A 72,089-nucleotide genomic window follows, 5' to 3' on the forward strand; every position below is an offset into this window, starting at 1 on the left:
TCTCAAACATCTAAACAAAAACAGATAAATATTATAGGACAATCTTACACAGATTGACTAAGTCCCACAGTAAGCTCAAGAAGAAAAATGAATGAAGAAAATGAAATGAGTGAATGAATGAAGAAGATATTTATGTAGGTATCTAAAAGAACAATTAAACGCGAACTGTAGAAATATATTTCCATTTGGGAGCGGCATTTTGGCGGCTAGTTTGTGTAGAAACTCGCATTATTCCAAAAAAAAAGCTTTGCAACTTCAAACTGGACAGTAAAATAAACAAAACTATTGTACCCTTGTGTCCATTATAGTTTCCAAAACCTAAATCTTAAACACATACAAACAATGAATTTAAAAGTAGATGCATTCATTTCTAACCATTAAATATAATACAGACGATCAGATAAGTGGCACACAATAGTGGGACATAAAGACATCATATCAGTCTGTGACGATTCGGGAAAGGGCGGTTTAATATGAGATCACACAAAAGGTTGAGGTTTTGGGTCGACAAACAGATTACCTCCGGTAGATTCTGCATTACGAAAGTTAGTCGGAGACTGGCCGTTGCACGTGGGTTCTGTTCATAATTGTATTTATTGTCCGTTTCATCACAAATAAGTTATTCCATTGAGGGTGACTCCAACTTACAAACTAATGTTATTTCATCAAATTTTGACCTCATTCAATCTTGCATCTTGATTGACCTTATAATTATAATGGTACAAAAGAAGCGATGCGAGTAACGTATCAAAAGATTTTTAAATTTCGTATACTGCTCGTGAAACTTAAATTTTACTTTATATTTTAATGATAATTATTCATAATTGCACATAAACACTGTTGTATGCAGTTAAAATTATTTTATTTGACTGTCTCTAAAGAGTGGATCATGGAACGCTCATTTTGAAATTAGAACACTATGGTCTGTCAGTAAATGCCCTAAACTTTATGTCTTCTTACCTTAGCAACAGAACACAAACAGTTGTTGTAAACAAAACCCGGTCTAGCGGTACTGTAGTCCAATTAGGAGTGCCACAAGGTTCTATTTTGGGTCCATTCCTGTTTTTGGTTTATATAAATGATTTGCCATGTGTAGTAGAAAATCTTTGTGAAATTGTTCTTTTTGCTGATGCCACATCATTACTTTTTAAGGTTGATCGTAAATCTACCGATCACAGTGTAATTAACAGCACACTCGTTAATGTACTAAACTGGTTTACTATGAACAATTTGCTTCTTAATGCTAAGAAAACTAAATGCATTCGATTTTCTTTGCCGAATGTTAAACCAGTCGATACTAAGATACTTTTGAATAATGAATGCTTAGAGATGGTAGATAAAGCACTGTTTCTTGGTTTAACATTGGACAAAAATCTACAATGGAGTCCTCATATAAGAACACTAGCAAACAAATTAAGTTCGGCCGCTTACGCTGTGAGGAGAATTAGACAATTGACTAATGTTGAGACAGCTCGCCTTGTTTATTATAGTTATTTTCATAGTGTAATGTCATATGGTATTCTGGTTTGGGGCAAAGCAGCTGACATACAGACTATATTTGTCTTACAAAAGAGAGCCATTCGTTCTATATATAATTTAAGGGTGCGTGAATCATTAAGAGAACTTTTTAAAGAAATTAATATTTTAACTGTAGCTTCCCAATACATATATGATAGTATTATTTATGTTGTTAAGAATCTAGACTCCTTCACTAAGAATTCTGATGTCCATAACTATAATACTAGAAATAAAAATAAGCTTGCTATCAGAAAGTTTCGTGTTCGTAAAGTACAGAAGTCATTCGTTGGGCAATGCATTCATTTTTATAACAAGTTACCTGAGGATGCTTTAAGATTACCCTTTCCAGCTCTTAAGAATTACTTAAAAAAGTCATTGATGTTGAAGGCTTATTACAGAGTCGAGGACTACTTGACAGACAAACATGCATGGTCCAAACCAGAAACTGTAATAACGACAAGTAGTAATTAAAAATATTGTATTATGTGTAGAGTTAAAGGTGACTCAGCTCAGGTAAGAAAGCACATCAAATTGTATGAAAGCATCTCATAACAATCAGTCAGATTCATATAATATGTATTCTCATTTCTTTTATTGATTTTAATTTCTTTTCCTTTTGTAAGATTTGATATGTTTTCTGAAAGAGCTACGTATTTGTGATTTCATGTACATATATGTTTATTTTTTATATCAAATTCTATAAAGTTATGTACTCACTGAGTATAATTGCATGAATTCTATAGTAATTTAAATTGTATTTTTCTTAATTACTCGTAATGCATGTTAATTATAAGATGTAATAATGTTTTGAAAAGATGTGTCCCGCCGAGTTTGTTGCCGGTCCCATATTGGGATACCCTCCTCCAATTGAGGGGGGATTTAAATCTTCTCGGGGCAGAGGTGTACGGTTGGAGCCGGTAAAGGTTTATTTGACGTTCATAAGCGCATTGTAATATCGCCGGGGATAGTGCAATACCGCGTAACTAACAAAGTCGATAGAGTTCTAAATTCAAACAATGTAACAAAGAAATTGGACTTTACTGCATTTGTTAGTTACGCGGTATTGCACTATCCCCGACGATATGCCTACTTGAATAAACTATTTTTTATCTTTATCTTTATCTTATCTTAGACAAAATACATTTTAACGAAGAAGAAATAAAAACTGACAGTTTAGTTTCAATTCTGATATTAAAATATTTAAGTTTAAGTAGACAATAAATTCACGCACTTTTGCAATCCAAGCATTAACTTGTTATTACGTTTGATGCTCCATCCACATTGAAATAAGTGATCTGTGGCACAACACCAAAGTTTTTTGGGCGAATTTGGGCTATTCGTGGTTCCCTTTTGTGCAATGTTCCGGGAACAAGAGGAGTGATCAAAACAGAATGGATTTATTAAATTTCTCGGTTTGTGATATTGTGGAAGCGGGTTTCATATCTTTTGGAATAAGAAAGAAAAGGAAGGGTTTTGCGTGAATGGTTTTAGATGCGACTTTATTTCTACTTTTTATCCTTTTTGAATTTTTTTTAAGTTATATAGTGACGATGGATGTTTTGGAGCGTATTCTGATGTTACTTTATTGACATGGATTACTTCTATACTTATGTACATACTTTAATTATTACCGTAACAGAGAAAAAGAAAGGGCTCGTAGTTGCATTTATCTTATACCTTTTAAACGAGTAATTCTTGTTTATTTATTTATAAATAGGTACATTTCAGGGATCTCGAAAACGGCTCAAACGATTTCGATGAAATTTGCTATATGGGGGTTTTCGGGGGCGAAAAATCTATCTAGCTAGGTCTTATTAAAACGCGCATTTTTGAGGTTCTATATGTTTTCTGAGCAAAGCTCGGTCTCCCAAATATTATTATTTTATGTATGACCACGCAAGCAAATTCAGATCTTTCTAATTATTGACTTCGTACATTTAAAAATCATAAATTCTCTATTCGTTCTCCATAAATTATCTCATTAATGTTCCTGAGAACTATCGAAAAACTTGGAGGCAAAACACAGAATTCTATTTGACATTCGGTGACACCACAAAAAACGTCATAGTCGACCATATAGAGCCATATTCACTAAAATATTGTGATGGCTTCCCGCTGAGGTTTATTTGCCAAATGTGGGTACGTTATCAAGATTCACTATACAAATGCATTATGAAATCCAAAATGCATTAATGTTTCACGAAATCCTTGTCAGTTACGCCCTTTTTTAGATGAGAGTCGAGCAGCTGACATTGATATCCAATCTATGAAATGTGCACTTGGTTTGACAGCTTTAAATGCAGTAGCTGTTATTTATTACTAGCGATTACAGGGGGCTTTTGTAAATTATTACTCTATTGATTGTATTGTCGGCAAAACCATTTAAATAATAAATTGTAAAATTAAAAAATATTGCAAGGTACTTTTTGTTTTCACACTACAATTTTGATTAGTAAAAAACGCGATCTCATTCGCAATAATGCTTAAAATACCTAAATAATGTGTCCAGCAGGGGCACATGTCTAGAAAAGTATTAGATCAATAGTTCAAAGGTGCTATTATTTGAACTGATATTTTATATCAGAAACGGAAAGCAAAGTGTATAATATAAGTTTTCACTCTAACTACTACGAAAAAAAAAACAAAAATCGAAATTTATTTATCTACTTCTGTATCGCTCGAATATGCAAAAAGCGTTAGAGAGACAGATAACGAAATTTCGATTTTTCTACTTCACAGTAGGCCATCTGGTGTAAGCAATATTGACAGTCTTTATCACATTTACTCTGTTCTTGGACCTGTACAAAATGAATTAAACAGAATCTCGGCATAAAACTACTAGCAAGCAAAGAAAGTCTCGCTACCGACGCGCGACCAAGATACAATCGCATCTTCTTGATTAATTTGATGCACCGAACATCACGTTCGGACTTTTCATTTAAACCCTTAACGCACTCCGTTATCTCTAGTTATTATCTGAAGTGTTAAGTTCTAGCTTCACAGAACGAACGTGGAAGAATTCCTACGTTTGCGATGTCGAGATAAAAACCTTATTGATTACAGCTGTCCCTTTGCACGCGATCTAGACAAATGAAATAAGAAACTTGATCGCTTGGGTGGTTTAGAATAACTGAGGATGTGGTATCTAGTAGGAATATTAATTGTTTTGGGCTCGCTTTAGCTGTAGTACCTTATAAATTATACTTGCATGCCCATATGAGCAGGGGTTAAAATAAAGGGAAATATAATGGACCTTTTAATAAACACGTTAAATCTTAAACCACATCAATGACGATGACTGGCTGACGGTTTGAAATGATATCGGTATATTGGCCACTAGCAGTGGGACACTATACCAAACTATTACAAAAAAAGAAGGTAGGTATTGAAAACCAGATGATATTTTATTTTGTACAATGCGAACCTGAAATATATATATCATTAGGCATATTTTTATAAATATATCTTACAATTCCCATCCTAGGTAGGTGTACCTGCTGGTTTTAGGCCTCTTCTCATTTGATTACAATACTTGTAAAGTTTGTGCGCAAGCCCACTACGAATTGACAATATCACAGGCACTTATGGGTTTATTTTACCCCATACTAGTTCTTAAAAAACTAATAATACATTTTATTATTACTACCATTATGTCCAGTACACTGCACTCCCAAGATCAACTCAACATACTTCCTTCAATCCTTAAACCACTTTAAAACTAAAAAACTACAACTCTCAATGCAACCGAACACGAAGCTCGCATACTCGAGTGTCGTGAAAAAAAAGCCAGGTGCCCGAACCTCATTGTTCCAGCGGAGATTAATAAATCTTTGGAAGGGCATATATCTACCGATCTCGCGGGCCTTTGGGTTATTGCGAGCCCATTCAGACGCCACAGAGGCCAAAACAGATCCTTTGTTATGACAAAGGTGTCGCGAAAGAAGGGGCCTATCGGCGATGCCTTATCAGATGCAGTCCCCTTTCGAGGTCTCTATAGGACAGACGGCGAATGCATCTAATTCGCAAGCCGCAAGATTTTGTTGGGATAAATGTTGCACGACATTCTTTGCATCTGTTGACTTTAATGGAATAGGGGGTCGGCTTGTGGCTGGGTCATGTAAAAACAAGAGTATGTTTGTACGTTTGTTATACTTTCAATTTTTTTGGTTTCATCTTGAAGTTATAAGTCAGGTGTTATTCATGTAACAATCCTTGCTTGGTAAATGGTATAAGTATATAATTCGATAAACCGACAATGCACTTAGTAGTCTGTCAATATATGTATTAAAGTTTATCCTTACAATAACATATATGTTAGTGCAATCATTGATGGTTTACCACATCACATCAGTGACAAACAAGTTTGCTAGATAATAGGTTCCTACCTAGGCGGCTGCCGAACCTTATTTTGGTAGCTAATATTGATTTTATTTGATTTAATAAAAATAAAAGCATTTTAACAACAATAGATAAAACTATAAATATAATTACTAAAAACCGGCGCTGTAAAACTCATTATAATACACTGCATAAAAATAAAATTAAAGTACAAAGTATATTAAATAGAGATGAAATCAACATTTCACACGGCACTTTTACGCGCAACAAAATAGTTTGAAAACACGTTTCTGTTACAATGAAAGCTCTAACGCGGGCGCCATTTTGCACAAAAGAGAACCATTAACTTGTTGTTTGATAACAATATCACCCGGTTTTTATTGCACGAACATTCCATTTCTGTACCAATTTTGAAAGCGTGCTTGGCGTTAGGATTTTTTTTATAACGTTAGGTGGTTCACGCCATTTTTTGGGCCACCGTAGTGGCATGTAAGTTATGTATGTATTTATAATTTAAGTAATGTAACTCATCTGAGGCATTACAGCCACGTGTGTGTCATCTAGTTAATTCCTCCAGTCCGATCGATTCGTGGCTTTCCTTCTCCAAATTGTCACCCCTAAGGCCCTGGTATCCTGTTCGACGTCGGCGTCCAACCATCTAACGGCACGGCCACGACATAGCGCGACTGGCGACGGCGGCGGCGGCAACCATAGATGGGAACGAAAGGTCCGATCGCTGTGTCTCGCTCCAATCTATGGTTACCGCCGCCGCCGTCGCCAGCCACGCAATGTCGTGGCCGAGCCGTAAGATGGAGCCTGCCACTAGGTACCCCTGCTGCCCTCCGCCGGTCGTAAGTAATGTAACTGCATACCTAAACAAAAAAAAACAAAAATCATTTATTTGATGATAAATATCTTTGCTTTCAATGATGACCGAAATGATATTATAAATATGAAACAGATAATAGTTATCAATTTCAAACATAATTTAAAAATGAAAAATTATTTTAAAATATATCTCCAAACTTAATTTAAATACACAACACTTAAAGAATTAATGACAACTGTCACATAAACGGTTATTCGATAAGGCAATAATTTCGCGTCACTTTCACAGAAACTTAATAAAAAGAAACAGCTATCATGATTTATTAGCTCCGTTCTTCGCAAGATCAAACGAATTAACCTCTGCCGCTTCATAAAAATGTATTTTTAATACGGCACGGAAAACGCCTGTCACTCAATGTTTAAAAAACACTTGTTGAGGCCAAGACCAAAACAAATCAGTTTGTTTAGAAAATTTCTAAACAAAGTTTTATTTGTGCAGGATGTATGATTCATAGCGCTTTTTCATCACTTTTTGCGAAATACACATTATAGACCATACAAGCCAAATGAACTATGTATTAGAGAAAAAAATAATACATATTAGATAGAAAAATCATATTTATATAATTTGGTAGGTAGTCAGTCGCTCAATTAAAGTATAAAATCATAATGCAAAGTGGTTAATTTACGTAGGACGTATATTTATCCACTCAACCGTCTGGCCCGCGAGACTGTTTTCCTGTCAACCATCCGGGGTTTTTTAGCGACGCAGGCCCCGCGCAGCGCATTCACAACTTTCTACAAAAATTATAACTACAATGCCATCCAAATTTTTTTAGAGCTAACTATTTAGTTGGGCTACGTTGTCGCATCAAGAGAATTAGTAAATAATGCCGAAATATTCCATTAGATGGCTCTGAAATCCATTCTTTCTTCCACCCCTTTGAATATAAGTAGTAAGGTTCCCGCGGACGGTCAAGTGGTTATGTAGTTGACCAATATTGATATAATTTTGCTTGTACTTATTATTTTTCTTGGTGTCGGTACAGCATATTACCTATTTCTGTGACCCTTTCTTCTTTCCTATTTTCCGAATTCATACCTAATAAATATGTACAAACATTATTACGATAGCATACGTAAATAAACAGATATCCATGTAAACACAAACTGGTCATTGTGAGCACCATATTTCATTTACAATCGAATGACACGTGCAGTCGACGTCAAAGATATGTTTACATTTTTCGCCTTATTACAAAGGCATAAGGTATTAAAGTGTAAACATATTTTTCACGTTGTACGTATTAAAATCTTTAGATTAGCCGAAAATGACGAGACAAGCTTGTGATTGATGCCTGTCCTCCAACATTCCTGACGTATGTGGATGTAAATGTTGTAAGTGACTTAAATTTTCAAAGGCGTATATGCCTTTTTAGGAGTAGAAAGGCTGTGGTATACACTAACAATACGCTATGCTTATTAACAACGATTCGTGGTGTAGGGTTCCGTAGGCATCAAGTGAAAAGATTATAGAATCCAATTGTCACTGACATACTGCCTATTTCAATGGACCCGATTATATTACAAATTAATTCGTAGCAAAAGTAAGCAAAAATAGCTCAAACAAAACTTAATATGACATTTTATACCATATTAGCTTAATTGAGATAGGTACTTAGTTATTTTTAGGTAGTACTTAATATCCATATTCTGGATTTAATCATATTTCCTAAATCAGATTGTTTTGAAAATGTCATGAGGTTAATTGCTAAGCATTATTTGGATTAAAAAAAAAACGAAAATTTAAGTACGAGTAATACATATTTTGTTTTCAATAGGTACATAGTTATATAGTTTTATTGTTGATACAACCCAATAAATTAAATCTGATAATAAACCTAGAGTCAGACATAGAGTCCACATTAAAATTCATATGTTATTCATTAAAATATTCATAGATCAAATTTTCAACCTCCAGGGACCTAGGCAAATAATAAATAATTAATGTATTGTTAGTTTATTTTCTTAACACGTGGTAAAAATATATTTATTTATTATACAAAAAGGACAATAGGTACATCATACAAAAGAAGACACAAAATTTACACATAAAATGACTATTTTTCGTTTTCGTTTTCTTAACTATTTTTAGCTTCTGTTTTTAAGGAACCCTCTTATACGAAGCTCATATCACACCGACTTTTTGCCGTATATAAAAATAGACAGAAAACACAATACCAACAATTGGTCCGATCAAACGGAGTATTAAGTTCGCTTGTCATTTTAACGACACTCCTCTCTCAGCTCATCAGTGACTGCTTCTTCAATCTAAGATTTATTAGGACGATAATAGAGTTCATTCTTGATTGCGCGATTTTTTTCTCTAGGAAGCGTATTGGGAGAGAGGTTATTGTCAGTCGCGTTTTATGAGCTATGATTTATGACCAATGACTCCCAACGGGTTTTACTCTCTTGATAATCTTATTCAGACGCATCTTGATGGAGGGGCACAATGCTACCTAAATTAGCTATACCCGTATCAGAAATTCGGGCGTAGTTTTAAAAAGTTTCAAGTGCCGAAGCGTCTCATAGTCGCATGTAGCATTTGAGATAGTTTTTGGATTAGAAAACCGCTATAAGCTCACGTGTGGCATCAAACGATGCGTTTGTATTCTTTATGGTAACTCGAGTCATGTTTAACTGTGAATAAAAGCGCGTTTTGATAGGATTAATGATGTTTTAATGAACTACCATGCATCGGACATAATGAGACTATAAAGCGATATTTAACTTCATTATGTCATATCGGCGAGGCTTTGAACGAATTTACGTTGCATTTTTGGAAAATACGATTTATATTAACCGTAATTTTGTTATACACGTTATTAGGCATATTGTAATTTTTGATCATGCGAACTTGTCTTTATGTATGTAACCCAAAACTACAATATCGCATATCACATTTATGTTCCAAACTAGTGACGTTAACTAATAATACCTACTAGATATAAAAAAAAGATTTCATACTATCCTACATTTCAATCCAAAACATACTAATGTACTTACTATGGATGTCTAGTAAAAAAAATGGCTTAAAGTCCACAGTAGATTGATGGGTTTTGTGAAATACTTACAGCTACAGATTAAATAAATAAGTTTTAGGTATAATGTTGCCTGCGTTGCGGATTTCTTATTGCAAACATATGTAAGTACATTAAGTTAAATAAGCTTGATATGTTCTAAATAAAATATTAATCAGGTATAATGTTGTTTATGTAATCATTATTATGCTTAGTCTTTATTTCTGATTTTTTTTCCCAGGAACGAAAATAACTTAGGTACACACAATGAACGCTGCAACGGTAGCAAACTAGCAATGCAGTTATAATTGCCTACTTATTACAACTTATACGGCACCGTAATAATCTTTACGATCCATATAAAACTGACGTAGGTAATCATTTCCTCATGCGTGTTCATGCTATTGATCACAGTCAAGTAGTAATAATTTTACTGGAAGAAATTACTGTCTATATTAAGTCGTAAATACTCAATAAAATCAATAAGTTAAGTGGTTTGCAATGTTAACTATTGAACTTTCTGTTCAAAGGAAATAATATTTCTTGCGCCTGGTAAGGAAGCGTGGGGACGTAGGTATAGCCACGCGTTGGGCGGACAGAATAAAGTCAGAGACAAAAGCCACATTGCAGGCTAGCATACACTGGGCCCAAAATAGAGCGGCTTGAAGGTCACTGGTGAAGAGTATCCGCAGTCACACACAGTGAGAATACGACAAGGAAGACGAAGATTATTTCTCAGAAAATAAACTAGACATTCAACGAATAAAAGCATCGGGTAGGTAGCACAAAAAATCAACATTTTTAACCCGCTCGTAACAGACAAGCGTAGAATCATTTGTTCCACCAACCACACCCGACTTCAACTTTTTCACATGATCGATCTGTCACACGAGACCCTAGAAAATAAAGTAGTATAAAAAGGTTATCCTCCCCTGCCATTGTGCGGGAGGCACAGATTAGTCGTTGTAGCTAAAGGATAGCATCTTAACGACGTTCGTAGGTACGCAACCGTGGGTCCATTCTTCATATCGAGATTTTTTGATAAGAATACAGGAGTCATCTATAAAAGTAGCTTACGCTTCTTATGGGTGCATTGTCATAGAGCTTATAGGGCGATCACTTATGAATTCGCCGATATCGGGAGAGGTTTATTACCACTATAACTCTAGCTTTAATGTATGTAACATACGAGTATCATATGTCGTATGTCATATTTAGTTTTAAAATCATAAGCCTGAGTTTAAATTAATAAGTAGAGGAAGTTTTAAGTTTTGATAGGGTATTAAGTATTTATTTACTGGTAAAAAGTCAATTTTATATTTATCTACCTTTTCTCAGAGAGCAACGAGTACTCACTCGTATATAGAACGGAATAGAATACAATTTATTTGATAGAATACGTATGATACAAGATGACAACAGAAAAGAATGTACTTACATGTACTTATCATTATCAGTATTCAGTCGAAGACACGACATGGAAATTTATCACAATACTAATTTTTTCACAGCGGTTATGAACTTACGAAATGGAAAAGGATACAAACTAAAAAAAATGTTGATCTTGTTCAAACACAATTTAAAATCAACAAATTAAGCTCAATCAAAGGAGGTATCATCATTGCAACGTCATAGAAACGTTCTCACATAAAATAATTTTAAAATATCATATACTTATATTTTACCTACTGTTTATTGCGAACATAACCCTGTTTTTATATAATTCTTGGTAGGATTATTTAAACGGAATTATTGAAAGCTTTATTTACCTAATTTCAAGTTTAAAATAAAACTCTTTACACATTATCATCATCAAAAAAAAGTTTAACGGATGTCTTAATTCACCATAAAATTTTCTTTTATGTGACGGATTTTTTTAATGTTTACTTTAGGCGCTATGCTTAATTAGTTAGTAGATTGAAAAAAGAAATTTACCCTATGTGACTACTTTATGCTAGTGCTTGTATAAGCTTTATTACCATAAGGATAGAGTTTAAATTTACTTTACTTTTTTATAGTGTTTCGAAATCATGCACCGTAGTATCCGACAAAATGTTAAGCGGTGCGGACCAATGGTTTTGCTGTGTCTTTAATAAGTTTTGTAGCATTTTTAATAGCCGTTCTATAAAGTATGTTTTTAATTAATTACTGATAGCCGTCATTGATATTATCAAAATGTGAAAATTTTATTTTTATAATTGCAGTTTTACTTTTATTAGGACATAAAACGAAGTTATTACAGTTGGTAAGAAAATAAGGCCAGTGTTCGTAAAATAAATAAAACTCGCTGATTTAACCCTTTACCTACGGGCCCTTGAATCACACCGTCACCGCCCAATACGGGCATGTTTTTGCGAGAGTCAGCGGTGAGGCATAATTTCACTTACTTGTAACTTTAGATATATTACAGCTACACACTTGAAACTTCACACACACAATAAGTATTATGTGTTTAATCAATAAAAAATCACTTGGAGTAATAATATTCACTATTTTTTCTGCTATCAAGCAATATATCAGTCACTAAAAAATTGAAGATTTTTAAGTTACTACTCGCGGATTTCACAAGTTTAAGTTTAAGAACATTAGTTTATAGTATACTTAACACAAATAAACATTAAATAACGATAATTATGAAAATAATGCGTAAATATCAATCACTTAAAACGTTGCATAAAAACAATTTGCCACTTATGGAAAAAAGTGATGTGCGTCTATCGACACATTTGTCGATATATCGATAACAGTAAATGTAAAAATGAAATTCAGCAAGTTATGATTTTGATGAAATTATTATTAGGTACCTAATAATGATTTGATAACATGTTAAATTCCATTTTTTGAACCAAAAACGGTAAAAAAACACTAAAAATAACACTCCAAACACTCCCACGCCGTACTCTCATATCGACAACAAGTCGGTGAAATTTAAAACAACACTATTGTCCGCCATATTGAGTTCAATTATTAGTACCTCTGCAGTACGGGTGTCAACTCCAGTTGCCAGCAAAAAAGCGGTAATTTTAAAATTATGTTTATGTCAGAGCCATCTACCGAAATATTATGATATTTTTTTCTTTGTATCTATACTAATCCCAGTCCATAATGTGACCGCGATTACCAAGCCACAAGGTCTCGTTTTGATTTAAAAAAATGTTTAACATGACCATTACTTCGATCAACTATAGTTGACACCCGTACTGCAGCGGTGTTGCCGTACTGGCAACTCTGGTTGACACCCGTAGGTAAAGGGTTAAACTTGAGATCGTGAAAGATCTAACCGCAGTTTAGGTGACCCGTTATAACTAAAACTACTGTCAAGAATAAACTTTACGACTATGAATAGTAGTTCAAAATTTTACTGCATAACTATATCTATCTCGACTTGTTCAGTTTCTGTATTACTGCAATTTCATAAACTTATTTTAGTAGATTATATTAAAACTTCTAAAATAAAAACCAGTATGCACTTATCAACTTTTCTCGCACATAATGCCTTTCGACAAATGGAGAAAAAACAAATTGTAGAAGCAAATTGAGCGTAGGAAGAGCGGCGTATACTAAAGAGATGAGCTTGAGCCTACTTAGTGGACGCTACCGGTTCTGTATACTATGGTTTATTATTGAATCAGTGGACGTGATATTGTTATGTTTAATAAAATCCAGCAGCAAGTGATAAGCATAATTTTATTTATAATTATTTTAAACTGGGTTTTCATCTTGAATAATTATTAAAAGGCTCCCAGTGAACACAATGAATAAATACTTAGGTACGGTCCTCAAATATTATTTACAAAAAGTTTTGTCACTTATTTATTTTATGATTAGGGAGATTTATTTCGTAAATATTTTCTAAAGAAGCTTAGGCTTTAGATTTTGTGGCCGACTCGAAAACATTGTCTGCTCACATTATTTTAGATTACAAATATAATTAAAAACGGGGTATTTACTTACCATGCTTATTTGATTTTGGGGTTTAATTTTTTATTCCACCGATATTTTGAAATGAGTGATATTACTGTCTATTTCATTTTTCGAAACGTTTATCGGCTATTCGTATATTTACAGCAAATTGATACCAACTAAAGTATTCTATTCACCTTCAAGTATTCTATTGGACTGTACAGTCAGCACCAATAGATGAAATTAAGTGTCAAAACAATTAATAGTGGGTATCTCAATCTATAGAGATATATCTATATTTTTAGGAAGATAAGAGCATGCCATACTTTTAGCACGTTGTTTTATGAACGTATCTGCTACTATAGCTGAGTGTACGTCCCCGCTCCCACATGCCGTCTCAGGTTCCCTCGAGATGACCACCGAGATATTGACTTTTTATTTATTGACGTTTTCTAATGTACGCACCCAACCATTCATCAACGATACCCGATAACACGCCACATTGTTTGCCTCGCAAGTAATGGATTATTGATAGGTAAAACAGCTAATCTTTACCACGGATTTCAAGAGTCAATTGACCTAAACTCGACCAGTGATATAAGCCCCGATTTCTTATACAAAATGTAAAGAGGCAGAGACTGATCTGTATTGGATGAAGCAATGCCTCTTATAATGAATGATCGTGGTCTGATATTAAGTGGACGTACCTATCATTTCGTCTTAATGTAGGTTGTGATAGAGCCTACAGAACCGAGTTAACTGTATATTAGAAGTACCTACCGCTAAACCTTGAATATAAAACTTTTTTTATGTTAGTAAAGAAAAAAAAAGTTTTTACTAAAGTGAAAAAGGACACAACTGACCATTATATAGGTATTCAAAATAATTTTTGTTGAAGGAATCTTTAATAAAATTGACTTTTTTAATACGCGATTATAAATGTAAGGGAGTGACATTTCTGAATTAATATTTCATAATAAAAATACCAAAAACATAGTAGCGGTGTATAAAATATACTTAATCCAATTCATTGTAAACATCTCAGACAAACCTAGTCATCATGACTCATGACACTCATGACAAACTACATATAACTATAATATAACCATTTTTAGCTACTACTACATTTTATCTATTATTATCGAGACTTATTGCGGAAACTCGTGGCTATGGTTCACGAAAAAGCTATCTAAAGTCGAGTACCTAAAATCATCAGCGATCCAATTAACCTGAAAATTTACGTGTAGGCCTTTCTTAAATAAAAGGTATTGAAATGTCCCAAAAGCATGCATTAAAAGATTAAACAGTAAATTCACGTTAACTTTAGTTCATAATCAAATCGGACAGAGACTGTTCCTAATATACGGACGTATATGAACGCATTAGTCAATGTACGGCGCCGTTTCTCCTACTGATATTAAAAGCCATTTTTTATTCTTACTCACGATTTATGTAAGGTCAGAGTTGAGAATTTGTCTTTTGACTATAAAATCTGTACTTAACGTTCCGGCGATAGAGGAAAAATGTAATTTATAATTTGGAATTAGGAAATCGGTTAGCAGTAGTTTGTTTTCTCAAAGGTGGTGTTTGGATCGTTGTTGGATAAACAGAAGAAGTATGATACCATACGTCTCGTGTTAACTTTTAAAATTTATTAAAAAAATTATTAAGAATATACAGGGTACATAAATAATCATACAAAAGTAACTTAAATATATCTAAATATTAAAATATTTTAATCTAAAAGGCCTCCGCGGGCTGTACCGGGTGCAAAGGTGCCCATTATACTTGCCGCGTTACCACTTTTAAATAATAATAATCCGCTAAGAGAAACTGGCATTGGACCTATACGTTTTAAATATTTTGTATTTACCTAAAAAGGTACAAAAAAAAAAAGGTAAAAAGCTAAAAAGGTAAAGGTAAGGTATGTCACAAAAGTGACATGACATTCATATTTCAAATTGCTGTTTTCTGCAGTTGATGCTATTTTTATAAATCCTTAAGCTCGATGCAGATTATACAAATTCTTATGGTTTTGAACTGGTTTCGATACGACCTCGAAGCATGCTCTCGCTGATGCACCTATATGCGAAATTAAGTGAAAGTTGTGGGTGAGACGTACACCAATCACGAACACGATCGTCAAGCCCGTATCAAAACCGTTCGTGGTCTTATAAACTAAGACCATCTTTTTCTTCTTCATTATTTTTTTTTATTATGTGTTTTAATTTTTAATTTGTTTCTGTGCCTAATTTATTAATTTTAAATGTGATTTTATTATAATTTTATTTTTATTTTTAGTATTCTAATTTAATTCAACATTTATATTGTTATGGTGTTGTATGATTATTTATTATTGTGAGTCGAATATATCAATGTATGGATCTTAGTTATCTGAAATAAATGTATTTTGATTTTGATTTTTTTTTTTATACTCCTGACGGAGTAGTCGTCGCCGTTATGTAGACTTTTGGGCGACTCGTTTAACGAGACGTCGCCTTTCCTCCCGTAGAGCTGCTTTCCGTGAACATTCATTTACTGTGGCCGACACACTGGCTTTGATATGGTCGGTCCATCTCATTGGAGATCTTCCTCTAGCCCTGTCACTGCCCACTCTTCCTTGCAGAACTATAGACGATCCCTGGTTACTCATCACTTTTCACACTTGGTTTAAATTTTCAGCATATAAATAATAGGTAACCCTAGCTGTATTATGTCCTCTAAGTGACATAACACAAGAAAAGCTAGCCAACTCTCGAGTTTTTGCAGCTTCGTCTTCGTTTTAATTAAAAATTGAATGGAGCTCTAATAGTCATATTGTTATAACTTGAATGGCTCTTAATGAATTCCCATTCTGCCAGGGTCGTAGGCTGAAACCGCTGGAAGTCTCGCAATTACTGGAAACTCCGTTCACAGACAAGGAATAGATTCAGCAATCCGCTCGTAAGGTTTGGTCACGAAAAAAGTATTGGGAGTATTATTGGGACCCGAAATAAAGGGACGTACTGGGAATGAGTAAAAGGTATCGGTGAATGGTAAACTAATGTAAATGTACCTACTACATATTATGAAATCTTGCTTGCTCATGTTTACATAGTTATACGCTGATCAAAATACCAAGTAGAGACACTGAGGTGGGACTTAAGACCTCGATAGTTTGGACAGATGTGTTGCAAAATGTTAGAATATTTTATTTAAAAGTACTTAATTATGTACTTTTAAGTATAAGGACATACTTCAAATCAGATGTAAGTAATGTTATCTTAGTACAGTTACTGCCGTATTCGAATTTCAAGATATTCACAATTAGACATTCACTAGATATGAAATAGTAACGATATGTGACGTTCCACGGAAAAAGGTACCTTATGGCCGCAATAATATTGATGGAGCGGCGTTAATAATAGCGTAAGCGCCAACCGCCATAGGGTACCCTTTGCCGTGGAACGTCACATATCGTTACTATTTCATATCTAGTGAATGTCTAATTCATTTCCCGAATCGCGCCGTCAGTATCAATACTAGAGGATATAAAACTACAGTTCACTTTCAAAAACATCTTTTATAGTCTAATTGTTCTACATATACATTTTTAAGCTGGTAAAGAATGGTAGATCCTTATGGCGCGAAGTCTGCTTTCGCTACTTTATGCAGACTGTATTGGCATAAAAAATAAAACAGGTATTATAATTATTCAAATCTAATAACAGTTATTCACGCGTTAAATTTTGTTCCATCAGTGTTTAGCTACGGCTCATCTAGACCGGTGACCGCGACCCGTTCGGAACGTTGCACCAATTTTAGGTTTATTGTTTTATTAATTGCTCGAATCTTAGGCTAACTGAAGACTTATTATTTAAATTAATTAAATATCAGCTGAGTAACACAAAACTATAGTTCGTTGTTTTTAGCATTAGAAAGAAGGTAAGCGATCTTGACATGTCTTTTAATTGAAAAACGCTTTTATAAGTAAATAAAAATAAGTAACTATAACTTATGAAAGCAAAAGAATAAAATTGAACGTATTAGATTAATAATTGTTACGTATTTGCCATGCCTTATTTTTAAAACGTGTGTTTCAATAAAAAGACACATCAAGATTGTTTACCTTATTTCTAATGCTAAAAAACGAACTATACGCCTACTTCTTATTACGCCGCATCAAAAATGTTACTCAGAAAAACCCCTAGTTATTAAAGTATTTAATTTAGCCTAAAAATTTTTTTGATTACAACTTAATTTGAAATATTAAATTCTTAACTGTATTAACTTGCAACCTAAGATATATAAGTTTCCCGTAACAAAGTTTTTAAACTAATGTGCTGGGAGGTCCCCCAGAAGAATCTTCGTAAAATTATTTAAAGTTAACCTATAAAAAGCATTTTTGATGGCTAACAGATTATTTTGTGACTAGCAGTTAACGATTATGTAGGTCAATAAACTACACCAGCGTTAAAATGAAAATTCTGTCCAAAGCTTACCTTAAAATACATTATTCCTCTCTTTGTTGCTATACTTCACTTACATACACATGCCAAAATACGGGACGTACTTTATCCATACATACTGATAGATGACGACAATACGGTAGGTTAGGTATACTCATAAAATACAACATGGAAGCCATATTCCAATATATTTTGTATTTTCTTCCCATTTCTGCAACAAAGTCAACCATGGACAATTAAAGCGAAAAAACCCTGCATCAGCAAGCTTCGCGGTTCCTTGAACGAATCCTTTGATGTTCCCTTTATTAGGTTCGCGTACTATTTGTGTCTCATTTTACTGGAATTTATGTGCTGCGGCTTGTTACGTAAATAAAGCGAAATGTCAAAGCAGGAGCCAGAAATAATTAATATCGAACACTTTGCATAGAATGGCAGGAAGAAAACGGTATTTCTTGTAATAACTATGTGGGCAGACTCGCCTTTGGGAACGAGTTTTCGGTACTATCAAGGATTAATGCTGTAGCAATTTATTGGCTATGTTTTTGCTTGCAAGACGAAATGAATTCTAAACCGTAAAAATAATTGAAATGAATTCAGTTATACTCTATAAATAATTTTCTCAAAGACTGTTGAAAGATTTAGGCAAAGTGCGGAATTTGAACGTGGTTGAATAAAAAAAATATACTGTCATAGTTATTTTGATGTTACTCGTATTTAAATAGAAGAGATTTCGAAATAAATCTAATTGTAAGTACTTAATAAAATTTGGCCTAGTTTGAAAACACGATAGTCCTACTCGTATTTACTTACCGCAGCAGAAACACCAAAATAGAAAGAAATGTTGCTCTATAGTTCAGCATGTTATAGTATTCATAGTATTTTTGTTTTTTTAGGCGTATATAAAACTACTAGGTACTACTAGTTACGTATACTGGGGTGTAGGGGTTGAAAGGTTTTTATTATTATTATTTTTTATAACGCCAAGTCTGTGTCGTCAAGGCGACTACTTATGCCAATTTTTGAATAATGATGTGCCAATTGATCGATCGATGATAAAGATTAAACGAAAACCTACTTGTAAATAAACTGCCTACACAGACCATTTCAGACTTTATGATTACCCATTCTTATAAATTTCCAATTTCATCCCATAAGGTAACATTTCAATTCCGGGCTCCAGATGTTGCTAAGCTAACTTATGCCGACTAAAATGAACCCTAAATCTTCGCTGGGCGGATGGTTTCGCGCCAAGAATTGGGAATTTGCCTAAGCGCGGGCTTCAAGTGCGATTTCACTTGTAATAATTCTCCATTTGTGATAATATGGAGTTGGCTACCTACGATTTAAGCTAGCCAAGTGACTCAGGCGTATGGTTATTAAACAAAAGATTGTGGGTTCGAAATCTGACCGAATAATTTGAGTACGAACCCGTCAGGCCGTTTCCAAAATGGCAGTCGTATATCGACGCCAGTCGAAAAGTATCTATGAATGTAACGGCAAGTGAAGAGATTATTTCTGATGAGCACGTCGAGGACACCAGTGAAATCACAGGATTCTCTAATCGCACTGCTTTAAGGTTAACTCAAGTTAGACCGGGCCATGTCCGGGCCGGAGCTTCTGGCGCTTACGTTTCTATGACGTGACAGGTGATCACGTGATGTTTTCCATAGAAAACGAGTAGGTAACGGTTAAGGTGGGCGCAGCCACACCTTCCATATTTTATTTTATTTTTAGTTCCGATTGGCGATTTCTTATAAATGATGACCACTTGGCTAAGCCCCCTAATTGTATCTCATTACTCGCATAGTATACCCACGTATACATCTCATGTAAAAATGTATTTAGTATTGGTTATAGTCATGGTTCATTTGTATAGGTACATTTTTCACTCGTGATGATAGGCTATCAAAGGATCGTAATAGATTGATACGGTAAAACAATGTAGGTTATACAAAGACCGTCTGTATAAATCATCATAACTTAATAGGCAACGAATTTAAGTGAAGAAAATACCAAACCAACTGTTGCAGTTTCAGAGAGATATTATTATCGTATAAGCGCACACAAAAAGTAGCAAAATGGAAAAACCGCCTTTTCAAAGTCGATTAAAAAGGCCCAAATGTATCAAAGCCTTCCACTGGATATCACTACAGTTTAGCATTAATCACTCCGGACTCACAAAGGCAGACTCTGCATTTCATGCACTCTTTTCCGTGTATTTCTGAACCAACTTACTGTACCAAAAATTTTCCTAGCGATACTAAAGCCAAATTTACACAAGAGTACAATCCTGCATTATTAAATTAAATATACTTTCACGAATAATATTAAAACAAAACTATGATTCACATTTTAAATGAACTAGATTCTAAATAAAACTAAAACTGATTTACTAAAAATGGTGAACCGGCACAAAATTCTGTCGCACAAACAATTTTTCAAATAATTTCATTTCAGCGAATCATTAAATTTTGCGAAACGTTAGTATCAAAACAAGTCTCGCAAATGTTTATTTGTTTTACTCTCTCTAGGCTCAACATATATCAAATAATGATGCGAAATACATAATATGAAATTGGTAAACTCTGTATATTGTTATGCCAAAATAACGTTTTGCTATAATTTGATTGGAGAATGAAATTAGGCAAAATGGCAGCTACACCCAGAAATTAAACATAATGAAAGATATTTCGATTAGTTTAAATTACCCCGCAGTCTAAATATATAGGTAAGGTGCAGGAGAGGCAATTTAGACTGCGGGGTAATTTAAACTAATCGAAATATCTTCCATGTTTTACATTATTACCTAGAGTCACACACACATCTTTTTCGCTATCTGGACATATATGGCGCTCTAGTTAATAATGTAAAACATGGAAGATATATCGATTAGTTTAAATTACCCCGCAATCTAAATTGCCCCCCTGCACCTTATAATACATACAAATTAAACAAAACTACTTTCGCAGTGTAACTCGGGTTTAATATGGAGCCAGCTCGCTTTAAGTATTCACTGGATAGGATGTTAATTAAGCCTCTGAGAGCATTAGTAAAAAGCTGACTGCTTTTCAAAGAGGTGGAAAGCATTTTCCTAGAAAAATCACATGAGAAATGCAAAATCTAGTAACATACGCCATTTTGTACAGTGCTGGGTTGGGTTTGGAATTGACGAAGTGCATTTAGGTATGTGAGACCGAGTTGCAGTTGAAATGATGTTGCTTTTTTAAGTGGATGAATGGGTAATTGTTCTTCTGAAAGGATTCGAGAGTATGTGTATATGTATACTGTATAGGGCTATTATTTTATTTTGGTAGCTGGTTTGACTTCTGGAAATTTAATAATTTACTACCTACATTTGCGTGTATTTTTTTACATGAAATTAATATACAAAAAATTCTTTGAAAGATATCCATAAATTAAAAACAATCATAGTACGCTTAAATAGTTACGTAAATATTATAAATGTAAGTATGTACAATCATGGTTTATCAAAGTTATATTACACTAAAGCAGTGGTGGGCAAAGTACGGCCCGCGGGCCATCTCCGGCCCGCGAATGGATTTTATCCGGCCCGCCGCCGGTCCTATGAAATAATTAGTATATGGACTATATGGCATTGGCCCACGGTTATCACAAATCAAAATAAATTTTGGCTACAATTCTGGCCCTCCACTTAAATTTCCCAAACTTTCTGGCCCCCCATGAAGAAAGTTTGCCCACCACTGCACTAAAGACACCTTCTTTCAGTTCAAGTTGAAGTGACTGTTTACCATCAGGCGAGCCGTATGCTTGTTTGCCACCGACGTGGTATTAAAGTTTGCCGTTGTCAAAGAGCGGATACTTTCAATTACTTAACCGCAAAACTTCACAATAGATAAATTAGGCCAAAATACTCAATATTTAATCAATCTATTTACTTCGATGCCTTAGTTTATCACATCGACCGACATTTAATTTATAGGTTTGTTCCGAATTACCTTCTCTATTTCAGTGCTAGGTAGATTAATTAGACCTACATGGCTGTAAGACCTGTAATATCACATCAAATACCAATAAGCAGTACGAGTAAGCCTATTACATGCTTAATCCCTTATACCAATTAGTGTCACAATTCCAGCTAAACTCCTTTATAACTAATCTTAATCTATAATTCAGTGTCGAAATCCAAATTGCTGGCGTAACGTAAAGCCAATGAAAATCACCTTTAACCCTAAACTGATTCCGTACCAAAGGTCGTTAAGGGAGTCAATGTAGCGGGCATCAGTACAACCTCAAGTGACTTAACTCAGTAAGGTTCAGTTAAGGTATACGTCCTTCTTTATTAGCATGGCTTCCGACTTCCGAGCGATTTATCTACCTTAGCAGCGCGCCATCTATTGAGCGTCGTTAAAAATGACAGCTTCATGTTTTTCGAAGCGTCAGCTTTAAATCACGCTCAAAAGGACGTATGTCACATGTTTCTTTACAGCTTAGTTCATAAACATGTACACATTTTTTCACCCTAGCCCATTGTATTAAGGTATAAAAGGGTATACGTATTATTAACCTTTACTGTATGAGAAGTCTTTTCAAGCAGGCTGGGGAGCATATCGGCCTCTTTTACATATTTTTCAATTTAGGAACGAAATCGACTGGCACGGTTTCTTATAAATAAAGACGCTCAGTTGACGAAGAACGACGTAAATACATATAGATCAGGATCTGTAGAAGAGTGTCGTATGCATAATTGTTAGACCGCAGTTTGACTTCTGATCCTTGTAGTAGGGCCCCTAGGCTACAAGAAACCTGATGTTGCCGGGCTGAAAAGTGGTGCCGCTCCCCCTACCACCCCCTTGAAAATCCCCTACAAAATGTTCATAGTCTTGAGCGATTCTAATGGTTTTATTTTATTTTTAATTAATTAATAACTTAATTGTGTTAAAATAAGCTGCTATAACATATACCGTGATATATAGAATAGTTTGTCGGAGCTGTTTTTGACGGCCGAGGCTTTGCGAGGTCATCAAGTAATAAGTTTTAGTAGCAGTTCAACGATGGATTAGTAAAATAATTTTCACACTACCTACAGGGAAGTTTAACCTATATTGGAAATTGGCCTAAGGTCTGTGCCCTCCGGTAGGGTGCCCAGAAAGCTGGCGGCGTTACCGATCTGAACGGCAACGCCAATGCATTGGGCGAGGTAAGCTCCAGCCTTCCGGACACCCGTTGCGTCTACATATTAGGCGCCTGGCCAACTCTTTATAAACGCTGTGCGCGCCTTGACCTCACAGCCCAATCGTCTCCACCGCAAACGGCTCAAACATGCAGCCGGTATCTAGGGCTGCATATTTGCGCCGCTTGAGATGCTCGGCCGCATCGGCAGCGGCGCCAACCCTGGAAGAGGTCCCATGAAGAAGGGACGGCGCGAGCGTATCCACGCACGTGGCGTCCCAGACGAGGGGTCGACCCAGCTTCCAGGGAACCATTGTCATGCCATGGCCTCTTCCCATCATAAATCTCTTGATTAAATACAAAAAATAAATTACATACTTACTTAGGTAGGTACTTAATGTGAGTTTTAGCATCAAAATTATCATGACAATTGACAGTGGTAATAATATTAGTACCACTTCATAAGTAGTGAGATTTCTCTCATAAATTGTGTTTATAATATTATCAGTAAAAAAAGAGCGCTCCACCTATTTTTGACTTTTTTATTATATTACAATAACGTCGTATAAGCAGTATTAGAACAGAAGAAATTATTTGAAAAACTTAAAGAAAAACTTACAAAAAGGTTAACCTGTATGGTCCTTATCATAATTTTGTTACCTGTATAGTTATTCAATAAAAACTAATATCGATTTAACTTCCCTGTAGTGTGTAAATTATTTTACTAGTCCATCTTTAAATGAACTGCTCCTAAAACTTATTACTTGACGACCTCGCTAAGACTCGGCCGTCAAACCAGCTCCGTCAAACTATTCTATATATCACGGTATATGTTATAGCAGCTTATTTTAACACGAATAAGTTATTAAAAATAAATTAAAACCATTAGAATCTTTCAAGACTATGAACATTTTATAGGGGATTTTCAAGGGGGTGGTAGGGGGAGTGGCACCACTTTTCAGCCCGGCAACATCAGGTTTCTTGTAGCCTAGGAGCCCTACTATAAGGATCAGAAGTCAAACTGCGGTCTAACAATTATGCATACGACACTCTTCTAGAGATCCCGATCTAATACATTTCATATGTATATTTTTTGTTTTTGCTTATTACGAAATAGATTTGGAGATTTTTACGTTGAAGATTTTGGGTGTAAATGATTTTAAAATTCATGCATTGCAACTCGTGTGACCCACTTGCTTATTGGATCGAGGTCTTGTTAGAAATTATGCTTACAAAATAAACCGGAGTTGATTTTACGAGCTTTAATATTAACTCATGAAATTTGCGAAGCAATAAATAGATTTTTATTCCTGATATCTTTGTCAAGTCCGAACTCTCAGATTAGGCAATATAAAAATTTGTCATCACTGAAATATAACATTTAAACCTATAAATTTAGAGTTCATAATGTAATCTTACACTGTACGCTATTCGGACACATGAAGACGTACATTGAATAGACGACAATCAATTTTAGTATCCTGCAACACATTTCAGAAATTCCTAAGAACCTCACGTCACAGGATCGACAGTGCATTGTACGTTAACGTCAATCAATTTTGACCCCTGAAACAATAGGTATAGAGTCTAAAGGGTCTTGTTAACATGGTCTTTGTGCAGCAACACTGAAGGCGTTCACGCTATGTTATACGCGCCCGTTACATAGATTAATGTCTGTGCCATCGAATGTGAAGAAAGATCTTTGTGGGAACCGCTTTTGGAAATGGAGTGAAATGCGCGATACACGGACGTAAAGGATAACGGACGACACATGACGATGGAATTATGTAAGTACATAGTTACAACCACTTAGGTACTTATACTGTATAATACCAGCCAATAAGAAAATAATCTAATTGGAAATAATGAAATTGAGAAAGCGTATCTACCAGAATCTACCTATTGCAAATTATATACTTAGTTCGATATCGTAAGTCGAATCTTATCGTTCTCAATTTGTCTTTTAAAATTGGCGAAAGGGATCAATTTGAAGGACTTGGAAGTACTTATTATACTTCCTTAGAATAGAATTAACATTGTTTAATTGAACTTTGCTGTTCCGTTTTTTGCTATCTTTTACTTCATTTTGCTTGCTATTTTTATTTTACTCAATTTTTTATTTTTACTAGGTATGATAAAATTTTGTCACAAAAAGATAGAATTCTACTCGTAAAGTTGGTGACATCGGTCCCAATTAAAATTTCTACTTAGAAATATAGTTGGTCAAGCAGATCCTGTTAGTAGAAAAAGGCGGAAGATTTGAAAAATGTAGGCGCGAACGGATATCGTCTCATAGAAAATTTGAATATCGGGCCTTTTTCCACTGACAAGATTTGCTTGACCATTACTATATGTACACAGTACACACAGTCATAATTCGTTAAAATGTGTGCATTTTTTTCTGCTAATATCAATATGTATTTAAAAAATTCAAATACTCGCTGAGAAAGAGTTAGAAGCTCGCCAATCTCCTCCCCCGTATGTCTCGCGTTATGCTCTCGTCCTTATTGTCTCTGACACTCCCTCACTATTTGATTTATAGATTTGTACTCCGACCGTCACCGAGCCTTATTAATGATTTTATTTAAACGCTAATGAACAAGTCGCGTTCAGGACAAGTGAAACTAATTTATCTGAAATGAAGAGTTATTTCAAGTTCATAATTAACTAGAGTTAAATTCGTCGTCAGTTCAAAATGTGATTTTTCATCGAGTCTTTTTTGTATCATATTTCATTAACTGTCATGGGGTGTAAGAGAACGCATGAACATCTTATATCCTTACCTCCTTAATTTGAGTTGGGCTATAAACTTTAAGCCACAACAAATTCAATAAAAATTGTTTTCTTAGTTTTACTAGCGGTTAAGGTGGTAAATTTACAGCATACATTTTGAAAAATGTTTTACATTAATCGCATACTTGGGGAACCCGACTCTATGCGATAATGATGACGTTCAGGTTTCCAAATATAGATTAAATAATATCAAGACTAAAAAAACAGAAAAACCTGCAACAGCACGAACTTCCGAAGCTTTGAGCTAACTTTACGTTTAAAAACCTACTTCATTGAAAAAACTGCTGCGCTGTTTGAAAAACTTCACGGGTTTCTATTTAACTTCGTAAAGTTCGCGCCAAGTCGCTAGTTAATACTAGAGATAACTCGTGAGTTTACAAAAGTGAAACTAAGATTTCAATTATATAAATAACACAGTGAAGTTTGTTATCACAAGTAACAATTGTTCCGCAAACTCTTTAAATGAGGAATTATCTGGGCTGATACTTTTCATCATTTATCGATGCTTTACTCAATCGAACCAGTCTTAGTTGGTCTTCGAATACAAATATGTATTTACGTTTCTATTAGAAATGATTCCAGTCTCATCTGATGTGTAAAGTAAGTATACCGGCCGGGCACAAAAGAAACTTTTTTATTTAGTAATAGGTATGTAGTACATGGTAGCCACCCTCACTTTGAAGAAACCTAGATCGTATTTACGAATATAATATGTTATTGTGTATGATGAGACACGACGAAATTAAAACTAAATTGCGTTGCTCTGAAAGAGAATATTTTATTAAGTACAAAGTACAAACAATGATATTTAAATAGTAACACAAACTGAAATAAATAAAACTCTTACCTGAAAGATAAACAACATTTAAAGCTAATATTCCATATTATCTTAGTATTTTAATCTACATATATGTATTTTCAATATCACTTATTTATTAATAGTTATTATGAAAAGATACTCGTAAATGTCATAGCTATAGATAATCAATCAATAATAGGCAACAAAAAGGCTTTATTTACACGAATAAGTACGTATAAATGGCATATCCTGTTCCTAAAACAGGATAATGGGGTTGTTAGTTTGTCCTGTTAACGATTTTAAGATCCGTAATAATTGTATCTGACAAAATTATTACGGATCTTAAAATCGTACTTCTCACGAAGCAAATAATTCGGCAAGCAACAGCAATAAATAGCTCCGCATCTTGAACGGAGTAATTGTGACGATGTTATCTAGCCTCATCTCGTCACGATATTAACAAGGTATTTATTGCCACTCTGAACTAAAAGATAAAAAGTTGATGACTTGGCGGATTTTTTCGTCGTATCCGTTTCTTGCTTCACTTTTACTTTGACAGTAATTAAGAGAATACTTATTTTAATTATGTACTAGTTGATTGGCGTAAATGCACTTGATTTCTAGCAAACGTACATGTTTCGGTTCGAATAATTAATTGAAATACAGAGCGGCTACCGCGAAAATCTAAATTCGCAAGTTGCGGGGATCTATCTCTTTTACTCCAACGAAGGCGTAATTAGAGTGACGAAAAATCCCCGCAATTTGCGAACTTCGATTTTCGCGGTTATAGCCCTGGTTGTCCAGTGGCAAATTTCCGATTTCAAATCCAAATAATTTTCGAACTTCTTTTTCGCGATTTCGGGGTTGGTCCCAGTAAAAGTTGCTCAGTATAATCTCAAAACCTCCTGGCAACGGGGATGTAGTTATTTTTTAGCCACCGTGTCTACCTATTTGGAAAATTATTCCGGGGTGGCAGACACTATTGCCGCATTGTGTCATTCGCTACTATGGGTATTGACTGTGCCTACATTGATATGAACTCGATCGTCGCTTTATCCAACTTCGGCAGTAAAAGCACAGTGTAAAAAGTAACAGTGGATCGACGCCTTTGATGTTTTCGTAAATGCCGACACCGCACCAAGAACACAATAGGGTTGTCACAGACTTTTACATAACTGCCCAAAAATTACAAACATTTCAAATAAGTCATTTCAAATAGCCCTGTAAGTAGTACCGAGCTACTAGCAATGGCGATGTATGCAGCTTGGGTGCGCGCGTCTCAACCCTCGCCCCTCGCAACCCGCATGATTGCCTTGTCTATAGACTATAGAGGGCCTACCGCAAACAACGTTCGACGTGTTGCCTCCCTGTCACACTTACGTACAAATTTACAAGTGCGAGTGAGAGGCATCACGTCGAACGTGGTTCGCGGTAGGCCCTCAGTACTACGAGCGGCAGGCGTACGGCGCTTGCACCTTCCCCGCCGCCCTTAGTCGTCCTACCCCGTCACCCCCGTACCGCGCAGGCGAGGACTCATTTAAGCGGTCGGTCTATAGCAGGTTCGTCGAAATACTGTATTGTTTTATAGACTGTGGCGTGGCAAAAGGCCGAAAACTCCAGAAACGTGATATAGAAAGCGAAGCGCAATCTAACGCACAATCGCACCTACAATGAAGCAAAACTTTTAATAAACGAAACTGAAAGTCAATGGAGGCTCTGTTATTGGCACGTGCTGTTTGGAACGGAGCGATCACTTTTGGGACGTGGCCAATGGGGCAGCGAGTAGCGGATTCGCACGCTTAGCCTTGACGCAGTCAACCGGAAAAAACATTCAATTTACAAGGTTGGTGTTTCTAGTTTGATAAAATCGGATTTTATAAAGACCCTACAAGGTTAAAAACGTGTGCCTGAAATCAAAATTAAAATATTAGAATCACTATTTAGTTATACTTATGAGCCTAGAGTGTCCCACTGTTAGGCAAAGGCTTCCCTCCTCCCTTTACACGTATCCCGATCTTGAGACGTCTCCCATCACTTCCTATCGAAGGCCTCAAGGTCATTTCGCCAACGCCGCCGAGGTTTGCCGCAACCCCGGGTTTGATGTGGAACCCAATTGTTTGTTATTTTAGCCCACCAGTCATCTGGCAAACGGCAAACGCGTGTCCCGCCCAGTCCCACTCAGAATCACAATCATGAATGAATGTTTTAGATTTGTAACTACATACTTATAAACTTATTTAAGTTAAATATTGAATGTAAGTAAGTACCTACTACTTTTATAAAGGCACCTGCATTAACAATCTGCAAAGTTTGGTGCCGCATATTAGTGAGGTCAGCTTTTCACTCCACTTTGCTTTTCCTTTGACATATAGTCTTTTAATAATTGACTGAACTAGGTTAGCAATGTATCTAAAAAACCCAACAATATAAAACAAAATATGAGAGTATGCAATCAAGACAATGTATGTATTAATTCTCGCTGTAAGTGTTGCCAAAGCCTTAAACCGATGCAATGGGTGAAAGTAGATTATTTTTATTTTGCACTATCAGAAAACGTGACGATTCGGAATGTTGATAATTGATTTGAAACGTGTTATAGATATTGTACAAATTAATATTTTTTATAACAAATAGGTAGTTAGTGAATTATTGTTTAGCAGAACCTATTTGCATAATGCAAATATTTGTATAATGCAAGTATTTGAAATATATTGATAATAGTTTATACCTATACGATTCATTTTTTTTTGTTGTTAAGAATAATGACATACGAAATCAACAGCAGCATCAAGGAATATAGGTTTTAAGACTAATGTCTTTTGTGTTTCAAAAAAATACAGTAAGGTTATTTTTAGGGGTCAAAACTAGGTGGGGATGGGAAGTATAGGTATACTTAGCTGATATTTCATAAATCCGAATAATAGACTCCTTTGCCTTTAACTTTCCAGAAAAGAAGTTTCAGCTTTTGTTTTTCTGAGTCTCTATGGCCCAATATTTATTTTCACGACCAAGTTATGACCAGAAATAAGTCATAATTTTATCCGAGGTTTCCATATAAGTACATGTTTCTCATAGTAATGATTTTTTGTATAGTTAACGATGGCAAACAACGATACGTCCCGGTTGATGGAAAAGGATTTCTATCGACGCGTGCAACAGTGGGGATTGCGGTCATTGCGGAGCTTTAAAAACCTGTAACCTGTACCTACACTCCTGTACCTAATAACCAAATAGCAAATATTTAATTCCATATATGTATGTATTAACATATCACGTCTATTAAACTCCTAAGTATCACGTTGCCAACGATAAATGTACCTACATAAACGTGCGATAACCCTTCCCGAATAATTTATGTACACAGCACTTTTGTTTTTTTATTGCATACGTACGATTTATGTCCCCAGCACATTCGTAAGGTCCTATTGGTACCAAGGTTCTTACGCCTCTATGATTTATACTGTGAACTCGAAAGAAGGTTCCGCCATCCAGTTTAATATCTTTGATTTACGGTAGAAACTACGCGCATAAGTGCCAGTTCGCCCGATGATATGTGGCGAGTGTGTTACGATTCACTTTTTTTTGTTGTTGAGAATAATGACATAGTGTGGCGGTTTTAATAACTGGCCTGTACAGCCGCCTTGGGCGAAGCTTTTACAATTTATTTTGTGAATTTTTAAGCGAGAGATCTTTGAGATTGCGCGATGATAATCCTAAATGTTGGGCTTCGTTGTTATTTGGCACTTTTTTTGCTTGAAATGACCCAGTTAGATGTAGATTTTGGATGGCGATAATTTGAGATGAATTCAATGTAATATGGGCTACGTATTCGATTGTTATCCTGTTTTTGGGTACAACTGGTACAAGGTTGGTTATTTCGCTATTTAAACCGATCGGTAATGATAAGGTTTACTGTATTTGCAGAACCGGTCAAAAATAATACTTCAGTGTGCCAAGTGCAATCACTTTGAGGTAATATTTTCTTCTTTCTGTAAGATTTTTTTACGTTTACATAATTTCTCATATTTTACAACAACAAACCAATCCATAATCTGTTAAAATTGTTGTATTTAAAGTTTTAATTTTAACTGTCTTTTAAAGCCGCGGTGAAACGTTTCCGGCGAAATAGTTTAAAATAAACCGTTTGCCCTTAATAACACTAGGCTAGAAAGTTGAATTACCTACCTAGAAACTTATGTCCACAAAAGATCCTATACGATTTTGAAATACCTACGTAGATACGACATTTTACTTCTAAATTACAGATCACTAACCCTATCCGCGTTGAAACAAGCCATTATAATTATACCTATTTGTTAAGGAAACGTGTAGCAATGGAATTACCACTGTCGTCTAGATGTTGGACTTTCTATATGCCATGTTAATTCATGCAATTATCTTACAACAATCGACTTACATGGGTCTGAGTGTTTCACTGGTTGACTTTAGGAAATCGTAGCTTTCTGGTATGATATTGTTAGTGCATGAAGGTTTGTTATGTTGACTATGAAATGTCATTTGTCTAAAGGATTACCTTCTTCAAACTCCGCATGTAGCACTTTGTCTCTGATCGCGTCTTTGTCGTTAAACTGTCAGGCCTCCCCCTTAGCAGAGAGTCACGGTAAGTTAGGAGGAGGCCCTTACCTTAGTACTCTCGTATTAAATTTCAAACACCAAAAAACCTCTCTAGGGGAACAAACATCCACACATACCAACTTTCCTATTATGATTTTTTTTATGTGAGCGTTGCAGTTAAGTAGTGTACCTATATAGGAATTGCCAAAGTATTAAGTGTTTGTGTTTTAGTGGATAACGATTTTCAAAATTAACCTGCTTTTAAATGCACCTTACACTTCTTAAACTAGTAGTTATACTAAATTCGTACAGGAGCGCCGATGTATGGTAACCGCAGTCGTCTTATGTGGTCCGTCTATGAGCTAAGTAATCAATGGTTTAAAGGTAACCCTTTAAGTGTTATGCGTAAAGGTTGCCACGATAGCCCATGGAAACATGTTCAATGAGACTTACAAATGTAAGATACATTCACAAAGGTGAAGACGGACATGATTTTCAAAATCAAGCGAGAGCTAGAACATTTTGAATGATTACAAAATTACATACCATTTGTAAATTGTAACTTTACGACATCTTTTTTTTAACGCCCAAAAAATTGGCTAACTGACAGTGGTGAATAAAATCAGACCGCCAAATGTCCCATAGAGTCTTAATTTCAGATTAAGATGATCAGTGGCCAATGTTTGATAGGCCCCTATGTTAAGGCCAGTCTTCTTAAGGATGACCCACGCTAGACCGGGCCGGGGCTTCCGGTGCTTCGTTTTCTATGGGAAGCACCACGTGATCACTGATCAGCCGTCATAAAAAATGACATATCGGACGCCTCGGCTTGTGCCCGGCCCGGTCTAGCGTGGCTCATACTTTATTCTGCAGCCACACTTAGGGCCACATGCACCATCCTACTAATCCGGGGATAAGCTGTTAAACCGATAACACAGTGTCAAATTGTACTGGTAACCATCGTAACTCCAGGTGGAACCGGTTAACACGGGATAGCGTAATGGTACAAGTGGCACTTATCCGGCTTGATCTTACCCCTTATGTGCTTATGTTCAAGGGACAGACGTGACATAAGATCTTGTGATCTGTCGTAACAAGATAAGTATAATTATAAATCCAATTAAATCAAGTCACTTATTTACTCACAAAAGAAAGCAAACAAGATCCGATACAGAGAATACACAGTTCATAATTGCTTTGAGAAAGTCTCCAAGTTATTAAGACAAATAATTGTTTTCTGTTACAATGAGAGCCATCGATTTGAGGGTTCGCTGTGCATGCCTGTTTGAAATCTCCTTCAAACTCAAACAAGAAAAACATTGTTATTACCAAATACAAACTTATGATGCAGCCCGTCAAATAAAAACTACGCGATTATCTGCTATAAGCCCTGGTAATAAGGTTGAAAGATCTTTTGCCCAGTTGTGGTATCTAAATCTTTAAACCAAAGAGCTCTTTGCTACATGACAGTTAGATTCTACAGCTTCACTATATTTTTCCTACGGTGTAAACAGAGAAATGTGAAGTTGTTTTAAAGAATGATTTACACTTTTCAAACTCCTACAGCTCGGATTGAAATCTTTATAAAATGCAGATGTCAACGTTTACTCTGATAACAATCATTGTTATCACAGCAGATTTAATTTGTAAGAATTTCGGGATGTTGACACAAATCAACTATGTGCAAAATCTTTCCGGAGATTAAATTCGGTTTAAAAGCCGAGATCAACAAAAGCGGAATTGTTTATTCAGAAGTGGCAAGGTACCTTCGAAAATGGCAAGACTAAAATAAACAAAAGACAAGCATAACCTATACTAAGCCTAAAGATAGAAGGAATTCGGTTCATATTCGGTTATTATGGTTTGTGAGAAATGGTACGTTTAATTTTGTATCGCATCGTAATCCTTTTTGTCATTTCGTGACGGCTGTCACTGTCAAAGTTGCCAATAATTGTTTACGTTCCCTCGAATGAGGACCGTAGATGGTGCCATTGTCTGAGCGTCTTTGTACTGAGTAAACATCGTAAATTATTGTCAATCTTAGTTTTGTCTAGGCCGAATGCCACACAAATAGATTGTTTGTATTTTAAGATGGTGATACATTACGATTATATTATATGTAATATAAGGTTAAATTTTTAGGTTAGGCCGGCTCTATCCTACAAATAATACTTACTTGAATCTTGGAAATAGGCTCCATGTTTCAGATTGTGTTGTATTTATTTTATAACCCAAAAATTACGATAAATGTGCTGTTGGAATGATGTCCGTATACACATTGATGTTTCATATTTTTCACAAATATGAAAGACACATCACTCTTTATCTTGTTCCACAAGTATTTAATCTAAACCAAACTACAAGTAACAAGTACAAAATAGGAAATAACTCTGCACACATAAATATGCACCCTGCAAATAAACTACAATAACAATATAAATTAAGTATGTACATAGTTGCAACTACTCGATATCTAATATACAGTAACCTTGATATTATATACCACTCGCCATATAGTAACCCCCTTAACATACTCTGTCATATCAAAAGGCTAACCATATGCTTCGTATAATGACAGCTTTTTATTAAAAAACCAAGGCCTTCACTTCCCATTTGACAACTGTCACAATCACACGTATCAATTTGAGTTCAATATGACTATAATTTCGGACCATTAACATTGTCACACTCACGGTGTCAGGCATGTCATCTGTAATTCCTGTCATTTGTGTCAGCTTTGTCACCCAACAACAACATATGGCTAAAGATGGTAACTAGTAATTTGGCTGTGATAAAAGAACGAACAATGGTACTTAGAGAGACTGATGTTTAAAACTAAGTACCAAATATTTGTAGTTTTTTTGTGCATAAGGTTTTTTATTGATTTACCTACGAAAAGCAAATGGAATATAAAAAAACTGTACCTAGTATAAGGTGAATACAGAAAATAAATTCGAAAACTTATAATATGTATAAACGTTTTGCTTCTTGTTTTCATGGATCTTTTTATGTCTATATTACCTTTTTAATGCACACAAATTTCATTACATTTTTATCACCCTAGACCACTCAAGTGTAAAAAAATTGTTTACAAAAGCAACAGATTACTTATCCGTAGTATCATGTGACATTTTCAATCATAAATCAAAAAGCCGTGAAAGGTCGGGCACTGAGCTTCGGTCAATAGAGATAAAAAATATATATAAACAAAAAACTGGATGATATCGTGGACATTGTATTTTTGATAATTACTTTTTCAATAATTCTGTACAAATAGATAGACAAAACACTATTCGATACCGGGGGGGCTAGGTAAGCTAATAGTACATCGACAAACGCCAGCCGAAAAAATATCTATCGGGATGACAGATGCTACGAAAGGTCACGTGATTATTTCCATACATTATTTAACTTTCGATCTTCGTTTTCTATCAACTGTTACCATCTTGGCTAGGTCTCAAATACCTACAGTGTATCTGATAAACATTTTCAAAAGTGAAGAGAATTTTGACATATTTTTTAACAACTAAACACCAACCAAAATATTCATAAACAACTGTCTTGGCAATGCAGAGACAGATTTGTACTTTAAAATTCTGTTTCATGACGTCCTGTTGACGACTATTGGACTTATTGATCTCAGTACAAACAATCTGCACACCAATTAATCGCATCTTACAAATTGCTTCAGATCAAGCTCCCTAACGCCGAGGTCGGCGGTAGGCCAGAAACCACCGAGGCAACGCCAACGTCTATTCTTAGCTAGCCACGAAATGTACGTTACTGTCTCAAAAGATTTATACCCAAACACGCCGTAATCTCGTCTCGTGGGCGGGGACGCATTTGTTCCAAAGACTCACCCTTGTTGCGTTGAGTATATTCGGTTAAAACATCCTTGATAAGCAAGGGTCCGACCTCCATATTCGACGATAAGGGAAAAATATGTTAATTCACTCGCTCCAAAACCCGATATGACCTACTAAGTGATTGGGTTGCTTATGGTTATCCCTGCGCGTGTAGAATAGAAACCTGTCCCAACTCACTCCAAATTTGAACCAATGTTTACAAATTACTTAAAGCAAACGATAATTCAGCCTGCCCAATGCATCCTAAAATAATAGTTTCAAATATATTCCAATTACCAAAACTTCCTCTGGCAATATACGAAAGCGGTAAAAAAACTAAAATTAATGACGAAAAGAGGCATCCGGTTCATTTATTCCACAAATAAAGATTTATAACAAGGATTTAGTTATCATGAATAAAATAATGTTCCTAGCTAAATTAAATAACCAAATGGACGCCATAAAAACTAAGAAAGTGGGTCAAATTGTTCGCGAAATAAATCCACTTAGGGATGCAAAATATTGCCGAAATGGATGCCTTTTCTCACAATATGGCGCCACTAGAATTTCCATCTTTTATGAAATATTACGGATTACGTCGACGGCCGTTTCATAAAATCTAATTTTAATTAAAAAATAAGCAAACTGTAATTAATTCCGCCGGTCTCTTCGCGGATACAATGGTGTACAAATTAAACACTTACAGCCGGAACTGCCGGATAAATTTGGTCGACTGTACGTCTTTAGTATTTATTTTTCCTTTGAAAATTACAATGAAAGAATTAATTTTCCTTTACAATTTCCTTTGCTTTTTAATTATTGCTTTTTTTCCGTTGAATAAATTAAGAATTCTTATTTTGAGGTGAATTTTTTGGGTGAGGCGTTGTCGACCACTGAATCCGAGTATCGCGCCGTCGTCGGATAAACTCATTCCAAGCTTAATAAACTTAAAACGAGTCAATTCCGATGGGCTCGCGGCGATGTTATTTTATTTGTTGGTCGTATCGCTCTAAAATAATTAGAATGGGAATTTATAGATGTCATCGGCGTCTTCGGCGAGGCGTGATTTAGGTGCGAGCGGGGTTCCGCATTGTTTAAATAGAACGATCCGATCGCGTCGCCTCTTATCTACTCAAGCGATATCTCCGATACAGTTAACTTAAGATTTTCACATTAAATAGATTAAGTGGATAATGAAGTCACGTTTAAAACTGTTTTCGATGTTGGAATACTATACTGTTTTCGAAATATTTTATATTTGCAAGTTTTTTTTATCGTTAAGTTGCGATGAAGTGATGTGGTTTTTCAACTAGTTTTTTTAAATGTTAGGAATTTTCAAATCGATGTAAATTGTGGAGCTATTAATAAATATCCCAAGAATCTGATAGGAAATATTTTGTACCTACTTTGATTTCTTCTTCTATTTTACAAGAACCTGTTTCTCATCCACGCGCGTATTCATAATAACAAAAGTGGCCCCGACTTCAACCAGAAATATGTTATTATGTTACCGTGACACTATTTTCGCTTAGCCAATTATACACGTCAGTTGCAACGTATTGATTGCAGGTTCTATACATCTAATAACCGCTACAAATGGTTCAAACAAAGCACCATTATTATAATTGCTTGCTGAACAAGGAAGATTTGACTACCGTGCGGAACCAGTATTAAGAGTCTTCTTTTGTTTCGTGGTTTTTGTTCTGATCTAAAGGCCAAGTTACTTTGGTTTTCCTACGAACTCGTCTTACCTGTGTTATTTTAAACAGTCTCGATAATAACACGCCCTACCGACACTGTCCGAAACAAGTTGTGAATATTTTATAGAATCGATAGGCGACGTGGGCCCAAAGTAAATTGATGGAACAAAAATACAACCTACTTTTATACGAGTAAGTATTCTGAGCTATTTCTGCGCGTAAACAGGAATCGATTATTTATATCGTTAAAAATGCTATTGGAAAAAATGTTTTATTATTAAATGAGATAAATATAAATGCCAAGTAGGACTCCAAGTAGGATTTAGAATCAAGTTGTTAGGTAAAATTACCGATATTGCGAATAGTGTTTGTATTCTTCATTCTCACGATAGTCAAGTTAGATAAAAATGCTTGTGCATCATATTGTATTTCATAATTGCGGGAAAATATTATAATGAAAACGCTTTTTAAAAACAAGTTTAATGATAAGTTTAAAACTAAGTTTATTTAATGTTTTCATTAAAAGGTCAAATTAGTAGTAGCTATTATGTTTATTTTGAGTATGGTTAGATTGCAAAATTTGGCATTTCCTTTCTAATTTGTGTAAGTAACCTGTTTATAACCCGCTGTGAGTATTTAATTCAGATTCGCAGGTAATCGTTAACTAGGCCTGCTAAGGTAAGTTAGGCGATAACAATTGTTGAATTTATATGACACCAATAGACTAAGTAAATTGAAGTTAGGTGTATTGGATTCACTTTGAAAACAAGATGCCTTGGTAAGCGTTGCAATAGCGCAAGTGTTGCCAAAGTATGAAATGCTTCTGGGTTAGTAGATATAAGTGATTATCAAAATTACATCTGTCCTCGAACCCCAATGCACCTTAAATTCAATTAATGAAAAGTTTTATTTACTCATATTATATTAAAATACGCTCTCAAAACTTCACTTTAATCTTTCCATTTCTAGATAAGGGAGAAATTCAGACGTAAAGCAGTTTCATTAGCTTATAATAAGGGAGAAATTGAGACCTAAAATTCATCTGCTTCTCGTATATTCTACAAACGCGTCGACTCCGGAACTACTGAATCAGATAGCAATCTTTCAAAATGACAAATGTCCCTCACAGTCTCTTATTTATCGGCCGTGTTCCTTGTAAAATTAACTGGATTGGAATAAAGTAAGATGGCGTATTAATCAATCCCTTTCTAACAAATCGTTGGTGTGTGCCGATGATTTTCGGAGAGGAATCCGTTTTTTCGGGAATAATTTTATGTTCAGCTGCTCTGAAAGATTTTTGTGTGCTTTGTGAGTTATTTCTGTTGAAATGTTGTTTATATTTTCGTCGAGAGACTTTTCTTAATTAGGGGTATTTATTAAACGTCCACAAACCGTTTGAAATAATAACAATATTTGCTTTTAACGAGATATGAACCATGGATAGGCCCCACTTTATAATCGCGTAGCCATAAATCGTCATGCTACTCGTAATTGCTAACTGTCCCGTTCTATAACCTTAAACATTAGTATACCACGAAAAAAAGGATGACTCACTCTAGACCGGGCCGTGCCAGGGCCGAGGCGTCCAACATGTAATTTTCTATGACGGCTGATCGGTGATCACGTGGTGCTTTCCATAGAAAACAAAGCCCTGGAGGCGCCGGCCCGGCCCCGGCACGGTCTAGCGTCAGTCATCCTTAAAGCTCTTACATTTATTATCATTTACAGTCTCCTTCCATTTTATGACAAACATGATTTGATTACAAACAAATAACATATCCAAAACGTTTTTATTCTGGCGTATTTACAGAGGGCTACCGCGAACCACGTTCGAAGTGTTGCCTCCCTGTCACACTTGCGTACGAATTTACAAGTGTGACAGGAAGGCAAGACTTCGAACGTGGTTTGCGGTAGGCCCTCTGGTCCGTCCATAACAAACATAAAAGTTATAGGTTGCGAGCGCCCTTAGCTTTAGGCGCGCCGCAAGCGGATTACTGACATTACTCATGACTACCGTCGGCCGGGCCGAGAATCGAACGAGCAATGGAAATGTGTACATATTTATAGGCAGGTGTCTTTTTATCGTTTAAGCCTCGATTTGCATTAAAGGTAAACTTGAACAACATTGCCAACTATTCGTCGTCGCCTTTCTCCTATAATCTCTAATAGGAGTGACTGCAGATTCTATGGGGCAGAATTTATTGACAGGCAGAGAGTTCCTATATCGATAACTTAAACTATCGGTACTTTTCTTTAATACTAAGTGGTCGCCCCCAGTTTCGTTTGTAGTATTATTTCGGGATCGAAGATAAACTTTACACACACACGAAGCGCTGGTGGCCTAGCGGTAAGAGCGTGCGACTTTCAATCCGGAGGTCGTGGGTTCAAACCCCGGCTCGTACCAATGAGTTTTTCGGAACTTATGTACGAATTATCATTTGATATTTGCCAGTCGCTTTTCGGTGAAGGAAAACATCGTGAGGAAACCGGACTAATCCCAATAAGGCCTAGTTTCCCCTCTGGGTTGGAAGGTCAGATGGCAGTCGCTTTCGTAAAAACTAGTGCCTACGTCAAATCATGGGATTAGTTGTCAAGCGGACCCCAGGCTCCCATGAGCCGTGGCAAAATGCCGGGATAACGCCAGGAAGAAGAAGAAGAAGATAAACTTTACACAAAAACAAATTATAAGATCGCTAGGTTAAAAACAATGACGATGAGTGAAATTTCAATAATCCCTCCCAAATAAATATAGGTAAGTTGGGTGTTTAAACCGACAAGAAAACACCATGTTTCATCTGACCCCAAACACTTAGTCCAAAACCCTACACTCAATAAAAGTGAGCAACATACTCAGCTTTATTGATTGCATCTACAGGGTCCCACTTATCCAGGGAATAAACGAAATGTGTGAGCAAAGAGGTTTCCCTGACCTTTGATTGTTTGCGATACGTTACTGTGAAACATTTGCGGGAACCCGTGATTTCTTATGATTTATTTATTCCCATTGCAATACAATCCGTTACGTGTTTGGTGATTTTAGAAACTGACGTATTACCGGTTTGTGCAGCTTGGAGTGTTCCGTACTTTTTAGTATTTGTTGTTATAGCGGCAACAGAAATACATCATTTGTGAAAATTTCAACTGTCTAGCTGTCACGGTTCATGAGATACAGCCTGGCGACAGACAGACGGACTGACAGACGGGCAGACGGACAGTTGAGTAGTAATAAGGTCCCGTTTTTACCCTTTGGGTTCCGTACCCACCCTACCCACCTAACTAACCCTAAAAATTATGGTTTTTGATTTGGCAAAGCGTATTTACCGCGTCAAAAATAAATCTCAATATATTGCTAAATATATATGCTAAATATATATGCTAAATTGGAATTATAGGTACCGATTACAAAGCAAAACAGTAAATATTTGAAATGTGCTAAATAGTACTCTTCTTTGTCCTCGCCTTGTCCCATTTCAGTTGGGGTCGGCTCTCCTAATCAATCTTCGCCAGGCCATTCTATCCTGGGTCGTCTGTGGATCTAATTGGGCTGACTTTAGATCTTGGTTTATTTTAGATGTCCACGTGTCTCGGGGCCTGCCTCGTCCTCTCGGTCCGGTTTCAATGTCAAGCACTGTTCTCGTCATGTGCTCTTTTGGGCGTCTCATTACATGGCCGTACCACCTCAATCTCGACTCACATATTTTCTCCTGAATTGGTCTTACTCGGAAGGTACCGCGTATGTACTCGTTTCTTACTTTGTCGAGCAGAGTAACGCCTCCTGACCATCGCAGCATTTTCATTTCTGCTACGTGCAGTTGATCTTCGTGCTTCTTTTTAAGGGGCCAACATTCAGCACCATATAGCAAGGCTGGTCTGACCGCAGTCTTGTAGACTTTTCCCTTTACCGGAATAGGCATCTTGGGGTCGCATAATATGCCTGTAAGTTCTCTCCACTTTATCCATCCGGTACTGATGCGGTTCGAGACGTCGGGTTCTATGGTTCCATCGCTTGCCAGAATAGAACCGAGGTATTTAAAGGACGTAACCTTTGATAGAGGGGTGCCCTGCCAGACAGACGGACTGACAGACGGGCAGACGGACAGTTGAGTAGTAATAAGGTCCCGTTTTTACCCTTTGGGTTCCGTACCCACCCTACCCACCTAACTAACCCTAAAAATTATGGTTTTTGATTTGGCAAAGCGTATTTACCGCGTCAAAAATAAATCTCAATATATTGCTAAATATATATGCTAAATTGGAATTATAGGTACCGATTACAAAGCAAAACAGTAAATATTTGAAATGTGCTAAATAGTACATGAACCGAAAATGTCAGCCAATGAAGCGAAACGTAGATATCAATTGAAACAATACACAACACCGCTTTGTGTCGACGTTCTGTCGATAGCATAGATTACCTCAAATAGACTCTTCATTATGAAGAATATCTAACTCGCGCTCATTAAACAGACACGCTCGTCGCTAATACAGCCGTAAAAGAAATGAAATGAAAAGAATTTATTTGACACAACAATCAACAAAGAGCCACATTTTTAGCAGCTCCAGCACGTAAAGGCTCTCTTTTTCTTCCAAAAACTGGTGAGAAAGTTGTATTTTAATAGCAAAAAGATGCAAATAGAAATATTATTATTTATTTAATACACCAATTAAATAAAACTACAGTACAGAGAGATCTTTTACAGACAACCTGACTACGAGTATACAACAGAAATTATTGGTAAATTGAATAATTTAAACAGTTTAAACTTAGGTAATATTGTTTAATATACCAACTTGGCAAATAATTAACGCGGTGATTTTTAAAAGAAGGTCAAAAAAAAGAAGCTGAATTTTAGAATAAAACGAGTAAATAGGTATATTATACTTTTATACACTAAACCACCGACCACACTGTTAACTGTCCATCGGTGCACCTTATGCCTTTTGTAATAAGGTCCACCGATGCACAGTTAAGTATTGCTGTTTGTATATAAATTAAACCAACTTCATGCAGTCAAGCCTGAACCAGTATGTAGCTGACCATAATATGTAACTTCTTATATACCGCCTCACATAAACGGTATACCAAGGGGTATATGACAATTGTATTAAACGCCAAACGAAACGAAAAAAATAGCAGGATGACAAATGCTACGGAAAGTCTCGTAACTATATCCATACATTCGATTGGCCTTTTCTATGTATAAGGGCCCATATCTCGAACGGTATTAGACTAATATTATTAGTCTACAAACTATCAAATCGTATACGTTTCCATAACAACAGACTAATAATATTATTATGTATAATAATAAATGCTCCATCTAGTCGGTAAACCATCAGTTATTGGCACTCAGTGTGTTCCTAGTGAAAATTTCTATTTTGGTGACTACTCGAAAGATTCAGGCTTCGATAGCCGATTTAGGTAGAGGCTTAGGGCCCCCCCACATCTGGCGTCTTTCGAGCGTCGGCGTCTACAATTATATGGCCGACGTCGACGCAACGTCGACGCAGCGTCGACGCAACTGCGCAGCGACGTCATTTTCCATAGCGCTGGACCGACGCCGACAGACGCCGACGCTCGAAAGACGCCAGATGTGGGGGGGGCCTTACTATGGAAGGCTTTATCCCCGTGATAAAATAAATGTCACTTTTTATCACCGTGCAATTGAAAGAGATCGATTATGTTTTAATAGGTACGTAGACAACTACAACAATCGTATCCGTACAAATCAACACTGGTTAAAGTTTATGTCAAATCTATTATAACCACTCAGAGGCCATGGTTTACCTACTATTTTCGATTATGTGACGTGACTGAAGTTTGCGAATGAATTGTCGTCAAGCTCACCATATTTCTATACCAGTTAATCTATAGAATGAGCTGATACTACTGGAGTGATAAATAAACATACACATGGCCTGGACAAATGGTGAGATGACGATTGCTGATATCCTCTACCTACTCATTACCTACACATGAGTCTCACATGATTTGATTTGCCACCTGGTCTCTTGAGCTTAATAGTCGCCTCCAAACCTCCCCTTACAGCGACCCCATTCCTCACATTAGGTGTACCCTGAGTTCGTAGCCATCAATCAACTCCCTCGACTCACTGGTTTCACGGAATGCTGATATGCGTTAGTCCATCTACGTGAGACATCATCATCCTAATAATATAATAAGGAAGTTCAAGAATTGATATAAAAGCAAATATTCTAGCACTCACCATTAATGAGTTCGCACACAACCACCTTTCTTCCCGTCGTCCGCGCGTCTACCCTCCTGTGTTGCTCTTAAAAATCATGACAACCTAGAAGCGATGTTAAACTCGAACGTGACTGCCACCGCCATCTATCTATGGCGCTGGAAAATATTAGCCGGTTCGCGATATTGGCGACACTCCCGCCCCACGAAGAAAACTACAGTGTGATTGAAATGTGATCAGTTTAATCAGAATCGGCAAATATGTATGTAAATCAAAATACATGAATGATAACAATATTATAGTGAATAGCAAAGTAGTTGAGCTGTCCACTTCCGCACCTTCTCTCTTGCCCGTTGTGCTGAGAGTCTGGATGGCCTGAGACTTTGTACTGTATCTGGTGGCGTTGTAAAATTGGGTGCCGAGGCATCCTGTTGCTGAGACTGGTCTGAGTAATTGTTTGTCTTTGAGCTGAGCTGATTGAGAGCGCCTGAGTGCGTAGAGTCTTCCTCGGACTGGTCTGAGCTGAGCTGAGTAGATTCACCGCCGCGGTTTGGTTCGTTAGGAGCAACCTGAGTGGACTGAGTGTCATGATCTTTAGGATTATTATGCGAATCAATATCATAGTCTGAGATTTCCAAAGGGTATAAATGAGATATGGACCTTGTCAGTGTTTCGTTAGGATTGATTTCTACTTTTGCAACTCTGATCTCCCCATCGTTGCCTTTAACTAAAGACGATATCCTACCGACTTTCCAAAGAAGCCGGTTACTACCACTCCCTTTCACCTGAACTAATTGTCCTACTTGTGGAGTAACATCTACAGTAACTCGAGGCTGTTTATGTAAGATCCTTCGTTCTCTTAAGCTGGTAAGGTATCTGTTAGAGAACATTTCAATGAACTCTTTGAGTATCTGTTGCCCTCTTTTCCAACTCTCTATTAAGTCGGCTTTAGTCACAGTAGCTGAGCCAAGGAATTCCTTATCTGATTGATCTGGAAGAACGATTCCACCAATGCACAGAAAGTCGGCAGGAGTCAAAATATGATCAATTTCATCACCTATAGTTGTAAGCGGCCGGGTGTTGACCACTGCCTCCACTTCTTTAATTACTGTCGTCAACTGAGTGGAGTTCATAAGATGTTTATCAATGGTCCTTTTTAGGCAATGTTTAACTAAGCCTATGAGCCGCTCGTAAAAACCGCCGAACCACGGAGATAGCTCAGGGATGAACTTCCATTTAATATTATTTGCGATGCAGTAATCGCTTGTCAATACATCGGCTGTCAATTTAAATGTTGTGGCGTTGTCTGAGACAATAAGTTTTGGCAATCCTCTGGCAGCTACAAAACGACGTAAAGCCAGCAAACATTCCTCAGAAGTCAAATCATGAACCACTTCCAAGTGGATAGCTCTAACAGCTAAGCAGGTGTATAAACACACCCATCTTTTTTCTGTCAACCCATCATTGCGAACTGTGAACGGGCCAAAATAGTCGAGCCCCGTGTACGTGTACGGATTACTATATGTAACCCGCTCTTTTGGGAGAGGTGCCATAGGGGGCAGTTTAAAAGGCCCGCCTGAATGTTTGCGGCACGGAAGACATTGATGAAGTACTTGCTGGACCTTAGATCTACCTTTGGGTATCCAGTACTTCTTTCTGACAAGAGATAATGTGTGTGGCACTCCTACATGGTAATTTCGTTGGTGAATCGTCTCTATTATCTTAGACGTAACCTCATGATTCCGTGGAAGAAGTATCGGGTGTTTTTGACCGTAAGGCCAATCGGTGTTACATAATCTACCTTTGCACCGAAGTAATCCATCTGAGTCCTTGTAAACGCCTAACGATCGACTTAAATCAGTTATTACTCCTTTGGATTCGTCTTTATAAAATTCCGCTTGGATCTGTATCAAATTTCCTGTAAGTTCACTCTCGTCTTCGTGCGACTTTGGTGTAACATGTAAGTCTTTGTTACTTTCTACGTCGACCATTTCTACATCAATTGGTTCATTTGATCTGACTTGATGTTCATCATCTACTTTTGGTGGATTTGAAAAACCAGCTTTATTCTCATCTTGTCTTGTCAAGGTTTCCGTAGGGCCCTGGCCACCCAAGTTGATTGAAGTTAAGGCATTATATTCTGTGGGGTTCACGGGTTGTAGAGGCCATTCTTTCGGATCCTGTTGTAAAAATCCAGGTCCATTCAACCAGACCTTCATATCATCACTAGACGCATTTGGCCTTGTAGCAACATCCGCAGGATTGAGTTGCGTAGGGACGTACTTTACTTCTAGATTAGCTATTCGTCGTATCTCTTCTACTCTTCTAGCTACAAATAGAGGTAGAAGTTTTTCAGTCGAACACCAATTGATCACTATCTGGCTATCTGTCCATAAAACAATCCGTGCTATGTTTAATTTAGTGTGCTTTATCACGCTTTGAATCAGTTTTGCGCCAATATATGCTCCTAATAGTTCGAGTTTAGGTATTTGTAAGTCATCTTGTTGTGATTTACTTGCTAATCTGCTTTTTCCTATAATTATTTGAGTCGTAACTTCTGAGCCATAGCTACTGCGCAAGTACACAACAGCTGCATATACCTGTTTCGATGCGTCTGCAAAGACATGAAGCTCATTAGACGTTGTTTCGTCGGGACTCCTGTTCAGTTTGGCGTATCTCGGAATCTTGATGTTCTTTATAAGGTTTAGATTTTTGATTGCAGATTTGCATTGCGAGAGACGTGGCTCTGTGAACTTTGTATCCCAATCAATTTTCTGTTGCCAGAGAGTCTGAAGGAATAATTTTGCGGGCAATACTAGGGGAACAGCGTAACCACAAGGATCAAATATTGATGCTATAAGACGTAGCATATCCCTTTTCGTGACAGTGGATGCCTCTATTTGCTTTGTCAATTCGAATCGCAAGCTCAATGAGTCGTTCTTTATATCCCATTCTAGTCCGAGTACTTTCATGGAATCTAATTCTTTGCTTTTATATTCCAAGGGAATGGTGGCCATGACTTTGACTGAGTTAGAATTCCATTCGCGTAAATTCATTGAAAGATCATTGAATGTCGTTCTGGCTGTAGAGTATAGAGATATAGCATCTTCGACTGAGTCAGATCCGGTCACTAGATTGTCTACGTACAAATCTTCAGCAATCTGGCGGCAGACTGCCTTATTATTCTTCAATAGATGATACCGAATTACCGCATTCAGTAAAAAGGGGCTGCATATGACTCCAAAGGGCACTCTTCGAAATCTAAGGTGCAGTAAATTCTGCGGAGATGGTGCTTGAGTAATGTCTCTAAGCCACAGGAATCGTGTTACGTCTCGATCCTCTTCCTGAAGACCAACCTGCAGAAATGCCTTTTCGACATCTGCGACTATCGCAATACGGTGCTCTCGAAAACGGATAAGAAGTCCAGTTAAATCCTTGAGTAACAACGGACCGCGGTACAAACACTCATTAAGGCTCTTATAACCATTGGTTTTTGCTGATGCATCATATACCAGACGCAACTTATCCCCTTTAGCGATGCAGTGATGTGGAAGGTAATGAATTGGGTGCTTTGCCTCAGTTTGAGAAGTGTCAGGAATGATCTCAATAATGCCTTGCTCTAATTGTTCTGAAAGGATTTTGTCACAGGCTTGGATTGTGCTGGTGTCGATTCTTTTTAGAAGGCTGGTAAGTCTACCGTGCGCTAGTCCAAAGTTTGTAGATAAATCCGGCGGAGTTATAATCCAAGGCCATTTAACATGATACCTGTTATCGTAATATTTAGTGGTTGTGTTAAATTGAGCGATAGCTTCATCATCACGTGATGTCGTGGGCGAGTCCATGATTCCTATTGACTCCAGATCCCATAATTTCCGTAAATCATCTTTTTGTAGCGGTAGGTCGGGCCTACAGAGGCCATTCAGCTCAATACTAGACTGGAAGTACGTAAGCACTGAGAGTTGATCGTAACGGTTTCTATTGTTCTTATACCGACCTGACCAGGCCCAACCGAAGATTGATTCAACTAAATAGAGGTTATCTAGCACCTTGATTCTATTACCGGTAATGAGAGAGTCATAGTAATCGTTGCCTATAAGAATATCAACTTGATCACCCATTGATAAATCATCTGCCAATATAACTGTCTTGGGGGTGATGTCCTTGAGATTAAATCCTTCAATTTCGACAGGTATAGGGGGCACGCCATTCGTAATGCGCGTAACCACATTTGCATAAATACTTGTTTTATTGTTGGTCCTCGTGTTAAAATCCAAACGCACTAAGGAGCTCTCTATTTCATTCGGACGGTCAGCCATAAACGTGAACACTGATATAGTGTTAGTATCCAATTTAGTGAGGCTTAATGAATCTACGACGGTATTCGTGACGTAAGTGAGTTGACTACCTGGGTCGAGGAGAATCCGAAAAACCTTTCCGTCTTGTCGCTTGTCACCATGACTGATTGTAGCGATGGCAGTTTGTAAAATGGTAGTACCATTTTTGGTGTTATTTGCCTTATTGATATGTAGAGTTTCTGTTTTTACTGGATCTTTGGATGGACATAATGCTCGATTATGGATACCATACCGTCCACAGTGGAAGCAATTCCTAAGCGAGCGACATTGTGAGGCCCGGTGCCCCTCACTTAAACAGTTGTAACATCTGCCTTCTAATTTTCGTGTTCTTTCGCGTATGGTTTTAAACTCTGTACACTCATCGTTGAAATGTCCCTTTTCACAGAAAATACAACTCGGTTTAATTTTCTTAGTCTCTACCTCTTTTTTATCACTTTCTGTATATCTTTTTCGTGGATTAGTGTTGGCGTTTCTTTCACTTTGTTGTCTCCTATCTTGACTCCTTCCGTAATATCTCTGATTTGGTGCTCTTCCTTGTCTTGCCGAAAAATTGTTCTTTGTAAAAGTTTTCTGTTCACTATTAATGTGTAAGGCTCCTAAACTGTATTTATCACGGTCTTGACTTGATGTGCCTGGTTGTTGTGACAGATTTATATTCTCTTTTATCCTATTCGAGGCTTCTTTAGCAGATATGATGCACTCAATTTGTTTTCGGATTTCATCAATGGAATATGAGTCTGATTCTGCCTTCAATCGTAGTTCGTAGATGAGATCCTCGGGAAATTTTTGCATTATAATGACGCGTAAGTAGTTATGATTCACATCTTCGCCTAATGATTTTAAGACTCTTAGGTGTCGCTCTATCTCATTAAATGCTCTCCGGATGTCTACAACCGAGTTATCAGCAGCCTTGATGTTATACAATGCCGTGTAATGCGCATCCACTACTGAAGATGTTTTTCCAAAACGTTCCTTGAGTGTAGTCACTGCAATTTGATAGTTTTTATTGGTGATATCCAAACCTTCAAGAGCTCGCTTAGCCTCGCCGTCAAGCACTGATTGTAGATACAACAACTTATCCACGTCCTTGATATCTCGGTTGTCTATATTGGATTCGAATTGATCCCAAAATGCATGCCAGTTGAGTATGTTACCGTTGAACCTAGCGAGCTCCATTTTCGGTAGTTTGCTAGTGACATTGGAATGGCGTTGCGGTTCTGGGTGATTCTCTCGATGATTGTCATGGTCCTTTAAGGTCAGATCCAGCTCTACTACTACCTCCTCCGCTTGAATTTGGATGGTCGTGTATGACGACAAATTGTCTGCGGATGGACTTTGAACCATTTTGAAATAATGGTGCATTTCTGTGACAAAACGGTCTATAGCTGATCGGAGTTTAACAGAGATAATTTTTGCTGATTTGATATCGATGGAATCTTCCGGTGTATCCTTTGCTTTGTTTAATAAATTTTGCCCATTTTTCATTAATGATTCGACATTTTCGATAAGCAATTTTAATCTGATATCAAGTGCTTCCTCCATTTTGACTCAGACACACTACAGGCTACAACTGAATGAGACGTCTACGAACCAAACCGTTATAATTTGTTGCGACTGTAACAATAAACAACGATGTGACGAGAAATTCAATGTAACATCTTTAATTATGTGAGTTGTGAACGGAAGGTTAAAATTGAATTTCAAAGTAAACGCAATTAGTTTAATATAAACTTATAATGGCCTGATTTATATTAAATACCACAAAACTAATTTTGTTTTATACTAATAGAATATTCTATCGATCATATAGGCAGATAACAACTGATACAACTGATAAGATTACAACTGAAAGTTGGTCGGTAGGTAGAAAGGTAAAAATTAACGCCACTTTAGTTTTATTTTAATTGAGGAATTATGATTATGTATCTATTTATTTATTTATTTGCCAGCGTAAGGAAAGATCTGTTGTTCAATTCTAGTATTTTTTTTTTATATACCCAACACTTTAAACATGATACATTAGTTATAGGTAGGTATGTATAAAACGTTTATTATTTCCAGTTCGCCATACTACTCTAGTTTAATTAAACATGGCTACTATTTATTTAACATGTTATCCCGCAAGCAAAAAGTTACTCACGCACAATATAATAAGAATCAACATAGTGTGACACATCGTGCCTATGGTCTAATTCACAAACAATAATTTTATTGGAACTGCCTCAAATATAACTTGATCCTCGAGTTCATAGAGGCTACACCGGATCGGAGGTCAGATCTAAACTGGTTCATATAGTGATGAGTTAATCTGCAAGCCATGGTAATAACGGTCCGTATGATAAATAAAACACTAAACAATGAGCGTGAGATTATGAATCTTATTAGTGTAATATTAAGACCTAAATTCAATTGAAATTCTAAAAACCGAGTTTTTTATGCGGATTCATTTTTCTTACATAAAATCTTACAAAATAGGATCATAGTTGTCATTAGTAACCTACTATTTTAAAAACAGATGATGTACCTACACATATTATAATGTTGATCAACCACAAGAGATGCCATTGTAATGTGAACCGTCTAGTTCAGGTGATAAGGTCGCTGTTCGAAAAGATGGACCATAAATCGATCAGTTCTTTTGCTAAGTTTCTTCTGTGCGTAATTCAATAATTTACCCAATTAGTCATTACAATAATATTAGGCATACTAAAGATTGGTCAGGTGACAAAGACTAAATAATAATCATCTATGTAATCAATCAAACATAGGTAGATACCAAAATGAAATACTTTTTATTTTTGTGTTAACGCAACATTATAAATATAGATTATTATGATTAAATCTACCTCCAGTTCACTTTAACTTCTTATGTCTGAGTTGGTAACTAATTGCGAATGCTGATAGATAGATACTTATGTATCATGATAGATATAATGAGACGTTCTTCGTTGATAATTTTTTATGGTAGGTAGGTTTTTGTAACGCTTTTAATTCAAAGTAAATAAATGAATCCCTAAGTAACAAGTCATTAAAACACCTACATACATTAAATTGTGTGTAGGTACTGTAATTAGAAAAAAATAGTGGAAATACCACGAGTAAATTAATGTCAATATGCAACTACAATATACCTACACGAGTATGTAGGTACCTACTAAATTGTGTTTCATTGAGATTCTTTGTTCCTCGTCGTAATCGTACCTACCTATCAAATAAATATATCTTGATAATTTGCCATTTGTTGTTTAAAACTATTGTACAGACTGTAAGTATCCTCCTTGAGCTGATCGACGAGTGTGGCGATCCGCATAACCGCGGCGCCACTCTGACGGCAATGTGCATTTTTCAAAACAAGTGTCATAAGCTGATTATTTTTGTATAGGTATACTTAGAGACATTGCACTCGCTTGTATATTGAAGAACAAGAATATTTTATTTTATTTTTTATTATATTTATTTTAGGGATAACAAACAGCTATACAATACAATGTTACATTTAGTAGTAGAATTAAAAATTACTTAATGCATAACCAACGACATTATCCACAGATTACAATAAAATTATGCAATGATTGACACAAAAAAAGGGAACAGATGATTATTTGAAGTACATACTCAATCAAAATGTAATTGTCTAATATTCCCTACATAACCCCTTATCGCCAGGAAAGGGTTACATTTTCGAATAGATAAAATTATCTTTTTAGTTAGCTGAATAAATAAACTAATTGTCTTTTCAAATAAATACATAAGAAGCAAGGGAACGACCTTTTCTGTTTAAGCTAATCTTATGGTAACAATTAATAAATTTAATAGCGGAAAAAAAATTGGCCGTTCATCTACTACATAGAAACGATTTTAAAAGACATTGTCATTCTGTTGTGTGATTGTTTATTGTATTAATATGTAAAATGTATTGCAAAAAAAAATCCCAGCATGCTCCACCATGTCGTCAAGCTCACCATATTTCTATACCAGTTAATCTATAGAATGAGCTGATACTACTGGAGTGATAAATAAACATACACATGGCCTGGACAAATGGTGAGATGACGATTGCTGATATCCTCTACCTACTCATTACCTACACATGAGTCTCACATGATTTGATTTGCCACCTGGTCTCTTGAGCTTAATAGTCGCCTCCAAACCTCCCCTTACAGCGACCCCATTCCTCACATTAGGTGTACCCTGAGTTCGTAGCCATCAATCAACTCCCTCGACTCACTGGTTTCACGGAATGCTGATATGCGTTAGTCCATCTACGTGAGACATCATCATCCTAATAATATAATAAGGAAGTTCAAGAATTGATATAAAAGCAAATATTCTAGCACTCACCATTAATGAGTTCGCACACAACCACCTTTCTTCCCGTCGTCCGCGCGTCTACCCTCCTGTGTTGCTCTTAAAAATCATGACAACCTAGAAGCGATGTTAAACTCGAACGTGACTGCCACCGCCATCTATCTATGGCGCTGGAAAATATTAGCCGGTTCGCGATATTGGCGACATGAATAATATAATTATTTTTATTTAAAAGTCCAAATTAGCGTCGAATTTAATGATTAAGTACCTACACAAGTTGAATATCGCGCGATAAAAAATCATATTGAAAATACCCACCTAACAGCAATAGAATAAAAAAGCTTGTTTTTAGAGTTATGTAACTGTTTGCCTTTTTTGTGTTGAACAAAAATAATGCCTCGTATACAGGTAACGCCCGTAATTGAGTTTAAAACAGTCATTTTCATCAACAAATTCCTATATCGAAATCACTGTAATTATAACTTCCTACATGTAAACAAACTCATAATTAAAACGACATTAGCGTCCACGGCGGGGTTATAAACCATGTTTTCACAACAAATGATTCACTAAAAAAATACAAAAACGAATTTATGTGTCTTCGGGGACAGTGCGGTGTCCATTACACGTTATCCTACTTGATTTATTAACGGCGATACGGCGCGAATAAATATATAAAATAATACGGCCAGTAGGGATGGGACTTCGGGAATGAACACACATTATTTAATCAGTTTTTTTCAAGAATGATTAAAAAAATATCGATATTTTTAGAAAAATTATCAGTATTTTTTTTGTCAATTTCAAATTAATCGGTTATAAATCCCGCAGTTATCGAAAAAATGTGTCATTTCTAATACCGTGGTCAACCTTGGTCAGAATTCAGTTTTTCGACTAATCGACAGTAAAAAAAAACGATTTTCTATTATTCTATTTATTACTAAATGTATTTATCGATTAGGTAGGTAATATTTTTTTATTTATGCAAATGTTATCGATTTTCCCATGATTGAATATTGTGTCCCATCCCTAAGGGCCAGTAATGAAATGTGGGTGGTGTGCCTTAACCAATGAGGTCAGGTATCTTGGATCAAGCTCCCTTAGGCATCCTGCCGATGTATGTGCAATTACGATTTAAAAATATTGCATTATAATCCGGATCAGGTTAAATGTACTTTATTTAATTCTCTACTATAAACTAAAATTTTCAGGCTTAATATACAGAGTTTTCATGGGTTTTTTTGTGTTTTTATCAGATATGTGAAGGTAGGTGTAATTTTTTTCTAAAAAACATATAACGCAGACCAGTGTGTAGGTAGGTACTATATTTAGTCAAAAATAATACATTACTGATACGGGACTAAAACTTTGGGTAAATGGCTAATTCTAGATTAAAAGTAAACGAACTAGTGTGTAAAGGCTAGTCAACACTCCGTTTGATAACTTTATTGCTAATATATACAAACATAGATGTAAGATCGAAGGTAATATATTAGTTTATTGATTTTAAGGTTCGGTATTTAGACATCGAACATTTATTATGCATTAAGTTGCTAAGAAAATAATAAAGGTTATTTTATTATTTATTATTCAGAGCCCACTGTGTCCCACTGCTGAGCAAAGGCCTCCCCCCTCTTTCTCCACTCGTCTCTATTTAGTGCAATATCTGGCCAGCCTCTCAAGAAGGAGTCCAAGTTATCCCGCCATCGCCGACGAGGCCTGCCGGCTCCCCGGTTAGACTTATAAAGGTTAGTTAAATAAAATGGCAAGTAATAGTTAGGTCCTTTTATGTCCAAGATATAAACTTGAAACAGCAAACGCATAAAATAAGCACAAACAAAACAAGTACTTCACCTGCGGTCCTCTGTAAGCCATAAGTCATTTGAAATGTGATCTAAAATTTTAATTCCCCAAGTATAGATTTACAAAGACATTATTAATGAGCCCGTCTTATTAGGATATTAATGTAGAAATACAAACGCCTTTAAAGTTAAATACCAGTCTAATAAATTAAGCATCAAAGTCCGTAACTTAATCGTCGTGAATACTAAATTTTAAAAGATAAGTGAGTCAGCCGTGACCTTACATGAACTTGCCATAACAATACGCCACAGTATTTCTAAGCTAAGAACACTTAGCTTTCATATCATTCATCATTCACTTGCTAAACGAGAAGCGCGGATAACTTCAGTAACAAAACAAGTTTATTGTCTGAAAACAAAGGCACTGTTTCAACAATAGATCAGCCTTAGTGACAGCGCTGTGCCAGTGCTAAGGCTTGCCAATTACCAAGCTAACGTACCAGGAACACGCGAGCTGGAGTCAATTTCCAACCTTGAGCCCCGGCTTCCTCTATTTATGAGCGCAGTTTATCTATGCAACTTACTACTTCCTTTATGCACGTTTTGTTTGATCATGTTTATTGTAGGATCCAGGGCCATTACTTAGCGGGCTTACTCGCAGTCTCATTAGGGACAACGTATCCCTTGATACATTGTCGTGGTGACGCCATTCGTCATCCGATTAGCTCTCGAGATATCTTTGAGATCTGGATCCTTCGGCCGCTTTGTGCTCAGCTTACGATGTTTCGAATCAATGAATTCGTTGTCTATTAGAATTAAATGAGGCCGATTATTGTCCTTATAAATAAAAATTTTACCCTTTGACACAATAGATTAAAAAAACCGGGCAAATGCGAGTCGGACTCGCACACGAAGGGTTCCGTACCATAATGCAAAAAAAAAACCGAGAAAAATGCAAAAAGAAAAACGGTCACCCATCCAAGTACTGACCACGCCCGACGTTGCTTAACTTTGGTCAAAAATCACGTTTGTTGTATGGGAGCCCCATTTAAATCTTTATTTTATTCTGTTTTTAGTATTTGTTGTTATAGCGGCAACAGAAATACATCATCTGTGAAAATTTCAACTGTCTAGCTATCACGGTTCGTGAGATACAGCCTGGTGACAGGCGGACGGACGGACAGCAGAGTTTCAGTAATAGGGCCCCGTTTTACCCTTTGGGTACGGAACCCTAAAAAAGCACAATTCAAACCTGTTTAAAAAAATATATTTAAATGAGATACGAATCAGCTTGTAACGGTAAATGCTACAAGCAAAAACTTCTAAGTGTAACCTGACAAGAAGATTCCTACTGTCCTCAAATTAGTGACACAGCTTGGACATAAAAAGGAACAAAAGATAAAATGTCTTCCTAGAGCTATTTAATGTCTTTATAAGTGCTACCCAACGTAAAGTTAATGAAACGGCCATTTTTATTGATCTACCTGCGGGGTGATACAAATTCTGTCCGCTCCTAACCCTACATTATGTTTTTCTTCAAATTATTTTCTATCTTCCTCTACCCCTTCATTAGCTGTAAGTAAGAGAAAGACGGAGCAATTTAAAGACGAGCATTAACGACAAGACATTTCATTTCGGGAAGCGACCCCCGTCATTTGATAAGCCGATGAGGCATTTTTAGCATTAATCCATTAGGACATGGAAAATATTTGGTTTTTTGTAACGAACGACATATTTTTTGTCGGTAAGTTAAACACGTTTTTTGCGGTTAAGAAAAAGTTTTGTTTTTGAACAAAGGCAGTCGTGCGTTAAGAGATTAAGATTAAAAATTGCTGATTTGTAGCTTTTGAGCAGAATTCGTAAACGCATGATACCAAATGGAGTCAAAAAGCAATCCATCAATTCCTAAGCCCTCACACGTTTCCTTTTGTGAGGCTGATAACATCATCAAATTTATGGCGGTGCCCTCACAATAAATACCTATCAAGTTGAAGTGACAGTTGGTGTGAATATTAACACATCATCCATAAATATTTCCATAATTTTATTACAATCTACGGATAGCAAGCTGTCGGCACCCGCATTCCACACAATTGGTGCAATCATGGACAATGAGATTTTGGGGTGTGTAAAACGGGGACACAGTCGCGTATAGTACAGTATTACATCGTGTTTGACCTTGAACTTGAACGCGGATCTGTTTTAACAAGCTCTTGGCATATTAACGCCATCTTATTATATTGCTGTCTACATCAGAACAATCGATACAAGCTTAGATATACAGATGATAATGTATTAAATAATATTGTACCTATTGCCACTGTGTTTTGCAGAATTTTGAATACCCTTTATTCAGCGGTGGAGATTTTATACTGACATTAATTATAATTATGATGATAGTGATGAATGTAATTGTAATTATGTATTTAAATTAACTATATTTCAATTATTAGACATATTATTTTATTTATAATACTCATTTTTTGCGTCGGAGCTTTAAAAAGAGCGTGATTCATGACCAAATATGTACATGAATAACCCCAGCACATAGGTACATTAACTTTTCTCTTTGTACGTATGGTTTTGCTACCACCCTACTGTTCTAACTTGTACTATGCCGGAACTATAATTGCATTGGCCACAACTGAACCGTTGTTATAGTAACTATTCAATAAATGTACGGGCAAAGGCCATTATAATTTTCTATTGTGAATTAACTAGGATATCCTAGGTAGGGAGACTGAATTCTAGATAATCAATGATATTGTTAACTGAATTTCTGATTGGTTCCACTAATTAGCTTTACCAGTGATTTGTGATTGGAATTGAATAATTGTAATTTGATAATTATGTTAAACTAACGATTAGCTTTGCTTTGGAACTAAGTTTCATTTTATGGACGAATTCTATACGTAGAATTCTATGCGTGGATTCTAACGGCGCGATTCGGAAAATGAATTAGAGATTAACTAGATACGATATAGTAAAGATATGTGACGTCCCACGAATAAAGGTACCTTATGGTGGTCGGCGCTTACGATTATTAACGTCGCTCCAATATTATTGCGGTGCTATGCGACATAAGCGCCAGCCGCCATAAGGTACCTTTTGTCGTGGAACGTCACATAACTTTACTATTAAATTTGATATCTAGTGAATCGCTAATTAATTTCCCGAATCGCAGCGCCAGCCGCCATGAGGTACCTTTTGTAGTGGAACGTCACATATCTTTACTATTTCATATCTAGTGCATCTCTTATTCATTTCCCGAATCGAGCCGTATATCTATACAATGAGAAAGAGCCTGGCCTGATTATAATGTTCCATCTATTTTAAGGGGTGGTTTCAGTATTCTGACATTCTGACGGTCAGTTCTGGGATCAGGGGCCTATAATTGCAGAATAAAATACAAGCTAATACTATTAGTGATTTTGTATGTAAAATCGCTGTTAGCTTGTACATATTTTATTTTGCAATAGGCCCCTGATTAGTAACTACTACAGAGCTTTAATAACATTGGTTTTAATTCGATAAACAACTGAGTCGGAACAAAGGTTAGAGGCCTAAAATAGTACTTAAAGCTCTGCAAATAGCTCTTGAAGAAATAGTGCCTAAAGATATGTAGGTACTCGTATTTGGTATTAATATTACCTAAGAATAGTTGTTATATTTCATAAAACTTTTGTGTTTAACATTTTAAATATTCATCGCACCTCTTGTTTTAGATCCCTACTATGCTGTCTTAGCACATTTATTTTTAATTGCAGTAGACTATAGTTAACATGCCGTAAAAAGCCTAGGTATTATTTATTTAGTACGTACCTAAATATGAGAATTGTTTTAGGGAACAATATCATAATCAATATAATCATATAATTTATCTGTGTATTTTTTATGTATGTCTGTCTATTTGTAGCAAACCAAGGTATCTCATTATAAATGTTACTAAAGAACTGCGTCAAAATTAAATCCAAATTCGAATCCACTAGAAAGAACGGTAAGTAAGCTGATCTAATTTGTACATAATCCTTTATACGGGATTTATCTACTTACAAGTGTTCATACCATGTACACACGCGTTCAAAAGTGCATGGATACGTTTCAACCGTAATATTAAGGCATTACGGTCGACATCTATCCATGCACTTTTGAACGCCACTAAACTTACTAAAGGGCGTAACGGACACCAAATTTCTTTCAAAATTCGTCCTTTATCAAAATCAGCAGCTCGGCACATGTTCAGTGTCCGTTTGAGTGACGTGACGTCTGGTTTCTTGGGAACGGGATGAAAGACGATGTGATATAATTGCCTCTATTACTACGCCTGTTAAAGGCACTTAATTATATATGGGCGTTTTTCTTCGCTTCATTTTAAAAGTAAATGTGAAAGTGATTTCAATGTTTTGGAAATGGTGCATGGGGAAAACTTGAAAATCAATTTGATTGTGATTATTTTAGGAATATACGCTTTCTCTACAAATTATATATATGTTATGGTATTTTGATATTTTTTTACGCTACTAGTTTGTTTTCATCTTTTAGATATGAATATCATTCTAAATATGTCATCTAAATCAATACAGTTATTTATTACGATTTAAATCAATGTTTAGACGTACTTTACATCTTCACTTATCATTTTAAACCGACAAAAACATCAATAGCTACCTTATTGTGAAATCATAATATTGTTAGTATGAGCTTACTTCTTTTCAAAAGATTCGATATCCAAATACAAATAGCAAAAGTAGGTACTTCATTTCAAAAGCAAACGTACCCCTTAATAAAACCCTACTATGTATTATCATTTTTAAAAAGGTTACAAGAACGTTAAAACAAAAGTATGTAACGCCTATTTAATAAACTCTTCAAGTATCAACAATCGTGGGTGGTCCGCACAACGGCGTACTCATCTGTACTGTAATGTAATGATAACCTATTTCTTTATCCCACACGTAACGCCAATGAGCGATTATGTCGAGTGCTAATTATATTAGTTTTGAATAGGCTTCTGTGAGAAGAACGATCACGGACAGATGGTGAATATAAATATACTTAGACAATTTTTACAGATATGATGGTCGTTCTTGTCTACGTGATAGCGTGATGAAACTGTGTCCGTCACTTTCTATCCCACGGTGTTAAAAAGTGACAGTTATGTTATCGCGTGAATAAAGTCATCCATAATACGCCTGATGAACTCCTGAGGATCAATAGCAGCGCTGTACAAATAGCAGCGTTGTACAGTCAGCGTCTATATCAGCGGTTAAAACAACGCGCCAAAAGTATCTGCCACCCTCGAATATTATTCCAAATAATCTCTAGAGTTCACGTTCAAAAGTATCTGCTACATTTTAATTGTTCTACGTTATTATAGGTATATCTCATTTAAGCTATTAGATAATGGTAGATGTTTAGTGATCTAAAAGAAAATATCCTACAGTGTCTTCTTTCAAAATCAATTATCTGAGATTTGCAAATCGCCCTCCAGAAAAACTTGACTGCCAAATGTATTGTCCTTTTATTTATTCGTCCGATTACGAGAAGACCTTAAAAATTACCAGCAAAATGCATATGATTGAATTACAAAATCGATCCTTTGCCTCCGTGCTTTTATTAAAATGTCTTTTCAGGTTAATCTGCTAGAATGCACTCAAAATTTTGTCAATGGTTACCTTATTACACCATTTGAGTTTGAATTCAAGTTCAATTTGCCGTGATTTCATTTGGTTCCAACAAAAAACCAAGAATTACAACCGGTTCTCATATTTCGAATGACTGTGAGAAGATTTTAATTTTGTTTGACACTGATTATCTTGAATTTTTGCAAATAGTAAATGTCAATCTGAGATGCCTAACAGATTAGGCGAAAATTGGTTTTAGTTTACTTCAAATAAATCACGTAAACTATTAAAAATAACCTGAACTCCAGTACGTCGCCGGTGGCAAATAAATTTTATTTTACGATAATATAGTTCAAAGATGTCGTGTGAACGTTCCGAGTTGCCACGCACAAAAACAATCTGTATTCGACCCGTTGAATTCATAATGGGTGTTGTCAATACAGATGATTGCTTATAGATACCTTTTGATTAACAGATTAACATCTACCTGCTTCTCAAACAAAACAGGGTACGACTTCCGGCAGCGTTGTGCATATCCCACAACCATTTTTTTCACTCTTTTGTTTTAAATAGTGCGTTAAGATCATTTCCAAAGATAACATTGTACATCGTTAATGCACGAAGTTGCATTTTTCCTTAGATTTTTCTATACGTGTTATCTTGGTGCTGTGCAAGAAAAATACAACCTGCAACAAGCCATTCGAGATAAGAGGCGAGAACGGGCATTTTTTTGCTTTTTTCTTATTGTAGAAATGCAACGCTTATGACGCATTTAAAACTAAGCTTAGCTTTTTCAATACAGAACCGGAGTAATCCCGGGCAGGAAGTATTAGGATCAACGCTCTTTGTCTATGGATTCAAATGTATTTTTTGTCGCTCGGATCGCCGTTCGACCCTTAAAACAATTCAAAATGCGTCTGCTGTAAATTTCGGTTGGCACCCGAATGCATTATGCTAATCCTATGATTTCCTGTTAACGTTAAAGCTTCGGGCCAAATTCCTTGCGTGTTGATGTTGATAGGCGATTGTCTTTCGATCTCGCTTTTTCTGAGAACACAATATCTCTAAACGAAATAGCGATGAATTTGCATAGTGAATTTATCGCTGTCACGCTCGATATGGAATATTTTCGCTCTCTTGTCATATTAATTTAGGGCCCGTATTTTATGGAGACATTAAAATTATTTAGACAGGATCCTATGAATGTCGGGTATGTCGGTGTATTAAAAATTCGAATTCCGTTTTAGTAAAAATCGTTTAGTCGACCACTAGTCATTGGTTTTTTAATGTTTTTTCTTTGTCCGGACGGCGTATAAATTGACCAGGCCATATATCACCTGATATTTATTGCCATATTTGTAATTACCTTGAATCCTTAATTTAAATTTTAGTCATAAAATAAAACGACTTTTGTTAGAGAAACGGTTTTTTTAGAAAAGGAAATTAACTAAGATATTGAAGTCATAACAAGGTAAAGGATAAAAAAACACCCGAGGCAAAAACATCCTTTTTTCTTCCAAAAGCATAAAAGTACATATACGAATGCAATAATCTTATTATTGGTCATTTAGGTGACTAGCCTTTAACATTTTCTCTTTATCGATTTTACCTTTAGTATACATATATTTATATTTTAAGCAATTATCGGAAACTTGTAAAAAACTCTAGTAAAAAAAGTGGCACTCCAGGAATGCCGACAGAAGTGAAAACATGAACACTTACGTGTGTATTATTTAAATGGTCAGGAAATATTTTTTGAATCGCCAGAAAATATTTTACTATGCAGGAAACACTTTTAAATTAAGTGTTTTTTTATTCAATAACTTAAGTGTCGCGAGTTCAATGTTTTTTTTTCCATTTCAAAAAACACCCAACGCACCTAAAGAAGTTTTCACTTCAAAGAGAGGTGTCGGTTACGGTAACGGTAACAGTGTCACGAGTTCAATGGTTTTTTCCCATTAAAAAAAATGCACAACGCGCCTAAAGAAGTTTTCGCCTCAAAAATATGCCACTAACGCTCTATTGAAAGTAAACCCACGCGGCTATATTATATGGAAATACACTAGGTTTTCAAAATAATGTTATGCATGCAACTTATGTTAAAACCACTAGCCAATCGTTAATGACCGTATTAAGTAAGTAAACCAGTTCACATAGAGCATGTTAGACTATAATCTTTATCATTTTCTGCACGCATTTCCTCAAAACCTGTTCTTATGTTATAGCAAAAGAGTTATCCGCTCTCATCAATATAACCTTTTTTATTACTAAAGACTTAATAAATAGGTAACCATTCGTTTCCAGTAAGCCCAAGGCATGACCACCTGACTCATTAATTATCTTAAATTAAAGATAATGTTCATTTGGCTTATTTTCTTAATTTAAGTAATTTTCTTGAGATCATTAAACATTGGCTACAAGGTAGCTTTAATCCTTTAATAAGATTATAGGGAATTTGCATGACACAAGGCGATTGCTAAGTGAATTAATGGTCTTAATAATAGTTTTACATAAATTAACTACGCGGCACTAGTTATAAATCGATTACTTGATTTACTTTCTTAATATTGAATAATTTTTCATACCTACAAATGATCGCTCTGTCAACAATAATTGCTAAATAAAAATACTTAAAATAAAACATAGACTACAAAGATTTTTCAAATCAAACAAAGCATTCCAATGATAGGAGTGTAACTTTAACAAATTACTACAATGCCGTCCAGCTCCAATTTGTTTTTGTTAACTAAACTGCGAGAAAAATCACGTTTCAATGTCTTGTCATACACACCACGCGACCTATTCATCACTACGTTTTTACAAAACTCAACAAAGCACTGACGCTAAACATTCCCATTATTACTTTTATAATAGACAAAGCAACTTTGTTCTAAACAATAACGTCCAATGGAGTTTTTCGGCCATTAATTTCTATACTTTTGACATTTAGTAACGGAACCTTTTATGTCTAAAGTGAACATGTTAACCCCATGGAGGCGAAAAATTAGCGCGCTGCGTGCGAGAAGCGGACCCTAAGATCTTTGACAGTACAAAAGAATGTTACGCTGTTTTCCCGTTAACGTTTAATTTCCCTTTCTGTATAGTTTTTTTGTCGGATCGAAGGGCCGATTAGTAACGCAGCGATGTCACCTGAGCCGAGACCTCACAGGCAACAAAGATGCGTATTTTGGTTCAGAGCAACCATTCACTACTTATAATGAAATATTATTCGGCCGGACCCCACGGGTACGACCCACCGAAGGATGTTTTTTATGTTCATGTTCACATCTTGTTTTCATATGATTATTTACGAGTGTGTCTCAAATTCTCGAGTACTGCATCGTCGTGTAGTTGCTTACCTTTAATTTATTTAGGTAACGAAGACGACATCTGAATATAAGATGCTTGGAGTGCGTTTAATTAAATTCGAAGTAGTTTGTAACTGAAATGTAATATAATGTAGTACAATGTCGAAGTAACGAAGCATGCTATTAGATGTGTACTTGTAAACGTGTGCTACATTTCAGAGAGTTACATAACAGCATAGAGAGTATAATTATTATTATTTCGCTCACATTTAAATACAAATTTCTTGTATCATAATTTCTCAAGTTAGTTTAACCCAGCAAAGATATAAAAAGATGTTCCTAAAGCGTACATAATGTTTTGTGTAAAACACAGTTAAGCTCTTTGGCTAAGTTGTTAATGTCAAAACGGCACACTTTAAGACCAACATTTTTAGACTTACAAACAAAGGTTTTTACTTAATCCAATACAAAATGTATCAAATTACAGCTTAAGCCTTTAAACCGCATTTACATATAAACAGACTTGTTGTCCAGAATCGCGAACTAATGGGTCCTACAGTTTATGAGGTGCTATACTTCCCCACGCTAACGTCGAGCTTCGCGAGGCCATTTACTACAGACTTGAATGAGTTCTTCGCACGTAGCACACTGAATTACATGTTCCACTTTTAAATAAAAACCTCAAGTCAAAAGGTCTGTGCCAAAGGGTAATGAACTCCGTAATGGATCCTAGAGTTTATGACGTGCTAAACTCCGACTGTGAATGAAGTAATGCTTGTAACGCTCTGACGCTTCAAGGGCCTCTAATGCTCTCCACGCGTCCCGTTTTCATTTAAGATAAGATACCTGCCGCTTTTACATTTTGGCATGAAAATCTACGAGTAACACACGTATAATTACTTGCTTAGCTTTAAGTAATCAATTATAGACTTAAGTATAATGATAAGGAAGTTCTGCAATCTTTTTCGAATTTGAGCATTCAAGAAAGAAAATCATAGCCAGTCACTCCTGCTTTATTTTACCATCCCGCTGGGGGCCGTCGGTACAGACACACAGCGCACAAAGCGGAGGAAACGCTAACGCACACATTCTGGAGATCAAAGAACGCGCAATCTGTGTGAAAAAAATAACGTTTTGGTCCCGAAAGGGCGGAGCCGTTTACGCGACCCAATTCACGCGAGCGATTCGGACGACGAAGAAATTGAATTGAAGCCGAACAACAAATTCAAACGCGTATCGAATTGTTTTACGTTTGACGAATTCGCTTTTCGAAAATTTTGAATTCGTAACAATAGGCTATAATGATGTGGGGCTCTTTCTTTGTCCGATCAGAATGCCAGGTATGGTCGTTACGGAGATTCGCTCATCGAAATGTTGTCGATAGCGATCGTGTGGCGATAGTGAAAATAAAACATCTCCATTGTTTTTATAAGGGCTGTGTTACTAAATTCCGAACCGTTCTGTGTTTAGTTTAGCAACAGCCATTTTAAATATTATCATACTCCACGTTCCTAACTGTAAGGATGTTGATTATAAAATGAAGACATACCCTATTACGCGACTTCATTCATCATGTGGTCACGAGAAAATAGCGTTCCAAGCTCACCGCACATTTTCTCGCCTCCATAAAAGCATTATCGCGATACCATTTGTTAGTGTCTTGTTTAGAAAATCACATCTGCTGAACTTTATTAGCTCGCCTTTTGACAAACTTGATGGAGGCCCGTATCTAATCACACGAAGCCCGCTCCTTAGCGCAGCTGGTTGGGGCGAAACGAATCATTTTATTTATTGTTCAGATCTTATGCGTTATTTATGAAAATCCGTCATTTACCATTTTGCCACGGTACCCGGAGTCTTTGAGAAAAGTGTGTCACCTTGCTTAGAATTAGTTACGCGTTTCCTGATGATGCATGGGTTTCTATCATGATTTCAAATCATAGGTTCGGCTTGCAATTCCTGCCTTTATCCGTTCGTGATTGAGCATCCACGCTACTTAGCGTAGTTATGTACACGAACAACGTTATTGGCAATTACTGGCACAAGCAATCCCCGTATATATGTACACAATGCATACGATTATTGATGCTAATGGAGTGAATTAATTCCATTTGCTGCAGCTCTGCGAAAAATTGGAGACACACAAAAAGTGTCACTTAAGGTTTTTGCTGAGCTGAAGCTCGAACATTCAAGTGAAAGCCGCTTCGTCAGTGGAAATGACCTGTCGGATAGATCGGCTACCTTATTACGCGGGCCGCTACATCGAGCGCTGCCGAAGCCAAAGTTTTTTGCTGCACGCTCCTGCACCGATTTTGTTGTTCCGCTTTTTGCTCCCTTTTTCAAATAAACCAGAGTAATTGTTTGTTTTAAGACCCGTAGATTGCGTCCGCGTCCGCCGAACGGATTTGTTACAGACATTTTCGGTGTTAGAAAATAGAGACTTCAAAACGGTTGAACGCACAGCATTCGAACTTAATCTTCTTTGGGGGGTTTTAACAACGTAATGAATTCTCGCTTCACCTTAATTCACATTATTTCGAAGTTAACGTGCGCTCCCAGTGCTTTGATTTCAAAATGTGAAATTAATTCTAAATTACTGACAGAGAAGCGTCTGCTTTTTGCTCTAGAGCAGGTAACAGGAAACGGGTTGTCTGACGTTAATCCCACAGGCGGTGTGTGTGTGCATGTCATGTTGTGTAATAGCGACGCGGTGCGTGCGTGTGGACGTCGCCTGGTTTTTACAAGCGGAGCCAGCTCTGGATGCGTACTTACATGTCCTCTAATAACACCACAGTCTATCTCCCTCTTTCTTCTACGACAATTCGCGATGGACTACCAATAACTAGTTACAATCGAAACGACCAGCGGCGCACTAGTTATTTTCTGCGAGCAAACTCGTTCATCAGTCCTTAGCAATGTTCAGAATGAATCTTTATGATTTAGATGCTTGTAGCTAAGATGATTTTCTCAGGCTACTAGTAACTGGTTTATTTCCGACATGACTAAATAAGGTGTTGTTATTTGCACCTTATATTTCTAGCATGTTCGCGATAACCCTGTATTAAATTGGATTTATTTTCATTGAGCAAGAACCAGCTATGAAGTGATGGAAGCTCGCAGCGCATAACTGGCGCATACTGATCCGAGTTTTATCGAAGTCTTAACATGTTTCGCTGGTGCAGATTAAAGGATATTTCCACAGGCGCAGGTGATTAAATTTATGAGCGTGGTATCAATTTTCACATCAATGAAGCAGTAATCCCGCATATTAAGGCGTCTGCGGTATGAACGAAGGCTGTCAAGGGGCGATTAAAGGAGCCTCAGTCAGGGTTAATCCTAGTCCTATGTTATCACAGCCGACATTCGTGTGGGCTTTGTTTGGCCACCATAGATATAATCTCGGGTTAAAAATGTGGACGACTTACTCTGTCACAACTTTATCTCTGTGCATACGCATGTAGCTATATGTGTATACTGTCCATTTGGTATCTTTTTATTTCCATGACATTTACCTTGGCAGCGACATTTTTAGACAATGGGCATTTCAACATATCCAACACGGCGTTTTCTCTATGAATAGAGAATGACACCGTTAACAAATGAACTTTTACTCCATGAATAGACGAGCGGTCTTCGTCACTCCGCTTTTAATTTGTGTCGACATTACACCAATTTAAATAGTATAGTTTCTACCTGCGTCATGGGAATTTAAAAGCTATCAATAATTTCACTAATTTCGTTTGAATGTTTGCTCTATAATTAATTTAATGATGCTAATTTTCGGCCGTTTCTTTACCTGCGTTGTGATTTGCTAATCACTCCGCTTTAATTTGGGTCCTTTTTTTATATAAACAGGACCTTTCGAGATATCTTCGGTTTGTTTTTACAACTATTAGGGACTGATTAGCATTCTTGCGGGAAATAAATAAAGATAAGGGCTGAACTGAATACGGGTAAATTTATTCGGTCATTCTTATGTTAAGCCGTACGACAAATAGTTTTATTTGACTTACTAATTCCTTTGCCGTATGTGTCACACGAGACTATTCTGAATTTAAATAAGCTGTGAATAAACGAAAAGAAATATACTTTGAATTTAAAATGGAAAGCGTTACCGCCCTAATTCAATTAAGTAGAACTTAATGCATAAATAATGAGAGTAGGTAATATAATGAATCGAATAACAAAATATTTTGAAGGTATATTTTAGTATGAATGCAAAATGAATTCCAATTTATTTACATAAATTATTCAACATTTTCTACACTTATGACAATCCTAATCCTATTTCATTATCTTCGTATAACTTACTTAAAACTGTATACAGACCAAAATAATTATAAACGCAACATTCTTATTTACGCACAACGAAAAGCATAAAGTATAATCTAATGACGACCCCAAAATTACTGAAGACAAAAAGACAAACGAAATAGCTAGAATTCCATCGGAATAATCCCCTTTTTGACTAAAACGACATTCAATTTACCTAGCCCGGCATTCCGGACGGCCCCCTTAAAAACTGGGCTACATAATGAGTGTAATGTAACATCTTTAAAGCGGGGGTCTGTTCTGAAGGCCGAATTAATGTCTAGCTAATTAAACGTGTATAATTTTGTTGGGTTTTACTTGGCTCTCAAACACTGATACTTTAATAGGAATTTCTTCGTGTCAACCATTATTTTTTGACTTTTTATTTAACTTGCTAACAGGGCAAGTATGTATGTTAGTTAGTGTGGGTCAAATCTTGGAAGCTAAAGACCTACTCCCCGTGCGTTCCGATTTCCGATTAAGCTGAAGTTTTGCATACATACGTACATCGGATGACCATGCAATAAGTACATAATGGAGCTGATCTGGTGATGGAGACAGGAGGTGTCAGTGACGAAACAAATTATGTTTGCTGTAGTAAGAATTGTCTCTATGAGTATTTGTTGCATGTGGAAAGAAAAGTAGGTACAGTCAGCGATTAAGTGACTCCGATGAAGTGAAGTGAAGATTAAGCGACAGTAATTATTTTTGGCAAAAACTTATTGTGTGTACATATTAGTGAATGCAAAATTAAGAAAATATAAAATTAGTTACTGAAAGTGTGTGATATTGTGCGGATTTAAAAATCCGCGGGAAAAGTAGTACGAGGAAGGTATTTGGTAGTACATACTTCGAATTCCTTTTAGAATGGAAGTACTTTGTAACGAAAAGTATTTGTTCTTTTGAAATAAACTACGCAAAGGAACTACAACATCTAACAATCGTTCTTTCTAGTTATGAACTATACCTATTAGTTCCCATGCTGCTCATTTGGTCGAATTTGCAGTCTTGCTAAAGACTGCCTTGTTATAAAAACAACTTAGCAACTCTACCTTGATAACATGCTATTATAATTGGCACGTTTTAGGAACTTCCACCGCAGATTATTCCTAATTCCCAAACCTTATTGGCGTCCGATCATTACTGCCAAACTGATAGATCAACCTCAGCATATATATATTTACCTTTCAGACCTCCACGGCTAGATTAAAGGTTGCCCACGCACCCTCAAAGAAAAGGTCCATGTCGTGGGCGGGGCGACTTTATCAAATTACAACCTGTGCCGTTTCAGTTCAACATAAACTAAAAAGGCTACAACTAGTTGAACTCCCAATAAACATAAGCTCTTTGAGAATTGGGTAGTTTTGTATGCCGACAAAGGCGATACTTTGGCCCACGTCCGGAGACGTCTTTTGAGTCGCAAGACGCCAGGCTGAACGGTTTTGGGTCATTTCATTAAGCTTAGTTTGCGCAATAGGTTATTAGAGACGATTTGAAGCTGCCTATCCCATGGTTTTTGTGACGTTTTTTGCGTTTATATTGGTCCCATAGTTAGAAACATAAGATATGGTCAAACATTATGACAGCAAGTCGGTATAAGCTGTATCTGTGAGGTGAAGGCTCTTTTATTAGGTAAGTACTTGCAATATGCTTATATAAAATAATTTTAGCTAATATAAAAAATAACATGAATAATAATAATACAATGGGTTCAAAAATGTTTAAGTAGGAGAGAAAGTAGTTTGACCAGTATTAAACAATTATTTCGGTACGATAAAAAATAATATTATTGTAGGTAGATTTAATTAATTGATTTTGGCTTTAAAAAGCAACACAGTCCTGTTAAATAGCAAATAGCTAAAAAGAAAAAAAAACATTAACATACTACAAACTACATACAAATAATAACATGTCTAATGAATCTAATGATACACTTTTACACAATACCTACACGTATTATTATAAGGTTAAAGTAAACTAAAGGAAGGTCGAAAATAATGCGTTCACGTAGTTATTATTTAAATAAATATTTCTTAACAAAATGTTAAAATAGTTGGCTTATCAAATATTACTGTGGGCATCGTCACCTGTTCCCCTTTTCGAGAAACCGTATTTGACAAGCCAGTGTGTGGTTTTAAACTTCTATAAGTCTGTTGCTAATTTAAATCAAACACAGCCAAGCTTTGTAAACAACGCAAAAAAGTTCACACCCAATCCAAAGTTTTATTAAAGCATAAAGGCTCACTAAATTTCTTATTAAAACAGAATCCGCCTTTATTGACTCTCATCCGACCACAAGCAATAAAACAAAAAAAGCTTGGTCTACTACAAACCCAATAAGGTCGAGAATCGAACGAGTTTATACAACGGTCGAACACTTTGCTGGCCCACGTTTCATCTCGAATTTACCGTGAAGAATTAATTTAAGTGTGAATGGGCATTTATTAATAAACAAACAATATACAATTTGAGGCGCTTCGAGGAACACACGCTCCGGCTAATCGAATTTCGAATTCTAATCCAAATTTTCGATTTAACGGAAAATGTGAAATGAATCACATGGATGTTTTGTTAATAGTAGGCTAGTGGTTTAAATGAGCGTGAATCTTGAATGTACTTATTTAGTTTTCACGTCGTCAATTATTCAAACACGTTTGTTTCGATTTGTTGAATTTGCTTAATGTAAAGACACTAATTTTATTTTACATTCGTTCAATTGCCTTACTATAGAGCAGAAAAATACATTCTCGAAAAAAAAAAATGCAAAAAGAAAACTAAAAATTAAAAGACTTTACAGATGTATAGCATAATTGTTTTCCATTGTATTTTCTCGGAAACGTTCGTATTTCCCATGCTTCTTCAGTCAACCTCAGTACCTACTTTTTGTACCGAGATTGACTGAAATAGCAAGACACGTTCGTACGTTTTCGTTGAAAATACGATGCAAAATAATTATGCACTACATCTGTAATAAGACCCTGGGTTTGTCGTGGGTTTACCCTTGAATTGCCGGCAGACATTTCATCGAATTTTATTTCGAAGACAACGCTTCAAGTATTTTCATTTCATCGACAAGTTATTGCGTCCAAGAATCGATACTAGTAAATTTAAATCGGGGACTTTTAATTGGTACTTGAGTTATTTTAAATATAGTTTATATCGTGGGATTTCTTTACGGGTTTTCTTATTTCATTTTGGTTTGTATTTAATAAAATTTGTCACGCGTAAAATTATTTCAATTTTTTATATTTCGTTATCGGAACTAAACTAAAAGCAGTCACGTCAGTCGACTCACTCTGTGCGATTATAGCCGTTTATTACTGTATAGGGTGGCAGGTCGCGGGTAGGGTTTTAAAATAATCTAAACCTACTTTGAAACCCGTTCGTGTCTGTGTGGGGTCGCAGTTCTAACCTAACCTAAACCTACTTTGAAAGCCGTTTGTTTCTGTGTGGGGTCGCAGTTCCAACCTAACCTAAACCTACTTTGAAAGCCGTTTGTTTCTGTGTGAGGTCGCAGTTCTAACCTAACCTAAATCGACTTTGATAGCCGTTCGTTTCTGTGTGGGTCGCAGTTCTAACCTAACTTAAACCTACTTTGTAAACCGTTCGTTTCTGTGTTGGGTCACAGTTCTAACCTAACCTAAACCGACTTTGAAAGCCGTTCGTTTCTGTTTGGGGTCACAGTTCTAACCTAACCTAAACCCACTTTGAAAGCCGTTCGTTTCTGTGTGGGGCCGCAGTTCTAACCTAACCTAAACCGACTTTGATAGCCGTTCAATTCTGTGTGGGGTCGCAGTTCTAACCTAACGTAAATTTAAAATTTTTACAACAGAAAAATATGTATATAAAAGTGTAGTACGATATATAAAAATGTATTAAAGTAATACGTCGAACAAATGAATTACATTGTTTAGTAGTTATGCCAATTGAAATAATTTGAAACGAATCAGCGATCAATTAATATTCGTAGAATAGTATTTCTACGCAATAAGAAAAATTGAAATAAATAGTATATGAAACATAATAACGCCAAACAATATTACTAGTACTAACGTTTCGATGAATCGTTGTCGATGAAATAATATTCGATGAAAAGTTTGTCGGCAAAACAAGGGTACACCTTTGTCGTGATGTTATTCAAATCTACAACTGACGATATTTTGAGTTACTCTGTTCAAAATTAGAAACATTGACATATCGTGGCCACGTTACGACCTGTCACTCTGATGGGCTGACCACGCCCTCAATTTGTATATCTGCCCTCTTAAGCTAAAACGACGTATTTTCAAACAAAACTAAATGCAAATACCGCTTTTTAGCTTAGGAGGGTATCTAAACAAATAAACATGACTCGCAACGCTTCACTTTGCACTCACTGTTCTCTGTCACTCAACTAAGACTAATAATTAGCCTTAGGGCTAGATTTATGATTTATTTATTTTGTTATTTAATATCTGTTTCAATAAACTCAACTAAGACAACGGCAATATTGAATTGAAGTGAAAATGCCATAAAACCCAACCATAGTCCAATACTAAAACTATGGTCCACAAGTTTAACACTTAATTTAGTACAGTCACCTGCAATAATATTATGTTACACAACAAAGGCCCCAAAAATTTATTGCGCTATAAGATCGTGACAGGTATTTTTGCGGCCTTCATTGTGTAACATATTATTGCAGGTGACTGTACCGACATTTATGAAACTATCGGCCTGATTCTAATTTTAATATACGTTAAAATTTGATCTGTACTTTTCATCTGTATTTTTGCTAATAATTCCGATCTAACAAAATTATTAACTCATCAGTCATCACTCTCATCAGCTCTAAATAAAGCCATTAAAAACCTAACTTCGCGTTCAAATATCGAATATCGACCAGCAGAAACAAAATTCAAACATTCGAAACAAAAAGCCATCAGGTTCCATTATGTCTTATCTGACAACCCACATGATACGGTATTAATTAAGCGCGGAGCACGAATTACCATGAGGTTAATAGTCACCAATGAGCTTGGAGTAATTATGTAGATGGACTTGCGCGGGAGTGGGGGTAGCGCGGCCGTCGGCGGGCAGCGGTCAGTGGAACAGACGGTGAAATAGGTAGAAATGTAAAACTTGAAAGGCCTTTGCCTTCATAATAGTTATCTCCACTTCAACTAAGGAGCAAAGGAAAGCCTTGATGTTACTT

At 36.2% G+C, this 72,089-nt stretch overlaps 1 protein-coding gene across 1 annotated transcript; it reads right to left on the reverse strand.

The window, feature by feature from the left end:
* Window positions 1-43,409: 43,409 nt before the first annotated feature.
* LOC134667979 (uncharacterized) lies at window positions 43,410-51,924 on the reverse strand. The gene is made up of 2 exons (XM_063525414.1): window positions 51,884-51,924; window positions 43,410-49,156 (listed from the first exon to the last, which is right to left on the reverse strand). The coding sequence occupies exon 2, from the start codon at window positions 49,082-49,084 to the stop codon at window positions 43,484-43,486; it is 5,601 nt and encodes a 1,866-aa protein (XP_063381484.1). The 5' UTR covers window positions 49,085-49,156; window positions 51,884-51,924; the 3' UTR covers window positions 43,410-43,483.
* Between the last annotated feature and the right edge of the window lie 20,165 nt (window positions 51,925-72,089).

The sequence above is a fragment of the Cydia fagiglandana genome, chromosome 10 (assembly GCF_963556715.1).
Source record: "Cydia fagiglandana chromosome 10, ilCydFagi1.1, whole genome shotgun sequence".
Lineage (NCBI taxonomy): Eukaryota > Metazoa > Arthropoda > Insecta > Lepidoptera > Tortricidae > Cydia > Cydia fagiglandana.

What these genes read in the sequence shown, in the direction of transcription:
- LOC134667979 (XM_063525414.1), bottom strand. Translation starts at nt 49,084, where the DNA reads ATGGAGGAAGCACTTGATATCAGATTAAAATTGCTTATCGAAAATGTC.